Below are 72,089 nucleotides of genomic sequence, written 5' to 3'. Positions count from 1 at the left end.
GAAATGAGCCCAAGAATAAATGGGCTCTGAGAAGGCCGAAAGATAACATGGGCTGGAAATGGCCCAACGGAATAACGGGCCGTTAATGGGTATAAAGTGATACACTGTTCATCACGGGCCAGTTTCACCACGGGCCGTTAATGGGTATAAAGTGATACACTGTTCATTACGGGCCAGTTTCACCACGGGCCGTTAGTAGGCCAAGAGTTACATAGGGCCTCATATGGGTCGAAAGACGTCATGGGCCAGAAGTGAAAATGGGCTAGAATCATATTGGATGGCCCATATGACGCTACTGGGCCTAATTTGGATAGGGCGTAACGGGCCTTGGGTTAGCGGGCTATAAATGGGCTATATTCGAACAGGTAGTTAACAGGCTTTCCATGGGCTGGCCCGCCAGCTTTTGACCAAGTCAAACGGGCTGGCCTTTACACAGGAATGGGCCTCTGTTGGGTCGTGCCACGTGTCAACGTATCATAGGCGCCTATCTGACCCACTGACGAGCTGACACGTGTTTCGTCCAGCCAATAAGAATTTTACATGTGGAAATTTCCCATTGGTCGGGGCTGTTAACGGGTTATCGGATCCAAAACCCGACCCGATAGCTTAACGGCGTTCCGTTATGGTGGATGCCACATGTTGGTCACCCTTGACGAAAGCACTTCTGTGACGCGCGATTTATTGTCATGGAAGTGGACACTTCTGTGATGATAATTTTGGTAATGTCATGGACCACTTCTACGATAGCACAGGTATGACTATCTTGATTCTGTCATAAATTTGTCATGGATGTACATGCATGACAAAAAAAGCAACCTACTGTGACAAACACGTATCATCACGGAAGTGTATTTTTTTTGTAGTGCAAGTGAGAATGAATCTGATGAAAACCTTAAGCCCTGCTATTCTAAACTTGCTAAGATTGCTGTAAAACAACAAAGGGCTTTAGAAAAGGTTCAAAACATGCTAGACAAAAGTGATGATATGTTGGGTGAAGAAATGGATCGCACTGAAACTTTGACTGAAAATCTTCAGAGACTTCAGTCCAAGCTTGACAATCTTCAAAGTCATCATAACACTCTCTTATCGGATCATGAGAAGCTTTCTTATGAATTTCTTCAAAGAAAGCAAGACCTTGAGAAGCTAAGAGTGAGTTATGAAGATCTTCAGAAGGAGTGTGATTCATTACTTGCTCAACAAATCAGCGCTTCTCAGGAAGGATTTGTTCCTCCATGCTTGAAATGCATTGAACGTGAATCTGCTAATTCTTCACCTGAATGTTCAAATGCTTCTAATGTTTCAAATTCTTCACATGCCTCTGCTATCACTAATTTCTCATCTGAGGATATTGCTAGTATCACTGACAATGCAGGGCTGAAGGAATTGTACATGACATGCATGTACAAAAGCCTCAAAGGGCATCAGACTCTTTGTGATGTGCTTAAAAATCAGATCCTCAACAGGAACCCTAGGAAAGAGGGTATTGTTTTTGAGAGGAAACTCAATACTGATGGTACATATTGGAAGCCTGAGCAGTACCCCAAAACTACATGGGTTGCTGCAAAGGGACCTCCAGTTGATCCATCTAACTTATCTGGATTTGCATGTGAATCTCCTCGTTCTGATGATGAGTCATTTGACTCCAACTATAAACTGTTCAAAAATTAGAATGGTGAAGTATTTGCTAGATATGTTGGCACTAACTTCAGGAACGGCTCCCCTATGAAGAAAATCTGGGTTCCCAAAAGATGCCTTGAAAATCTTCAGGTGAATGTCATCATGACGCCACCTGTGAAGAATAGGAACCCCAGATCAAAGTCTTCATATGGACCAAATTCATCATATGGATCCAAGTCCTCATACGGACCAAACTCCTCACATGGATCATATTCCTCAAAAGGATCAAAGTCCTCATATGATCATCGTGCTAACCCGTCTGTTTCGCAGGGAAGATCTAAGGATTATGGATATGTGCATTATTCTTCAAATCATTATGTCCATAAGTCCTCGAAGAATTTCTCTGCTTACTCTTATGCTTGCTCTAACCCCTCTTATGTGAAACGAAATGGACTGGCTTCTATGCCATCCTTCTCGTATGGAGCTCGCAGAATGATGAACTCTTTGCCACCCGTTCAGATGTGGGTGGTGAAGAAAAGGAACTAATCTCTTCTGTAGGGTCAGGTCTCCAGACGTACGTAATCATCTGAAGAATTTGCTGGATACCTAAGTATGCCTGATAGGACGCAGGCTAATCATGAAGAAATGAACTTTCATTTCTCACGTCCTCATACTGTTTTATCTGTTCTTTTGCTTGATGAAATTTATCTGATGAATTGATGTCATATTCTTCACTGATGAAGTATATGAGTTCGTAAGATGCACTAATTCATCTGCAGGATGATCAACCCAAAGCCACTGAGTGGGTCCTCGATAGTGGATGTACAAATCACATGACTGGTGACAAGAATCTACTGATGGATGCTCCATTAGCTCCATCGCATCTGAAGCATATCATCTTTGGTGACAAAGGCAAAAGTCAGGTATTCGGTCTAGGTAAGGTTGCGATCACAAAGGATCGACACATGGACAAAGTCATGCTTGTTGAGTCCTTAGGATACAACCTTATGTCTGTCTCAATGCTTTGTGATCTTGATATGGTTGTTGTCTTTGGCAAGTACCGTTGTGTTGTGGTTATGGAAGCTGACAATTCCAAAGTCTTCGAAGGCTTTAGGAGAGGAGACCTATATATTTTTGATTTCTCTACAGGACCACAACCAGCTGTGTGTCTACTTGCAAAAGCTTCAGAAGGCTGGCTCTGGCATCGACGACTTGGTCATTCAGGCATGAGGAATTTGCACACGCTTGTGAAGAAGAAGCATGTAATTGGCATTGAGAATGTCAAATTCCTCAAGGATCACTTATGCGGAGCCTGTGAAGCTGGAAAGATGACCAAGGCCAAGCATCCAGCGAAGACTATCATGACCACTACTCGTCCATTTGAATTGCTTCACATGGATCACTTCGGTCCTAATCATTATTCTACTGTTTCAAATGATGCATCTCAATATGGCTTTGTTATTGTTGATGATTACTCTCGATACACATGGGTACACATTATTACTTACAAACATGATGTTCAGGAAGTCTTCAAACGATTTTCCTCGAGGGCTTCAACCAACTTTGGTGTGAAGATCAAGCACATCAGAAGTGACAATGGCACTGAGTTCAAGAATTCTGGTCTCAATGACTATCTTGATGAACTTGGTATTACTCATGAGTTATCTGCTCCTTACACTCCTCAGCAGAATGGCGTCGTGTATCGCAAGAACAGGACCCTTGCTGAGATGGCTCACACTATGCTTGATAAATACAAAACGCCTCGTCGGTTCTGGATTGAGGCAATTGATACTGCATGCCACATCATCAACAGAGTATATCTTCACAAATTCTTCAAGAAGACTGCCTATGAACTCCTCACTGATAAGAAACCCAATGTAAGTTATTTCAAAGTCTTCGGTGCTAAATATTGGATTAGAGATCCTCATCACAACTCAAAATTTGCACCGAAAGTACATGAAGGTTTTATGCTTGGTTACGGAAAGGACTCGCACACCTACAGAGTCTTCAACAACGTTCTTCACAAGGTTGTTGAAACTGTAGATGTGCGGTTCGATGAAACTAATGGCTCGCAAAGAGAGCACCTACCTACTGTGATAGATGAACCAGCCCTTGAGGAAACTATCAAGTTCAAGGCTACTAAGGATGTCATTCCTACTGAAGAATCTGCTGAAGAATTCATTCCAGAACATGAAGAACGTCGAGCTAATGCACCTGAAGAAAATGGTGCTGAAGAGAATGCTGATAAAATTCTTCAACGACAACTAGCTCATCCTTGCATTGCAAAAGAAGTGCAAGTTGAAAAGATCATCAATGACATCAAAGCGCCAGGTCCTCTCACACGCTCAAAAGCTTCACATTTATCTAACTTTTGTGGGCGCCATGCTTTTGTCTCTATCACAGAGCCCACTAAGGTAGATGAAGCATTTCTGGAGCCTGGGTGGATTCAGGCCATGCAAGAAGAACTACATCAGTTCGAGCTCAACAATGTCTGGGAACTGGTCAAACGTCCAGATCCTCGCAAGCACAATATCATTGGCACAAAGTGGATCTACCACAACAAGAAAGATGAAAATGGCCTTGTGGTGAGGAATAAGGCACGGCTCATAGCTCAAGGCTACACACAGGTTGAAGGAATTGATTTCGATGAAACTTTTGCACCTGTTGCTAGACTTGAGGCTATTTAGATATTACTTGCTTATGCTAACCATCATGATATCACTTTATATCAAATGGATGTGAAAAGTGCATTCCTCAATGGTAAGCTTGAGGAAGAAGTATATGTTGCTCAACCCCCAGGTTTTGAAGATCCAAAGAATCCTGACAAAGTCTTCAGACTCAACAAGGCCCTCTATGGCCTCAAGCAGGCCCCACGGGCGTGGTATGATACCTTGAAGGAATTCTTCATGAAGAAAGGCTTCAAACCCGGTTCACTCGACCCTACTCTTTTCACTAAATCTTATGATGGTGAATTTTTTGTGTGCCAAATATATGTTGATGATATTATCTTTGGCTGTACTGACCAATGTTATAGTGATGAAATTGCCTTTATGATGAGTGAAGAATATCAAATGTCTATGATGGGAGAGTTGAAATTCTTCTTAGGTCTTCAAATTCGTCAACAACGCAATGGCATATTCATATCTCAGGAGAAATACCTCAAGGATGTACTGAGGAAATTCGGCATGCAAGATTGCAAAGGCGTCAAAATTTCTATGCCCACAAATGGCCATCTATGCACTGATGAAAATGGTATCGACTTCGATCATAAGGTATACCGCTCCATGATTGGTTCTTTATTGTACTTATGTGCATCTAGGCCAGATATAATGCTTAGTTTTTGCATGTGTGCCCGATTTCAAGCTACACCAAAGGAATCACACCATAACGCTGTGAAGCATATTCTTCGATATCTAGCTCACACACCAATACTAGGATTATGGTACCCCAAGGGCTTGGCTTTTGATCTCATTGGATATTCTGACTCTGACTATGCTGGTGATCGTGTGGACTGCAAGTCAACATCTGGTACATGTCATTTCCTCGGACGATCTTTTGTCTGTTGGTCCTCGAAGAAACAGAATTGCGTATCACTATCTCCTGCTAAAGCTGAGTATATTGCCGCTGGTTCTTGCTGTGCTCAATTGCTATGGATGAAGCAAACTCTCAAGGACTACAGCGTCAACATGAAGAATGTGCCTCTCTTCTGTGACAATGAGAGTGCCATCAAGATTGCTCACAACCTAGTTCAGCACTCGAAGACAAAGCACATTCAGATTCGTCATCATTTTCTTCGTGATCATGTGTTGAAGGGCGACATTTCTATTGAGCATGTGAAGACTGAAGAACAGCTAGCCGATATCTTCACAAAGCCCTTGGATGAGAAGAGATTTAGCAAGTTGCGGTGTGAGCTAAATATCCTAAAATCTTCGAATATTCTTTGAAAAGGACACTCATACTAACACTTATGCAAAATTGATGACTTAGATGTGCAACACATGAAGAAACATTTTTCTTCAATCAATGAAGAATAACACTCTTAGTGTGAAGAAATTAACGAAGAATTTGATTCTCAGAACCCTACGATAATTGTACGCGGTGTCTGAAATCATCATTCTTATACGGTTGGTCACGCCACCACCAAAAGTTGAAATTCCTCAACTGTTCATATTCTTCAACTTTGCATTGTCTTCACAGTTTCCGTCATTTTTCTTCATTGGCTATATATATATATATATATATATATTATGTCCTCTACAGCATTCACTTATTGCTAATTCTTCAAGTTGGTTTTCTGCTAAGTGAATGTGATCGGACTCTTCCCCTCTATGCTATACTCAACCCAAACTATTAACAAATTCTTCACGTGCGTTCTATTTGAAACTCGTTCAAAATCTTCACTGTGTCCTTTTCAGCTGAAGAAATTGCGAACGGAACTTTAAAACTTATCTTATCTAAATTTTCGGCTTTGCCGCTCAAACCGTTCCGCATCCCCTGAAATACGTATCCTTTCACCCACGATCACACACGATCTCCACCTCTCAGTACATGGGTGACACATGTCAAGCGAATGAGAACAGTCAGGGGCACGTTCGTCCAATTTCTTCGGGCGAACAGTTTTTCACCGTGGCTATAAATACCCCTCTTCCCCTTCCTCACTTACTTTACTCCGCTCAACCTCTCTCCAGCTCGAGCTTCTCAAACCCTAGCGCCGCCGCTACTTCATCGTCGCCGGTGAGGAAGAGCTTCACTGCCTCGACCTCGTCGCCGACGTACTCGCGCCGACCGCGGAAATCTTCACTCCGCCACCGCCGTAGCCGTCTTCCTCCGCCGAGTTAGGACGTGGAAGATCTACACAGACGAACTTCACCTCTCCACCTCACTGTTCGTCGTGTTCTTCATCCAGGGTAAATTAACAGTTACTTTTACTACCCTTGTTGATTCGAATGATTATCTACAAAATCTTCAAAGGTGTTTTTCTTCATATCTTCACACACTAAAACACATCTCATATCATCTGTTCTTGATTTGTTTCTCTAAGCTATGTTTTTATTCAAGATTCCTCAATTGTGTGGATCTCCGATCTATACAACTCTGGAACCTAAGACAAAGAACGCTTAGTGAAATTCTTCAAGACTCATCTGGTCAAATTCCTCAAACTTGTTCTTTTTGAAAAACCTTCTGAGAACGCATATGACCTCTCCAAATTCCTCGCAACTATACTCTGTTCACAGGTACTCATGTCAGCTGCTAAGTCACTAGGTTCTCATCAACTTAACTCATTTGCAGCATTCCTCGAAGAAAAGTTGCATACTTATTTCGAGAATTCGATTGTTCAAATTCCTTAACTGAAGAAAATGGCTGATGGTAAAAGGCCACAGAAAGGAGGAAAGAAGCCTGAGGTTATGACTGCCTTTGAGATCCCTGATGACATATACAAAGATTACTGCACTCCTGATGAGGCCAAGTTTGGAAAAGAGGACAAAAATCAGCGCAAGGTGCGCATACAGAGGATACAAAGGAGATGGGCAAGAGAATGGAGGGAGTACAGGTATGTAACTCCAAAGTACATGAAGAAATTTGCACTCAATCCTCCATGCCCAAGAGCTCCATTGGCACCTGGCAAAATAGCAGATCCCACCAGCCTCAAGCGCGGTGAGGACTATCCTGATGAATGGGCCAAGCGCCAAGCCAAGTTGGCTAAGCAAGCCAGAGAAGCAATGAGGAAATTCAATGAAGACTCTGCTGCTGCTGCTGCCTCTGCTGAGGCCTCTACTGTCAAGCCAAAGAAGGCTATGTCAAAGAAGCCTGCGCGCAAGCCAAGTGCTTCACCAACAGTGCCCTCAAGGCCAAGTTCCTCAGTAATGCCCTCACGGCCAGAATCCTCAAAGCCCTCATGGCAAATTCCTCATACTACTCCTGCTCCTCCAAAGTCCTCAGCTGTTCCGACAAAGTTCTCAGCACATGTGCATCTTGCCTCGTGCCAAAGGACTGGAGGCATCTCCATTGCCTCAGGTGTCTCAGCTAGTTCCTCAGCTGCACCACATTCCTCAATGGGACCCTCTCTACTGAAGACAAAGGCCACTGCTGGACAAGGTCCTCAGAAGAAGCAAGTCGCTTTCCAAGTGCCGTCTGAAGAAGATGAAGCTGATGATGATGAACTTGCAGAAATCATCAGAGATAGGAAAGTCAGGGCCGCTAGAGCCAAGGGAACAGATGTGCCACTGCTTTTGGATCCTAAGTTGATCCTCGAATACATTGATGTTTGGCACAAGGACCCCAACACTCCCATGCCTGATTTCAAGCTGACTCCTGGCCAAAGTCACATGCTGACCCACTTCATTCAAGAAGAAAAGTGGAAATTTGAGAAGGCCAGGCAGATCAAGAAAGCGCAGTACAAGAAAGAGCGCTATCTGAAGAAAAATGTTGTCTCTAGGACAATTAAAGAACTTGTCACTACTCAATCTGAGATCAAGAAACTCAGTGATGAATTTGACGCATATCATGCTGATTTGCTTGGAGCCAAAGTTCATTTTGTAAGACTTGCTGATAACTTCACTTCCAATGTTGCAGCCCCAACGCAACAGGAAGTTCCTCAGGCTTAAGCATCTGCTCAGCCGGCTGAAGAACATGCCAGCACTGCTGATGAAAATCAGGCTGCTGAAGAAAACGTGAGTTCCAGGGCTGATGACTGCATTCCAGCCGCTGAAGAAATTGCCAGGGCATCCACTAGTGGTGCGCCTAAAGAAACTGAAGCAATTAGGGCAACTGCATCAGTTGTGCCTGAAGAAAATCAACCAGATTCCTCTGCTGCTCCTGCGCAACACCAACTCCGATCCTTCCCTCTGCATCAGATGTGAAGAAGACCAAGGCTGCAGAGCGTGCAGCAGTGAAGAAAAGGAAAGCATCAGCTACTTTAGATTCTTCAGCTCCGAAGAAGATGAAGCCTTTGACAAGCTCGTTTGAAAATCCCATTGATGTTGTTCCTCTCTCCACTATGCCATCAAAGGACCTTGTTCCTTTCGTTGAAGAATATGAGATCCCTAGCGGATCTGATGAAGAAAATCATTCTGCTGCTTCATCAGAGCAGATTGATGAAGAAATTGAAGTGGATACAATCCCTTCAACACCAGTTATCTCATCGCCTATGCCTCAGTTCACAGCTGAAGAGGCTGGCGTTGAAGAAATGGAAGATGAAGATGTGGACGTTGGCTGCTCCACACCAGTGATGAGTGATGAATTCTGGGAAAGTCAGCATCCAAACTCTCTAATGTTCACACCGTTGCAGCAAATCCCTCAGTCCCCGCACAAACTGTTCAAATGGGCTCTGAAGAAACTCACCCCACTTCATCTGTACATGAAGAAATTCTAGCCACTAGCGCTGAAGAAATTGCTGTTGCTGAACATCTGAAGACGCAGACTGCCACCGAAGAGGAACCGGAAATTCCTCAGCCTGAAGAACCTGAGATTGCGATTCCTGAGGTCATGATGCAACTCACTGACACTCCTCTGCCCAAGCCCAAGGATCCATTCTCACGCAAACAAAATTTCAAGGCTGATGATTTCTTCGGCGAGCATGTATTCTTCGAAGACTACAACCCTTATAACTCTGCTCGCATTAGGAAGAGGCATTTCTGGACTGCTAGTCAAGCCAATTTCTATTCCTCAGTGATGTTCAACAAAGAGAAAATCTTCTACCATGAGCACATTCCTCATGTGGATATGGAATCTCTGCCATGCTTCGCACCAGTCCTTAGTGTTCTTCATGACGCTCGACTGCTAAACTTTTGCTCTGACATCTGCGATTGGAATGAAGAACTGATTCTTCAATTTTATGCAACGCTGCACATCACAGGAGATTCTGAAGATGTGAATTCATGGGTGCTGGACTAGATGTCTGAAAAACTACACTGCACCAGCTTCTGAATTGCTTCGTGCCTTACCACTCAGTCCTCCCCTTGAAGAAGCTCGTTGCATCTATAGTGAACCTGAGCTTACAAATCACTACATGCAGGTGGTGATGAAACCTTTGAAGTCAGGTCAGGCACCAAGTACCAAATTCCTCGTGAAGGAATTGCTTTATGTGTGCAGAACTGTCTATCGTATTCTTACGAGGACAATGAGTCCTATCAAAGGCCATGACTCATCTGATGAGGAAATTGTTGGCATTATGAAGAATCTGGTATTCAATATCGTTCATGGCATTCCTGTCAATTATCACGATTTCTTCATGAGGACTTTGGCAAATGTTGCACTGTCTCCGTTTGAGCTGAAACCTTATGCACCTTGGATTATGAGATTCCTCAGGACAAGGTCTTCACTCAACTACAAAGCAGATTTTCAAAATCATCTCAGCTACTTGCCCCCGATTGAAGTCCTCAAGCAGACCTATTCGTCAGTTGATGAAAAGGGTAAGGCACCAGCTGTTATAGATGAAGGCATTCGTCCATTGGATGGTCAGTTTCGCAAAGCTGCCTCTTATTCCACCAATGATGACTCTGCCACACATGACTCTGCCAATGCACCCAAGTCTACTCCTCAAGCCACTGTTCCTCGTGTGATGACTAATCGTGAGCTTCTGCTTAGTCTTCACCAGAAGGTGGATCGAAATCATAAATGGGTTAAGTGTCAGTTTGGTTCATTTCTTCACAACATGAGTGCTACACACAATGCAGTGAAGAAAAATCATTACTACCTCCATGAAGTCTTCGGTCGCACCTGGGCAATACTGTCACATCTGTATGGTGAAGACGATCTGAAGAAAATGGGTCTCAAGGAAGATTTTGACTGGTCTGCACCTCCACCGAAGAAATTCAAGAAGGTCAAGGTTCCTTCTCTGGTGGCCAGCTCATTCTCTTCATCGCGCGACACCGATGAAAATGAAGACTTGGATGACACTGCGGCAGGCCCTACTACAACAAACGACCCCAACAATGCTAGTGCTCCTTCATCAACTTGATATTCTTTAGGGGCGTTAGTCCTCATATTCGATCCTTTTGGTCATTTGATGACAAAGGGGGAGAATTTTGAGTTAGTCTTCAAGCGGGTCTTTCTATATAAGCGTTTTTTTAAGTTACAACTCTCATTCTTCTGAGACTTTATTGGATCGAGTTGTAAACTTAAAACCGATGGTGCTCTGATACTTTTGATTTGTTTTTCTGCATGCTTATTCCTCATATATGCTAATGCACGCATGCTGAATTACATCAGTCACCATATTTCATCATGCATTTCAAATTCTTCATTGTGATATGTCAAATGCGTGTATGAATTACAAGATATAGGGTGAGATCTCCATGATTCAACTCTTCAAGTGTGCATTGCTTCAAAAGCAAATTCCTCACTATGCACATCTTCAGGGGGAGTTCTTCTATATCTTGCAATCAAATTCCTCAATATCAGTATTTACACTTCATATGTTTATTCCCGTTGAAAACTTAACCTATATTGTCATCAATCACCAAAAAGGGGGAGATTGTAAGTGCATCTAGTGCCCCTTAGTGATTTCGGTGTATTGAAGACTTATAGGTTAAGGGACTAATGCGTTTGTGAGTGTACACAGGTCTATAAGTCTATGAGGAGTTTGATATTTACAGAGAAAGTCGACCCCTAAAAATGAAGTTCTTTGACTGAAGACTCCGAAGACTTTCTGAAGACTTTGAAAGTGAAGAAATTGGTGTGACCGTGAAGACTTGGTATTCATTCGAGGAACATGAAGAGTGAAGACTTTTGTTTTCGTAGTTTCATTTTCTCTTTCTTGAGTCATAGGAAACATCGTACTGTTAAAGGGGGTCGAGGAAATACTAAGGAAAAATTTCCATGTGATGCTCAACTCAAAATCCTACACCTACCAATCCCTTCGAGTGAAGCCATTGGAAATCTCATATAGTTCAATCAATTTCTTCAGTGACAGAGACGAAGTTCTTCTGGTCTCTAAGGAATTTGTTCTGACTGAGGAGTTAGGAATTCGCCAGTGCGGATTGCCTACACAGTGAGGAACATGATAGCCCTGAGGATTTTGCTACTCAAAATTCCGACCGTTGTTGTGCTATATGCCAGCTGTCCCAAAATATCTATCCACCTAACGGTCATATCATTGAAGGGCATTTATGTCTTATCATGTCGGGCTGCTCCCTAGGCTATAAATAGCCGCCCCTACAACCACTAGCTGGTTGGCTGCTCCGAGAGAAACTGACACTTGTCATTTGAGAGCAACCCATCCTCCGAGGACTTTGAGCAAAAATCATCAAGTGAGGAAAAACCCAAAACCAAACACCTACAAACCCCAAGTGATTGAGCGTCACTGAAGAGATTGATCCTGTGTGGATCCGATGCTTGTTACCTTTGAAGACTGTGCTTTTTCCAGACGGTTAGGCGTCATGGTCTAGAGCATCCAAGAGGAATTGTGGATCGCCGAGTGACCAAGATTGTGAAGGTTTGGAAGTCACCTGAAGACTTACCACGAGTGATTGGACGAGGTTTGTGTGACCTTGGTTCAAGGAGAATATGGTGAGGACTTGGTGTCCTGAGCTGCTGCTCAGGACTGGGTGTCCGAGACTGTGTGTCCTCGAGTTTAAATACTCAGTCGCTCCAACCAGACGTACAACTGAGGCAGCAGTTGGAACTGGTCTACCAAATCATTGTCTTCACCAAGCTTACTGGTTCTATTTCTAAAACTATTTCATTTCCTCATAACTGTGTTGTGTGCTTATTCATATCTGTGTTTGAAGATTGTGAATGAAGACTTTCTCAATTTCCTCAGTTCAATTTCTTCAGTCTGTTTGTCTTCATCCTGTGTTATCCTGTGCTTACGCTACCTGTACTCTGTGCCTGTCTTCATTTCATCATGATGACCATGCTTGTATTCTGTTATGTTTACTTTTGAGTACTTATTCCGCTGCTAGTAGTTCTTCGCTAAGGAATTTCCTCACCGGCAAATTCCTCAGTGAATAATTTCAAAAACCGCCTATTCACCCCCCTCTAGTCGATATAACGCACTTTCACTTTATACGATCATGTGATATGGAAGAAGTAAAAGCGACAGACTGCATAATAAAGGTCCATATCACAAGTGGCAATATAAAGTGATGTTCTTTCGCATTAAGATTTTGTGCATCCAACCATAAAAGCTCATGACAACCTCTGCTTCCCTCTGCGAAGGGCCTATGTTTTACTTTTATCTCCTACCTTGCATAAGAGTCATGGTGATCTTCACCCTTCCTTTTTACATTTTATCCTTTGGCAAGCACAGTATGTTGGAAAGATCCTGGTATATATGGCTAATTGGATGTGAGTTTTCATGAACTATTATTGTTTACATTACCCTTGAGGTAAATCGTTGGGAGGTAAAACTATAAGCCCCTATCTTTCTCTGTGTCCGATTAAAACTCCATACCCATTAGTATTGTGTGAGTGTCAGCAATTGTGAAAGACTATATGATAGTTGAGTATGTGGACTTGCTGAAGAGCTCTTATATATATTGACTCTTTCCTATGTTATGATAAATTGCAATTGCTCCAATGACTGAGATTATAGTTTGTTAGTTTTCAATGAAGTTTACGACTCATACTTGAAATTGTGATTGAATTATTACTCTAGCATAAAGAATCATATGACAAGAATTATGTAAGTTGTTGTTCTAAGAATGATCATGATGCCCACATGTCTGTATTTTATTTTTATCGACACCTCTATCTCTAAACATGTGGACATATTTTTCGACTTCGGCTTCTCGCTTGAGGACAAGCGAGGTCTAAGCTTTGGGGAGTTGATACGTCCATTTTGCATCATGCTTTTATATCGATATTTATTGCATTATGGGCTGTTATTACACATTATGTCATAATACTTATGCCTATTCTCTCTCATTTTACAATGTTTACATGAAGAGGGAGAATGCCGGCAGCTGGTATTCTGGGCTAAAAAAGGAGCAAATATTAGAGACCTATTCTGCACAGCTCCAAAAGTCCTGAAACTTCATGGAAGACGTTTTCAGAATATATAAAAAATACTCAGCGGAAAAGATTCACCAAGGGGGCCACACCCTGCCCACGAGGGTGGGGGCGCACCCTACCCCCACTACAAGGAAGAGGCCTACTAGTGGCGCACGCCACTAGTATTTTTTACTAATGGCGCACCACTGGTGCGCCATTAGTAGATACTAATGGCGCACCGGTAGTGCGCCATTAGTATGCCTAGAGGTGCGCCATGAATATTGCCCCGTAACTTCAGATAGTAATGGCGCACCACATAGAAGTGCGCCATTAGTAATAACTTTTTTTCAAAAAATCAAAAAAAAATTAAAAAATTTTTAAAAACTATATCATATTTTTAATTTTTTTTCTTAATCTCGGGGCAATATGGCTTAATCTTGGGTCAAATCACACTCCGTGGTCAAACTTCCCAAAAGGTCACCCATACTCACACTAGTCTAGCCCAAGCACGCTTAACTTCAGTGTTCTATCCAACCCCAGCACCAGCTCACTTCACAGGCACTTGTTGATATATCTAGCATATCAATCCTATTAAACCTTGTTGATGTTTAGGACTTTGTTCATATTCATGAGTGTGATGAAAGTTTGAAAAAATATTTCAAACTTCCGTTCATATTACGTATCATAATTTTAAAAAAAATCCAGAAAAAAAACCGAAGCTATTTTTTTCTGTTACTAGTGGCGCACCTAGCATACAGTGCGCCACTTGTAAGTTTGAATTTTTTTGCCTCCAAATCTTAAAAGCCCCGTAACTTTTATTCTGTTAGGTTTTTGAGGATTTTGAAAAATCGGATGTAACTTTTCGAGTAGATGATTTTTCATATAGAAAACTTTTTAATCCGAGTTCGTATGCAAAAGTTATGGCCATTTTACAAATTCCAAAGAGATTTTGCAAATCAAGTCGAAATTCATATTTGTAAATTTTCCCAACAACTAGACCACATATCACATGGGAAACTTATTTTCTTTTATTTTTTTGACATTTTCATTATTTTCTTTTATTTTTTTAACTGAAAAGGCGGTCCAAGGGGGGTGCATGCGAGGGAATTTTTGGGCCAAGTTAGTAATGGCGCACCATGGGAGTGGTGCGCCATTACTAGTTGAACTAGTAATGGCGCACCACTCCCACGGTGCGCCATTACTAGTTTTCAAAAAATATAAAAAAAAATTGAAAAAAAATTTACTAGTGGGGCACCGTGGATGTGGTGCGCCATTACTAGTTTAACTAGTAAGGGCGCACTATCCCCTGGTGCGCCATTACTAGTTTTGAAAAAAATAAAAAAAATCTTGTTACTAATGGCGCACCGTGGATGTGGTGCGCCATTAATATTTGGACACTAATGGCGCACCAACACATGGTGCGCCATTAGTATATAGTAGTGGCGCACCACATGTCTGGTGCACCATTAGTGTCAATTCCATCTATAGCCCTTTTCCTAGTAGTGCCCCCTGGGCGCGCCCCCTACCTCGTGGGCCCCCTGGTGGCCCTCCGGTGGCCATCTTCTTCTATATGAAGTCTTTCGATGGGAAGAAATGAGAAGCCATCTTCTCGGACGAAACTCCGCCGCCACGAGGCAGAACCTTGGCGGAACCAATCTAGGGCTACGGCAGAGCTGTTCTGCCGGGGAAACTTCCCTCCGGGAGGGGGAAATCATCACCAACGTTCCTCTTATCGGGAGAGGGCAATCTCCATCAACATCTTCATCAGCACCATCTCCTCTCAGAACCCTAGTTCATCTCTTGTATCCAATTCTTGTCTCCAAGTCCGGGATTGGTGCTAGTAGGTTGCTAGTAGTGTTAATTACTCCTTGTAGTTGATGCTAGTTGGTTTATTTGGTGGAAGATCATATGTTCAGATCCTATATGCATATTAATACCCCTCTGATTATGAACATGTTTATGCTTTGTGAGTAGTTATGTTTGTTCCTGAGGACATGGGAGGAGTCTTGCTATTAGTAGTCATGTGAATTTGGTATTCGTTCGATATTTTGATGAGATGTATGTTGTCTCACCTCTAGTGGTGTCATGTGAACGTCGACTACATGACACTTCACCATTATTTGGGCCTAGAGGAAGGCATTGGGAAGTAATAAGTAGATGATGGGTTGCTAGAGTGACAGAAGCTTAAACCCTAGTTTATGCGTTGCTTCATAAGCGGCTGATTTGGATCCATATGTTTCATGCTATGGTTAGGCTTACCTTAATACTTTTGTTGTAGTTGCGGATGCTTGCAATAGAGGTTAATCATAAGTGGGATGCTTGTCCAGGTAAGAGCAGTACCCAAGCACCGGTCCACCCACATACCAAATTATCAAAGTACCGAACGTGAATCATATGAGTGTGATGAAAACTAGCTTGATGATATTCCCATGTGTCCTTGGGAGCACTTTTCTCTATATAAGAGTTTGTCCAGGCTTGTCCTTTGCTACAAAAAGGATTGGGCCACCTTGATGCACTTCATTTACTTTTGTTACTTGTTGCTCGTTACAAATTATCCTATCACAAAACTATCTATTACCACTTATTTCAGTACTTGCGGAGAATACCTTGCTGGAAACCGCTTATCATTTCCTTCTGCTCCTCGTTGGGTTCGACACTCTTACTAATCGAAAGGACTACGATAGATCCCCCTATACTTGTGGGTCATCAGTTCTCGGCTCCCTTTCTATCAACAATATGTAAGTCAAATTCTTGTAGCAAGAGAACCCATCTAATAAGTCTAGGTTTAGCATCTTTCTTTTCCATAAGATATTTGATAGCAGCATGATCAGTGTGAATAGTTACTTTAAAATCAACAATATAAGGTCTGAACTTATCACAAGCAAATACAACTGCTAAGAATTCTTTTTCAATAGTAGCATAATTTCTTTGAGAATTGTCTAGGGTTTTACTAGCATATTGAATAACGTTTAATTTCTTATCAACTCTTTGCCCTAGAACATCACCTACAGCATAATCGCTAGCATCACACATAATTTCAATGGGTAAATTCCAATCAGGTGGTTGAACAATAGGTGCAGAGATCAATGCTTTCTTAAGTATTTCAAATGCTTCTACACAATCATCATCAAAGACAAATGGTATATCTTTTTGTAATAAATTAGTCAAAGGCCGAGAAATTTTTGAGAAGTCCTTAATGAACCTCCTATAAAATCCGGCATGACCAAGGAAACTTCTTATACCTTTGATGTCCTTGGGGCATGGCATCTTTTCAATAGCATCAACCTTGGCTTTATCAACTTCAATACCTCTTTCAGAAACTTTATGCCCCAAGACAATACCTTCATTAACCATAAAGTGGCACTTTTCCCAATTCAAGACAAGATTAGTTTCTTCACATCTCTGCAAAACTCGGTCAAGGTTGCTCAAGCAATCATCAAAAGAAGATCCATAGACGGAGAAATCGTCCATGAAAACCTCACAAATCATTTCACAAAAGTCAGAGAATATAGCCATCATGCATCTTTGAAAGGTAGCAGGTGCATTACATAAACCAAAAGGCATACGTCTATAAGCAAAAGTACCAAAAGGGCATGTAAAAGTAGTCTTTGATTGATCCTTTGCTGACACAGGTATTTGAGAGAAACCAGAATAACCATCTAGAAAGCAAAAAATGTGTATGTTTGGATAATCTTTCTAGCATTTGATCGATAAAAGGTAAGGGGTAATGATCCTTTTTAGTGGCCTTATTTAATTTGCGGAAATCAATTACCATCCTATAACCTATAATAATTCTTTGAGGAATCAATTCATCTTTATCATTAGGAACGACAGTAATACCTCCCTTGTTAGGGACACAATGGACATGACTTACCCACTGACTATCAGCAACGGGATAGATTATACCTGCCTCAAGGAGCTTTAGTATTTCCTTTCTTACCACTTCTTTCATTTTAGGATTCAGCCATCGTTGATGATCACGAACTGGTTTAGCATCTTCTTCCAAATTTATTTTATGTTGACATAGAGTGGGACTAATGCCCTTAAGATCATCAAGAGTATACCCAATAGCAGCACGGTGCTTCTTTAGAGTTTTCAATGATCTCTCTTCCTCATGCTCTGAAAGGTTAGCACTAATAATAACAGGATATATCTTTTTCTCATCAAGATAAGCATATCTAAGAGTATCAGGCGACGGTTTAAGCTCAAACACGGGATCACCCTTGGGTGGAGGAGGGTCCCCTAGGATTTCAACAGGCAAATTGTGTTTCAGAATAGGTTCCTGGTTAAAGAATACTTCATCTATTTCCCTTCTTTCATTCATAAACATACTCGTGGGCAGGGTGTGGCCCCCCTGGTGAACTTCTTGCGCTCGGTATTTTTTATATATTCTGAAAACGTCTTCCGTGAAGTTTCAGGACTTTTGAGCTGTGCAGAATAGGTCTCTAATATTTGCTCCTTTTCCAGCCCAGAATCCCAGCTGTCGGCATTCTCCCTCTTTATGTAAACTAGTAAAATAAGAGAGAATAGGCATAAGTATTGTGACATAATGTGTAATAACAGCCCATAATACAATAAATATTGATATAAAAGCATGATGCAAAATGGACGTATCAACGTGACATGTTGCGAACGTATCCCTTGATGACACCATTCATCCTTTCGAACGGCATCATGCTGTGCAGGAACGTCGGCCCGAGTTGGCTGATATCCTCCATGATATGGACCAGTAGATGCACCATAACATCGAAGAATGCGGGCGGGAAGTGCACCTCAAGATCGCATATTATCACCACGATCTCTTCCTGTAGCCTTCTGAGTTGCCTCATCATCGTCATCATCATTAGCGTGAAGCTCCTCCCTGATGCCCATTGATTTCAAGTCTTCCCTTGCTTTCGGCCCATCTTTGGTCCTCTCTGGCATGTTGAGCAGGGTACCAAGCACACTCTCACACACGTTCTTCATGATATGCATGACATCAAGGCTGTGAGGCACACGGTGGATCTTCCAGTGCGGCAAGTCCCAGAAATCAGACCTTGTTTTCCATACCTTCAGCAGCGGCTCTGGCGCCTTTTGCTTCTTTCCTGGCTCTGGCGCCTTTTGCTTCTTTCCCGGCAGTGGGCAATCTTTCCAATTTTTTAACAGCTCGTCTATTTCCTCGCCGCTCCTCGTATGCAGGTGTCTTCGGGGTTCGGTTTCACCATCGAATAGATCCTTGCGTTTTCTCCATGGGTCATCGTCGTGAAGACACCTTCGATGTCCCATGAACATGGTTTTCAAAGACCCGGGATCTCTATCTAGCTGGCGATACGTTGCGTCATCCATGCACCTGACGCATCCAGAAAATCCGTGGACCACCTGCCCCGCGAGATATCCGTAACCGAGATAGTCGTGCACCGTCGTGAGCAGTGCGGCTCTCATAGGGAAATATTCTTTCTCTGCGGCGTCCCACGTATTGGCTGGCGTTTTCCACATCGTGTCTAGCTCCTCTTTCAGCAGCCCCAAATACAGATTGATGTCGTTCCCTGGTTGTTTCAACCCTTCAATTAGCATACTCATGTGAATGTACTTCCTCTTCATGCACAACCAGGGGGGAAGGTTGTACATCCACACAAACACAGGCCAGGTGCTATGTGTGCTTCTCTGGCTGTCAAACGGATTGACTCCATCGGTGCTCGCGCCCAGCACGATGTTCCTTGGATCGGCCCCAAATTCTGGGTGTTCGAAGTTCAACGCTTGCCCCTGCTCGCATCCTTAGGGTGACTCAGCATCTTGTCTTTTTTATTTATCTCCGGATCATTTCCGTCATCTTCTCGCTTCTTCTCCTCCCTATCCGCGTGCCAACGCAGGAGCTTTGCTAGCTTAGGGTCCGCGAAATACCGCTGCAGACGAGGAGTGATCGGAAAGTACCATACCACTTTTCGAGGAGCTTTCTTCCTCTTCTTGTATCGAGTGACGCCGCACACCAGACATATGGTAGACTCCACGTGCTCGTCCCGATAAATGATGCAATTGTTCATGCACACATGGTATTTCACGTGCGGTAAATCCAGAGGACACACGATTTTCTTCGCCTCCTCGAAACTGGTCGGGCACTTGTTCCCCTTGGGAAGACGTTTGTGACAGAATGACATGTTCTCATCAAAGCATGCGTCAGTCATTTTGTGTTTTACCTTCATCTCCAGAGCCATGAGCGTTACTTTCAGGCGGGTATCCTCGGGCCTGCATCCTTCATACAATGGAGTAACCGCGTCTATCTCTAGTTGATCCAGCTTGGCTTTCTCTCGGGTGGCAGCTCTTGCGTTATCCGTCTGCTTGAGAAGCAGCTCTTGAATATGAGGGTCCTGCACCCAGCCCTTCGATGGTCCATCGCCATTTGCTCTGGCATCTTCATCTTCATGATCATGCCCTTCGTCTTGATCTTCCTCATCATCATGTCCGGCATCTTCTATATGATGACTGTGTACAGCATCACCATCGTGATCATGTCCTGGAGATTCTTCGTCTTCTCGCTGCCCTTCCTCATTTCTTGCACGCCCCCCATGGACGACTTCATAGTCATCTTCATCACCTTGTCACCGATAGCCATCCATGAAACCACGCAAGAGCAGGTGGTCCCGCACCTGTCCGGAATCCGGGTCCGCAATAAGGCTCTTCAGCTTGCATCTTCGACACGGACATCTTATCTCCGTCTCGTTCTTTTGAAGCATCTCAACCTTCGCGGAGCTCAAAAACCTATTCATGATGCCTTCGGTCATCATGCGGACCATGGTCGCCTGCGGGGTAGAGCAAAACGATATTTTAGAACCAAGAAAAAATTTGGCATGACTTTGCCTAAAAATAGGACCAAAAAGAATGCATAGTGCCAAATTCTCGCTAAAACGGAAATGAATCAACATTCCGGCAAAATATTGGCAACTATCGCATTTCAAATACCGATACCTGCAAATACAAACATATATGCAACACCACAAACATATGCAACACCACAAACATACGTAGATCTAGCTAGGCCATAAAAAGTGCATGTGCATGTTGTTGGAGGGAGAAAAAAGTAGATCTACAACATAAAGAAAGATTTGCCCTTACTTACCTATCAAAAAAAGGTAATTTAACCACTTAATTTGGGTGAATCTATGGTGCAAATGAGGTGAGGAGGAGGAGGCAGCCGAGACAAGCTTGGAGGAGGAGGTGGAGAGAATGAAGTGGGGAAAGTGAGTGTGGTAGGTTTGGTTGTCCAAAATATCTAGCTGGTCTCAGGTTATACTAATGGCGCACCAGTTAGGGGTGCGCCATTACTAATTTTGCAAAAAAATATAATTGTTAGTAGTGGCGCACCTTGATTGCGGTGCGCCATTACTAGTTTTGAAAAAAAAAGTAAAAAAAATTGTTAGTACTGGCGCGCCATTAATAGTTTTAGAAAAATAAAAAAAATCCTAGTAATGGCGCACCGTATGTCTGGTGCGTCATTAGTAATGAGGACACTAATGGCGCACCTGTACCTGGTGCGCCACTGTTATATATAGCAGTGGCGCACCACATACATGGTGTGCCATTAATATCCATATTGGCTACAGCCCTTTTCCTAGTAGTGTTAGATACATCATTAAGCATATATTTATATTATGTTTGTTTGGTATTATTTTGGTTGATGCTTTTCTCACTAAACTTGGTCAAATTAAACAATGTTTGACTTCTAGGAAATTTTATGATCACTACATTTAGGAATAGAGGGAGTATAAAGGGACATAAAACTTGCACAGAGGAAAAAATCAAAAATAAAACCCAAAAAAGTGAGCACAAATGGCTGCACAGATTTAGTGGTTCAGAAACTGGTGGAGAAATAGTTATTTCTAACGAGGCTCGGGTGCTACCGTGATACGGTCTCCTGGGCTATCAAATTCTCAGATCGGACGGCATCTAGGAGCTGTTGGATCTACTAAACCTATGGGCAATTTTTAGACTCCAAGCAGGCTTTTTTTTTAAATGTTGCAGAGTTACTGGGAGCACTCTGATCTGGAAATCCGACGGTCAGGAGCCCGTACCACGGTACCACCTAAGCCTTGGTAGTACTAGATATTTTCGCAGTATGATATACCAACCTCTCATTATTATTATTCTAAATGAAGCATCATACACCACTCAGGCTAAAATACATATTATGAATCGTCGTCTCTATATGGTGCCAGCAAGGCCATGTTGAGGTGGGCCAGCATACTCATGTCAAGATTTTCGTTGAACAACGCATGAAGCCCCGGTATATCAATAAGCTCGTACGCGCAGTAACCACTGAGGGTGTTCGCCTGCTCCACACATTGTGGGAGCTCAAAAGATGCCGGTCCATCGTTGTCACCGCCGCCAAGGCCACGGTAGTTCTTCAACAAGGCGGTGCAGACATTCGTGATGCTTACCGTCACGTCATAGTCCAGCTTGCAGAAAGTGAGGCGGCGCGCCATTGACGTGCCAGTTTTGGCTTTGTGCAACATTTCTTGGACCTTACCATTGGCGGTGACGACACGTGCTTTGAGGATGTCTACGCCGATGAGTGCCAGGTCACGAAGGTCCTTTGCCTTCTCGCTCCGCTTGTCCGACCGGAGGGTCGAGACACAGAATTTCTCTGTGAGGTGGATTTCTTTGTCGTAGTTGGCTGCAGTGTTCTTGCACGCTTCTGTCACGAAATCGGCTGCCTTCGGCTTGCCATCAACATCACCGTTAGTATGAACAACAATTGACGAGGAAAAGAGCATGATGGTGATGGCAGAGAAGAAGATGGTGGTCGTTTGTGCTATTGCCATTGTTGCAAGGCCAGCAAGAAACCTTGAATTTTATTCAAAGTAGGAGTGGTGAGGATAAGTGTGTAGGCGATGCCTAAGGCTGAAATGGATGTGCGGTTTGATGGATGCCTATGCATGTATTTATAAAGTTCATATAGTGGGGGTTCATGAATGCAGTATCCAATTTGGTCGTGCACAGACCTGTTGACACTCACTACGGATATCTTGTTATTAATACGTCTACTGCATAGCCATAAATGCAGCGCATCTTGACATGGATATCGAAATGATTATTTTCCATCCTATGCACATATGTATTGGCGGTTCGGAAATGCAGTATCCAGCTTGACGATAGATATATTGAAATTATTAGTGCTTACCTTTGCATGAATACATATCCTCATTTTGGATATCCTTGTATTAATGCCCTCTCTATCCATAAATTCGTTGACGCTCATTTTAGATCTCCTCTTATCAATACGCATCTAACTTCCATAGCTTCATGAATTCAACACCTCTTGATCATGGATATACAAAGGGAAAATTTTGTTTTTGCCACTCTAGATTTTGCCAATTTTCCTTATACCATTCTAGATTTTTGACATTTCACTTTTGCCACTCTTAGCTTTTGACAATTATCACAATTGCCATTCCGTGGCAAAAGAAAAATTATTTTATTTTATTTTTGCCACTCTTAGCTTTTGAAATGTGTCACAATCGCCACTCCGAAAATTTTGCTTTTGCCACCGGAATGGCAATTCAGATAATTGTCAAAAACTAAGAGTGGCAAAAGTGAAATGTCAAAATCTAGAGTGGCATAAAGAAAATTTGCAAAATCTAGAGTGGCAAAAACAAAATTTTCCCATATACAAATGATGTACATGCAGTCTGATGAGGCATCAGTCTGTGCTAGGCTGGCCCAATATGCTCATGCGCTTATGTGCTTCCTAGTGTGGAATGGAATACGTGGGTTTTTTTATTTTTGGTTTCTTAAATCAGTTTTTGTTTCAGTTTAATTTATTATTTTCTTATATTTTCACTTTTCTATTTCTTTTTTCTCTTTAATTTGTCTTTGAATATTTAAATATAATTAAGGACTTTTTCTTCTTTTTGTTTTCTTTAAATAAAATAAATATAAATATGAGTTTTTTTATTTTCCCTTTTTAGTTGTTCTTTAAATAAAATAAATATAATTATGAACATTTTCACTTTTGTAAATAAGTATCTTTTCCTTTTCTTTTTTTCCACTTTTTCTCAAACTTCTGTTTTTTGTTTTCTTTTATTATTATTATTGTCAATTTACTTCCTTTATTCCCATTCATGTTCCCTTCCTTTATATCATTTGAAAAAAGGGGAGATAGCTTTTGCCACCGCATTACCTCCTCATAACCGCTACAGAAGAAGGGAAAATTTTGTTTTTGCCACTCTAGATTTTGCAAATTTTCCTTATGCCACTCTAGATTTTGACATTTCACTTTTGCCACTCTTAGTTTTTGACAATTATCTGAATTTCCATTCCGGTGGCAAAAGCAAAATAATTATATATATATATATATATATATATATATATATATACCTCCAACCCTAGCCGCTAACTCTCATTCCCCATGTGTCGTCACATATGCATCTCGAGCTGGCACACCTCCATTTGTTCAACAAGACCGTCTTACCGCCATAGAGGAAGGGTCAATACAAGGAAGAAGGAAGAGCCTCCATGGGTCTCTTCCATGGATCCTCCTCATATCCTTGATTCAAGGGCTCCAGAGGAGTTCCAGCCTCTGCTAATGCCTTCCTTAATGTCAACGGATCGTGTGGGAATAAACAGTGATCAAATCAGTGAAGAATCATGGAAATTGCAGTCAAATCCGCAACCCAGATCACCTGGTACAAGTGCGGGATGCTCGTACATCGTGTTGTCTTCTCTTCTAAAACTATGTGTGGTGTTCCGTATTTTGGTCGCCATTGCCTCATACGAATTCCTGTTGGCATTTTGGCCTTGTTGGATTCGTATGAACAAGCCCGGTAGCCTCATGGCACTAGATTGTCAATTTAGGCTTCTTGACCAATGTCGTTTTGTCAAACTCCACGAGAGGCATGTATCTGGTGTTTCTAATTCCTCTGGTCTAGCCCCAACGTGATCCTGTTCATTGTGTTAAATCCATGTGAGTTCCAATACACATATAGAAGCAACAAAACCAAAGAAAAACTAAAGATTATGCAATGGTCTCAACAATATGCACAAAAAATATAAATTATTCAAAATGGAAATGAGAATCGGTACATGGATATGCTATGAGAGATTTTGACACAAAAAAATGGACCAAATAGGCTCTAAAACATGACACAAAATCAACTTATCAACATCCCAATCTTAAACCTTGCTCATCCTCGAGCATGAACGTTGATACACTCATTGATGTTATCCATCTAGCTTACCAATGAAGATGGTTGCCCAAAGGTGTATCCTCGTTTTATCTAGTTGTAAGCAACATAAAACACACTCATACAAGGTAACACAAGTTGAATTACATGATGTATTGTGATATCCCTTCCATTAGAGTTTCAGCAACTGTTTCTATGTATCTTGTCAAAGTTAATTAAATCTAGCATGAGAGCAAATATTTGGAATGTCCTACTTAATTACTTGTTCATTTATCATTGTTTTTTAGCATGAGTAGAGATAAAAAAAGTCAAGAAATAGATTCAGTTCTACCCACTAGTGTCCTCACGTCAAGGCTCTCAAGTGCTAACTTTGTTTGTAGCGCATCCATAATAGATATCTCTCAGTTCTCAAGATTATACAAAAAAGTGATAATTGTAAACTGAATTATTGTAGGGGAGAAGCTGAACACTCATCACCGATACTGAGTTTTATTGTAATATTGATCAAGGCTTGGAAAAAATTGAACATATGAACTTAAAAAAAACTATATGTTGCTAGTAAACGCCGAAAGTTTTTCCCACTTCTTACTTACATAACCCATATGGCTACACTGAAATACACTTTTTTAAAAAGAGGCAAAAGCTTTTCCCGTTTCATTTAATAAGAAGAATATTGTTCCTGGTTAATTGCCGGAAACCATGTGAAAATCGATACCTCTAGGGCCAAGCCCACACTAATTGACAATCAAGTGAGCGCAACGAGAACACTAACCACACCGATGCGCAACAAGAAACACGAAAAGTGATAAACTTCGGGAGTATAAGCACATTTTACACCTTGTATACGCATGCAGAAGATACAAAAGAAAAACAGCATCTGGTGGAGCTTATGTTGTAAAATGATAATAATTGAAATGATAGTCTTCTTCAACCTCCGCGGGAGTAGCAAGGAATGTCTCTGAAACCTCCGCGGATGTTTTTGCTTGACGCCATGTTGAAAGCTATGCATGTATTCCAGGCTATGAACATTTAGGTACTGACTAGGTTCAAACCTCTGAACATCCCTGTCACTGCAATGTGCATGCCTAAAAGAATGGGTGTGCCCTGCTCAAAGTCTGAGTTTGCTTGGTTCGTTGAATTTCTGCAATGCCTTGGTCTAAAAGAAAGAATGTTGAGTATTGCTGCATGGAATGACTTGGCCTGGAACCAAATAGCAGGTTGGTTTCAAATCACCGTGCATATTGGTGGACACGAACAAGATTTTGATTCATTCCTGGATGTTTGAAGGAAAAATAAATCACTTGTACGTGTAAAATGTTGCCATCTCAAGTTGAGTTCATGAGTATTTGAGTAGAGTTGAGAAAGAAAGTGTTGATGGAAATACTGAATGCAATCCCCTCAATGTAACACTCCCACGCACATGGTGAAAATATCCACCAGCATGCACATATGCAAATCTAGGAACCATCACAAGTTCATTTGTAAAAACAGAAAGTGCCATCTCTACACAGACTAAATTTTATTATGAGCAAGGCGTCTAAAACTGAAAGAAATATGAGGGCGTGGCTACAGGTAAGTCGACTGATTTTTGAATTATTAGGGTCAGTCGATCGTTTTGCGACGTCGGATGCAGATCCAACGGCATGCGCCCTTTCTTCTTCTTCCAGCTTATCTCTTTAGACTGCCGCGCGGACCGCCGACCGAACTGCCTGCCGCCACCACCACCCACGGTCTGTGGCGCTCCCCGTGCAGCCTCGCCGCCCCGCCATCCGGGGAATCCCACCACCCCTGGCCATCCCTCTAGCCCCGGCGCCGATGGAGATTTTCCCTGTCGAACTTGCACCACCGCCGACTGCCAGCTTCTTCCTCCCCTCCGGCACTTTCTCCCTTCAATCCAAAATCGACTAACCCAGTTTCGAAAGTTAGGCGATTGACATGTACCTATTGTTAATAAATATACATAGCTATGGAAGCAGTGATTCGTTGCTCGAGCTCAGATGAGCCCGAAATCGCTGGCGTCCGCCCCTCGCTTGGGATTCGAGTAATTCTCTCTGAGCAGCCTGACAGGAGGCGCTGGAAAAAGGAAGTACGGGCTTTATACGGTATGGAATAGTGCATGGTCGTGGGCCCAAATCATATGCGCGTGCAGGCCATGAGCGCGCGGGTGTCTTGATCCGTGGCCCAGATGGTTGCGTTCAATTCTGAGCCGCTGAGGCCCCATTCGAAACACACATGCGCATTAAAAAACAGAGTAAAAGGGTTCTCGAAACCCATTCAGCAGCAGAGCCCACTCCTGTTCCGCCGCACCGCCCCCAGCACCAGAATCCGTTCCTGCGGCGGACGCTGTCTCTCGCCGGCGATGAACTAATGGAAGACGGTGGTCAAGAATTTTTGCTGGATGTCGTCGACAGTTAAGTGCCTCCTTCCTCGATTAGATCTGGAGATTCCATAGATTTGTTTCTAAGCTGTCAGACTAGGGGGCTGACTCTGGACACAGATCAGGTGACATGCACGTTTGCATGTCACCGTGTGCCTTGCGGCCGAAATTTAAATTTAAACATTACGAAAAAATCTGAAGAAAAAATCATGCATGTTCACAGCACATATTAAGATAACTCCTACAAAATTCAGATCAAAATTCAAAACATACATCAAGAAACAAAAAAGAGAAACTCAGATGTGAATAGTCTACAGAAAACCATTCGCGAACTATTGATGACAGATTTCTCTTTTTTGTTTCTCGATGTATATTTCAAATTTTGATCTGAATTTTTTAGGGGTTATCTTAATATGTGCTATGAACATGCATGATTTTTTTCAGATTTTTTCGTAATGTTTAAATTTGAATTTGGGCCGCAAGGCACACGATGACATGCAAAATGTGCATGTCACCTGATCTGTGTCCGCTGACTCAACATCCGTCCGTGCGCCATAGGTTCCCACTCCGGGGAGGAGTTCGCCGCCAGAAAACCCAGACCCGGTCCCTCTCGCTGTGCTGCGGACGGGCGAAGCCAACCCTGCTGTGCCGACACCCGTGACTGGTAAGACTTGAGGGGGTGCTTTGGAGTTGGCCGGGCAAGTACTTTGGCTGGTTAATTGGATCGGGACGAAGCGGCAGGCACTGGTGCTCCTCCTCATCTTCCTCCTTCCATCTGTTCGACGCATATCTTCTGTCTCGGACCCACGCAAGAACAGAGCAGGAGCGGCTACGTCCATGTAAGGCCTCGAGTTCTTCTTCGAAGAGGTCGATTGAATGGAATAATGCTTGTACTGTCCGGTTAAATATGGCATTGGCGAGGCATTCAACACCCTCCCCATGGAGTCATTAGCTTTTTATTTACCTTTTGCTAGATCCAGGGTAGCTGATGCCTGATGGTTGAAATCCTGTGCGTTTGTTGGTTGCCGGGGAGGGGTTACATTGGTAACATGTTTGCCGTTGGAGTTTTAGCTGAATGGCATCCTCGAGAAAGATCTCGCTCTCCAATGCTGGTGAGCAAGTCGTTCAGCTGGTCGCGGGGGATGGAAGCTACTGGGGCACAACAGAGACAAAAAAGCTGGATGATCTGTACTCTAGGGACACTGAGATTGTGGCTGATTCGGATGTGCTACAGCATTCAGATACTATACTGGAAGAAGGGGGGTGAGGAAGGAGTTGGCCTTGGAAAGTACAACGGTGGCTCTTGGACCAAAAGGTATTGTTGTGACTAGGCTAATCTGCTTAATGGTTTAGCAATCTTTACATGTGAAAAATGAACTCACGCTCTTGTGCACAAATCAATTCCATGAACTTGATATATGATATACATCGTTACTTTTGGTGTATGTAGTTATTTTTTAGATGAAAAATTCGATTTTAATTGGCTCTAATTGTTCTTGCCATGCTTTTTGTCGCGCCTGATCTAAATATGCAGTGTTAGTGCATCATTCAAAATTTTAGTCCGATGTTGTATTAGTTAGTTAATTTAGGGATAGTAAATATAGGAATATTGGTCTAAATGGGTGGCACAATTTAAATTTAATGTGTCGCAACAAAACATTTTCCTGGGCGCTTGATTTATAGTCTTTCGTTATATGGGGTAATGGTTGCAAAAAATCATGATGAAATCGATAGGGACCCAAACAGAGTTTCAACAGTAGAGCCCTCTCTGCGGGCGTATGCTAACAAGAAGTCGAGGGCTGTCATTAATCCAGCCACCGGGACGAGTTTCAATTCCCTTGAGGAGGCTTATGATTTCTACAACCTTACTCATGGGAAAGTGGATTTGGTGTTTGATACGCAAGAGCACACTTAATGTTCATAGGGAGAAGTGGATGCATGAAATCGTGTATGGCCGTGTGGCAGTCTGTTGTTAATTTTCTGAATTTTGTTTCGGCACAGAGCCATTTTTTTCCGGTCCTTGTGTTTTTTTAAATAATTCAAAATGTTGACGCTCATGTGCGTGCTTGTCTGATGTTAAGGGCAACCCGTTATGGTATAACGGGTTGATCATCACGTTGCGGCTGCACGGCGATGATAAGGCTGCTCCGGTCAGATGACAACAGGTATTATGTGGCCGAGCACAGGATATATCACAATCACCGAGTGATAGTTATTTGAATGGGCTTGGAAGGAAATTTGCGAGGAGCCTGGCTCTGCTTAACTTGTTGTAGACGAGACGGCATATGTGGTTGACCATAAAATTGCTCACGGTGTACAGCTCCTAATTTTTGTGAGTCAATAAAAGTAAGCAAGTGGAGTGGCTCCTCAGAGTGAAGCGATCAATGGCTCTTGTGTGACCATGGCATCCCTGTCAAGCTTGCGTGCTTCTGATGCAAGTCTATTCCTCTGATTTTTGTTGTTTCATTATTCTTTATATTGTGTTAGAAATGATGCTCTGTTTTTTAACATATTTCTGGTGGTGTGGTGTAGGGTGGTGTACGAGGTGAAGTAAGAGACAAAGGACTGGAATTTGAGTGTGAGTGCGGACAATTTGAGCACACAGGGACAGGGATGTTATGCTGCCATGTACTAAGGGTAAATCCGCTACTAGATTTCGCACTCTGCCACTCTGCGTGTTTTCAAATAGGGTTTTGAGTCGCCTGCCATTTGTCGATCTTGTCCAGGTGATGGATATTCTCCACTTGGAGGAGGGTCTCGCAAAGCACATCGTGAAGGATGGACCAAAGACGCAAGGAGCATACTTCCCGCACACCTCGTTCATTACCAGAAAAACCAGTCGGTAAATCTGTCATTCACATGCAGGCAATGGATTCTGTATATGCAAGCAATGGATGTCGTTCGCCTAGGTGACGCAAGTGCGGAAGCGTTTGCGCATATGTGAGCTGGTCTGAAGGCGTTGATGGTGAGTTGGGCACCATTTGCAGAGAAAAGGGATGATTTGGGTTTTTAGGACCATTTGGCAAATCTGCCACTACGAAAGCTTCCTGGCAATGGAGGGGTTGCATTTTTAGGGAACGGCGCCGCAGAGCAGGAAGACAGTGGGTGCCTCTCAGCGAATGTGAATGCACTTCAAGGACTAGTTGCTCCAGCGAAGCAGAGGTGTATCGACAGGCCGACTAATAGCAAGGGGAAGGCACCGCACGAGGGGCTGAGCAAGCAGACGAGGTTCTGTGACATTTGTCGTCGATAAGGGCACAAGCAAACGACCCACCTTGATTGAGGGGATACCCTAAAGCAACTGCGTTAGCCGGGGAAATTCGAGAACTGCTGTACGGAAGGACACCGCCGGAACACGTGCACCGGGGTGGTTCTTGAAACAATAAAATGTGATAGTTAAATTTTTCAGTTTTCATTCTTGCTCAAATTTTATATTTTCCATTCTTGCTCGTTAAGGGTTTTCCGGTGTGTTCTGGTGAGCAATGCTGCACGCTTGTTCCTCTGTTACTAGAGTTGAGGCCTCATGTATCGTTGAGTAGACTGTACTATATCTTTAATGTGATTCACTTTGTTTGGATTTGGGGAAGGTGTTTCCGAATGGTGAGGAGCACATAGCATCCTCTGTTACACATGGTAGCTGAGGAGCACGTAGCATCCCAGCTGTGCGTTTTTAGTGTGAGGTCGACAGTGTACAGCTTACATGAGATTACCCTGGCGATGACACATGGTAGTTGCTGATCTGCTCATGCGGGCGAGTTAATGTGCTGGAGGCGGCTCGATCAGCCTGGCACAGAACAGTGCCTGATTGTTTTCGAATTTCCTGTTCCGCGTCTCCCTTGTAGCTGCCTACTCATTTAATGCGCCTGCTGGCTGGCTTTATTTTTCTTTCCATACAGCTGATATACAGACCACAATACAACACCGGTCACGCATCCACATGCCAGCTGACGGTTGTGATTTTAGGATCAGCTGAGCCTGGGCTCAGAAACGAATATTCGCATAGCTATCTACTGCCAAAAATGTCAGAAAGAAACATAGCATCTAAAACAGAATGCTAGGTACTTTATTGATACTTCCTTCGGGGGCCAAAATTTTGCGGGTCTTAGTGCATCTCTTTACTGTTAATGTTATATTCCCCCTGTCTCAAAATAAGTGTCTCAACTTTGTACTAACTTTAGTACAAAGTTGTACTCAGCTTGAGACAATTATTTTGGGATGGAGTACTATTTACTTCAAATAAGAATGTTCAGGCATTTTCTTGCAGATAGAAGGATGCTAACTACTTCATGGGGGGCTAACCAACTGCTTGCAAAATTCAGCTCCTCACCGGAACCTGCATCCATTCATCTTTCTGATAAGCTTCAGGACAGTCTTTCATGTTCCAAGAGATCAAAACACCACTAGATATGCTCACCGAATCGGCACTGCATCCTCCAGTTGAACAAACCCTCGTTATTCTTCAGAGATTATGTGCAGGCTCCTCTAGCTTCTGCGCAAGGCCTCCATCACAGGTGACTTGAATAATTCAGGTGACACATAAACAGACCCAGCATCTCCCGTGATCTGCAATAAGCTTCATTATCGCTTTTGCACTTTCAAACCGAGGATACCTGAAAAATAATGCATGCAAAGTTTACCCATTGAATCTTGTAAAAGTGCATGCCCTTTAACATGCACTTACTAGTCGACAGATTTAAAAAAAAATTAGAATGATTGAGGTGACATATAAACAGAATGTCCAAATGAAGTTTGCATAGCTCCAGCGGCTTTCTCGAGCAGCTATTAACCAACAAATTGATGCATGCTTACTTCTACAGTAAGTACAATTCTCTGCTTGCTTTTCCAAAAAAACAGAGTACTCTGCTTGCTTTTCCAAAAACAGAGTACCTTGCTTGCTTTCCAAAAGCAGAGTACGCGGTCATTCAGATGAAATTCAGAAGAAAAAGAAGGCAGACGATGATGCACATCTTAACCTTGAAATCAGGTGGATGACATACGTACATACAAACAAACCTCAAATCAGTCTAAAAACAAAACATAAATACAAACAAACCTCCAAGACTAGCCAAAACATTGTGTAGAACACAGATGGACGATGTTAACATGAGCTCCTTCACATGTGCCCTTAAATCGTATTGTGCATGGCATGCACCTGGATAGGTTGCCAAGCTCTAGTAACAGAAAATCAAATCAACTATCTAAATCCAACATCAATCCTCAGAATTTTCTCCTCACGAAGAGATATCAGAACGCTTGGCACCAGATTCCAAAGTACTAGTATTGAAATACTCTCAAGATCGAGGGCCTGGTGTTGTTGGATCAGCGAAGTTCAGAATTGCGATTATTTTGCTTTCTTGATTTATTAAGCATGTGCAGACACGTAAGCCACGGTATTCGCCAAAAAAAAAGACACATAGGCCACGGGTACATGCAGACACATAATTCCACCTAATCCGGTGTAATTTTTAACTATCAAATATATCTCTAACACCAACACGCCCACTATTTGACCCAACACGACGCGATCCTGCTAACTATGTTTTCAAGCCGCGAACCAACCTGTGATTGAGATGGTTAGGTGGATAGTGGTATCCGCAACCCACCAGGGTTCAAATCCTGGTGCTCGCATTATTCCTGGATTTATTTCAGGATTTCCGGCGATACGCTTTCAGTGGGAGGAGACGTTCCCATCGACGACGAGGCGCCTACGGTGACTTCGTAAATCTCAAGATGATATGCCGGCTCAGTCTCTCGGAGGTGCTCATAGGGGTAGGGTGTGCGTGTGTGCGTTCATAGGGTGAGTGTATGCGCGTGTATATGAGCGCTTATGTCTGTACTGATGCTCAAAAAAAACTATGTTTTCAAGCCCGACACGACACACCGAATCTGTTTTACACTTCAACGGTTAGGTTGATCTCTCCACCGAGTGGGCTCAACGGCCCATCGGGTCCTGATCTATTCGCGCCCTGATCGGGGACGCCCAACCGTTCTATGGTTGGTAGGCCTCTGTGACCTGCGATATATAAAGAGGTGGGGGCCGGGGTGCACGGTACGAGGTTCACCGCGCCGCCAGACTCCCCACCGAAATCCCCTTCCGATCTAGGGCAATCGCAGTGCTCACGGGAAGCACCACTGCCACCTCTCCATCTCGATCCCTCTGCGATCACCGGCCCCTACATCACCATGGTTGGCTCTAGATCGAGCTCTTCCGCACCCAAGGAAGGTAGTTTACCGGAAAGATCTAGCCTACACGATCCAAGTGGGTCTATCAATGGTATCAGGCCATCTTGGTTAGATGTTTTTCGGTTAAAAGGTAAAACAAAGAAAGAAATAGAGATCCCCTCCCCCCCAAGAACCCTAGACAGGGCAAAGAACGAATCCTTCAAGGAAACGGAAAAAGTAGCGCCGCCGCAAGGCCGCGCCATTCCTCTCGATCTCGATGCGCATCGGCAAGCCGAGGCATCGAGAAGAAGAACACCACCCCTTTTCAGGGGCAAAGATCACCACCATCGAGAAGAAGAAGAAGAACGCGCGACCGGCGAAGGGGTCGACAGGGGCGAAGCCTCTCCGTCCATCTAGGTCGCCGTCGTGCGGCAGTTGCCTCTCTTTCTCTCTGTGGGGAGGTGGCGGATGGAGACAGTAAAAAGAAAAGAAGGGGAAGGGGAAAAGAGTGCTCGCGCGGCGCGGTGGCGCGTTGTCGTCGCCGGCGGCCGGCGGAGCCCCGACCCGCTACATCACAGACAGGGCGAGGAGACAGATCGGAGACGGCTCCTCTCTCTCTCTCTCTCTCTCTCTCTCTCTCTCTCTCTCTCTCTCTTTCTGCCACAGGAGGCTCACGCAAAGAGAAGGAAAGGGGAACGGAAAGGAGGCGCTGGCGCGGCGCGGTGGCTCTAGCCCCCGTCGCCGGCGGCCGGGCTGGACGGCCGGTGGCCGAGCCTTGTTTCCTCCGCCGTCGGGAGAGACTGAGCGAGCAGAGAAACAGATCGAGTAGAGAGTGGGGGCGCTAGGGTTGGACTGGGATCGGACTCTCTGTTTTGTTCCAGCGAAATCAGCGGACAGCCGTCGATCGTGATGAATGGTCCAGATGAAAACCCTAGTCTCCCACTGGCCTTTTGGGCCGAAAGTGACCGCGGACCAGGCCGAAAGAGAGAGCGGCTGGGCCAGCTAGCGCGGCGCGGCGAGCCGAGTAGGCCCGCGGGGCAAGTGATGTTTGAGACTTTTTCCTTTTAATGTTTTTTGTCCAGTTTTGGGCAGATTCAAAAGCCTTGTTTTTTGTTTTCTATGCAAGACATATTTCCAGCGAAATTTATTGTTTAGAAAATATAGAAAAGTAGAAAAGTAGAAAAGTCTCTGGAAATATAAAAAGAAAATTTCCAAAAAAAGAATTGTTCATGAATTTTTATTAAATAAGTTTATGAATTTTTTCATTTGACCAAAGAAAATTTTCTGCAAAGAATAAAAAGTTCATGATTTTATTCATGTTTTTCCGCTGCGTAAAGAATTAATATTGCTCTTTTTCTTGAAAATAAAAGTTTAGAGAGATTTATTAAAAGAGCATGTTAAAGTTATAATTAGAATAAATATGTTTATGTTATTCTTATGACCAACGTTGTTAATAACATGACCATATTTTATTATTGAAATTAAAGGTGCATTTATTTCTAATATTTTGCCCAACGGTAATATAGATTCAATTGCATAGACAATTATATGTTTAATTTGACCAACGTTAGATTAATGCATATGATTGTTATATTGATGTCACTTAAATTGTGATTTCAGGAGGCTTTCACTTGATGAGTTGCCTAAAAGAAGTTCCGACACTCAGAGATGACAACCACACTGAGTGGAGGAAGAAAGTTGAACTGGCATTTGTTTGTGCTGATCTGGACTGGGTTCTGGATGAACCACAGCCGGTCAGACTTATAGAGCCAGTAAGAGAGACTATTGAGGATGATGCTGCATGGGCTAAAAGGAAGGGGGATTATGCTCCTTTGGAGATGTCCTACATTATAGCCAACCAAAAGTGGGTCAATGCAAATAAAAAATGCATGGCCTTTATAAAGAATACAATTGAGAGCACCATTGTGGGCTCCATTGCAGAGTGCACTTCAGCTGCGGAGTTGCTGACAAAGATAAAGAGCCAGTTCACTAGCTCTTCAAAGATATATGCCACCCAGGTGTTAAAACGACTTGTAACGGAAAAATACACAGCATGATCAGTTATTCCAACTTGCCATTGGGATTATGGATGGAGGCGCTTAAAACCGCCATTCACATTCTCAATACAGTACCAAGCAAGTCGGTGCCCAAAACACCATACGAGCTATGGACAGGAAGGGTACCCTCCCTACAACACTTCAGGGTGTGGGGGTGCCCTGCTGAGGCCAAAATGTTTAATCCAAACATTGCAAAGTTAGATCCCAAAACAGTTAGTTGCCACTTCATTGGCTATCTAGACAGATCAAAAGGTTTTCGTTTCTACTGCCCAGACAGATATACAAAGTTTGTAGAAACGAGACATGCAGTCTTCTTTGAGGACGAAATGATGAGGGGGAGCTTGGTAGCTCGAAAAATTGATCTTGAGGAGAAGAGGGTGCATGCACCTAATCCGATGATTCATGAGCCATTTTTCTCACTACCAGTTGCAACTCCACCCATGACAACCTTGGGGGTAGACCCGGAACCTGTCCGTCAGGAGCCGACTGAACCCGTTGTTGAGCATGAAAGGGAGGTGCAATAGCAAATTTTAGAAGAAGTGCCAGAAGTTGAGGCACAGAACGTGCCAGAAACTAAGGCCCTTAGAAGGTCTACAAGACCAAGAAAGTCAGCTATTTCTACTGACTTTAAAGTTCATAACACAGAAATGGTTCATATGGAAAAAGATCCCACCTCATATGAAGAAGCCATGAGAAGCCCTCATTCATCGATGTGGATGAAGGCAATGGAAGACGAGATGAAATCAATAAATTCCAAAGATGTTTGGGACTTAGAGGAAATTCCTAAAGGAGCCAAAACAGTAGGCTATAAATGGGTCTACAAAATTAAGTATGACTCTAATGGGAATATAGAAAAGTATAAAGCACGACTCGTGGCAAAAGGATTTACACAAAGAGAAGGAATAGATTACAATGAGACATTTTCTCCAGTCTCATGTAAGGATTCCTTCAGAATCATAATGGCATTAGTTGCTCATTTTGATTTAGAATTACATCAAATGGATGTTAAGACGGCATTTCTGAATGATGATTTAAAAGAAAATGTCTACATGAAACAACCTAAGGGTTTTATCATGGAAGGCAAGGAAAATATGGGATGCCGCCTGAAGAAATCCATTTATGGATTAAGACAAGCCTCTCGGCAGTGGTATCTAAAGTTTAATCAAATGATTAAAAGTTTTGGATTTAAAGAAAATATTGAGGATAATTGCATTTATGCAAAGTTTAAAAATGGGAAATATATTTTCCTAATCTTGTATGTGGATGATATCCTGCTTGCTAGTAGTGATGTTAGTCTACTACAAGAAACAAAGAAATACTTATCCTCAAATTTTGACATAACAGATCTTGGTGAAGCATCATATGTTTTGGGCATAGAAATTCACCGAGATAGGAACAATGGAGTCTTAGGACTATCGCAGAAAGCATATTTCGAAAAGGTTCTTAAAAAGTATAATATGCATGTGAGTAAAGCCACACCTGCTCCTATAGTCAAGGGCGATAGTTTTGGGAAATTCCAATGTCCCAAGAACCAGTACGAGATCGATCAAATGAAAGCAGTACCATATGCTTCGGCAGTTGGCAGCTTATAGTATGCACAAGTGTGCACTCGTCCTGACTTAGCTTTTATCACCGGGGTACTCGGTAGATATCAAGAGAATCTAGGCATGGAGCACTGGAAGATGGTAAAGAAAGCATTGCGTTATGCGCAAGGCACGAAGGACTACATGCTAATATACAGGAGAACTGATTCCATAGAGATAAAAGGGTATTCAGACGTAGATTTTGCGGGGGACCGAGATGATAGAAAATCCACGTCAGAATACGCCTTCACTCTCGCTGGGGGAGCTATTTCGTGGAAAAGCTCCAAACAGTCGATAGTTGCATCATCCACGATGTATGCAGAATTCATAGCATGCTTCGAAGCCACGGGGCAGGCGATATGGCTAAAGAAATTTGTACCCGACTTAAAAGTGGTAGATTGTATTCACAAACCACTAAAGATGTACTGCGACAACCAACCCGCAGTATTTTACGCTCACAACAACAAGTCGAGTAATGCTGCCAAAACAATAGAGATAAGGTATTATGTTGTGAAAGATAAAATCCAGGATCAAACTATAAGTCTCGAGCATATAAGGACAAAGGATATGCTTGCGGATCCGCTAACGAAAGGCTTACCACCCAATGTGTTCAAGGAACACATAGCCGGCATGGGTTTAAGGGAAAGCCTTATGATTCCTGGATAGGCCCAAAAGGAACAGAATTTGTTTCTGATCATAACGTATGTTGTAGCTATATGATTCTAACGGCAATTAAGCTGTGACGATGAAACATGCTCTATGCACCAATATGTGATGAAACAAATAAACTAGAAAGTATAAGGTTAAAAGTAAAAGTTGAGATCAAGGGGGAGAATGTTAGGTTGATCTCTCCACCGAGTGGGCTCAACGGCCCATCGGGCCTTGATCTATTCGCGCCCTGATTGGGGGCGCCCAACCGTTCTATGGTTGGTGGGCCCCTGTGACCTGCGATATATAAAGAGGTGGGGGCCGGGGCGCACGGTATGAGGTTCACCGCGCCGCCAGACTCCTCACCGAAATCCCCTTCCGATGTAGGGCAATCGCAGTGCTCACGGGAAGCACCACTGCCACCTCTCCATCTCGATCCCTCTGCGATCACCGGCCCCTACATCACCATGGCCGGCTCTGGATCGAGCTCTTCCGCACCCAAGGAAGATAGGTTACCGGAAAGATCTAGCCTACACGATCCAAGTGGGTCTATCAGAGACTACTGCGCTTGGGCAACAAATTCACTCGTGTTGATATGATTCATGGTATGAAACCTGTTAGTTGGTTGCCACGCAACACCAACTGCCTAAGGTTGCCAAACTTGCTCACGTCGGACCATAGCTCACCCGAGAGCAGGTTGTTCTCCGCATTGAACATGACCAGCCCCGTTGCTGATGTTGGCAAAGAGCCAGAGAACTTGTTGTTCCCCATCTCAATCAGTGAGATGTTCTCACCTATCTTGGCTGGCAAAACTCCGGTGAAATCATTGTTCTGTATCTTCACGGTGGTCAACTTCGGAAATGACCATATCTTTGCCGGGAACTCGCCTGAGAAGCAGTTGTTATAGAGCATGACGTTGTTCAGCAGGACGCAGTCACCGAGATTCTTTGGGAGCTCACCAGAGAAGCGATTGTCGAATACGACGATGTTGTAGAGCTTTCCGTTGCCGCAAAGTGACTCCGGGAGTGGGCCAGAGAGGTTGTTGTTGCAGACCTCAAGGTTTCCGAGCGGCGAGTGCTTCCCAAGCTCTGGCGGGAGCTCACCGGAGAGCTTGTTTTCAAATAGTCTGATGTCTCTGAGATTGGGTAGCATTGCTAATCTTGCTGGAATGGTGCCGGTGAGCTGGTTGGTGTACATGAACAGTATGGTCAGGTTCTTGAGGTTACCAATGTCTTCTGGTATTTCTCTGGTGAGCTGGTTCGATGATACATCAAGCCCTATCAAATTCACCATCGTGATTTCGCGTGCCAGTTCGCCGGTGACTGTATTGTTGTATAGGTACACGTACTTGAGCTTTTTGTGCTGCCAGAGCCACGCTGGGATCTCGCTGGTGAGGTTGTTATTATTCACGGCGATCAGCTGGAGGTTCGCCAGGCTTGAGTAGACCTTCGGGATCTCGCCAGTCATGTTCATGTTCATGCTGGACATCCAAAGGTAGCTCAGGTTGGTCAGCTTGCTGAACTCCAGCGGTGCTGGCGCCGGCTCAAATGGGTTCAAGGCAAGTGTCAGCTGCTCAAGCCCGGCGAGCTTGCTTATCTCGGCCGCTGGGTACGCTCCGGTGAACTGGTTGTTGTCAAGAAGCAGCGACCTCAGCGGCTCAGCCCGGGCAGCCCGGCCACTGCTGCCGGTGCCGCGGAACTGATTGGTCGAAAGGTTGAGGTGCTCCATCGCCGGCGACAGACGGCTGACGTCATGTGGAAGGACCCCGTGGAAGCCGTTGTTGGAGAGGTCGAGGAAGTGGAGCTGGGAGCAGGCGTAGAGCGGGGCGCCAGGGAACCCGCCGGTGAGGCTGTTGTAAGAAAGGTCGAGGCGGCTAAGGCTAGGCAGGTCGCACAGAGACTCCGGCACCTTGCCGGTAAGGTTGAGCTTCGTCAAGGATATCCCTGTGACAGCCTCGGAGCGTCCGCCGCCGCAGACCACGCCGCATATCCTCTAGTATCTTTAAATGGCAGATCCATCCATGAAGTTCCCTTGGCAATTTAGAGCTTACAACCCAGCAAAACAATTGTTCGCAATTCAACCACTATGCCCTGGCAGGAACTTCGTTCACAACTAAACAAATATATATTTTTTGCTTGTGTTTTGCAAGTTCAGTTGTAACAACACAAAATGATTGCTCTTCCATGGCTACATCAACTGAATTTTAGGATCAGCAGAGTGTCAACACTACTACTACCAGATACATAGCTCTCTGGTCTCCAAAAAACCTGGAAAGATACATAGCATCTAATACTGAAGAGATGCTAGCTACTACTCGCTCCTTTCCAAAATAAGTGTCGTGATTATAGTTCATTTTGAAACGGATGGACCAGGCCAGGCCCTGAAGGGGGGCGGGGGGCTACGTGGGAATATGCATTAATGGATCCTTTAGCTGGTATAAAATTGCATTGATGAACAATCAAATTTTGACTGTTGTTTTTTCAGAAATGATAACCCCATTCGCCCTTTGCTACTCCGGCTGTGTGTGATGTTTGATCTCCAGCATCTAAGATCTACTACGCATGGATCTCCCATCACCGGTCCACACACGACCACATCGCGAGGTTAGGAGTCCGAGTCGCCGAGTGTAAAACAGCGGAGAACGTCGTACCTCTCTCGAGGCGACGGTTTTCGTGTTAATATAGGCAGGGGCATATCCCTGATAAGCATACAAGTTTGTTGAGATTACATCTTGAGGTACAAGAAAAGTAGAGATAAGATATACATGAAAAGATTACAACCATACACTCTAACTATCCTAAACCGAAACTTATCTCAACTAAACCGGTGCGTGGAGCGCCCCTTGGACCTGAACATCGTATCGTTTAACACCCTCCCATAATCACAACTTGGACAAGTTGAGATTACGCTTAAATTCTTCAAAACTTCTGGTAGGCAAAGCTTTAGTGAAGCTATCTGCAACTTGATCTTGAGATCGAATGAACCGAATATCCAGCTTTTTTTCTGCAACTCTTTCTCTGACAAAATGAAAATCTATTTCGATATGTTTTGTTCTTACATGAAATATTGGGTTAGCAGAAAGATAGGTGGCATCCAGATTGTCACACCATAAGCATTGAGCTTGTTTACTATGTATCCCAAGCTCTTTCAGTAATGACTGAACCCAAATAATTTCTGCAGTAGCATTTGCTAGTGTTTTGTATTCTGCTTCTGTGCTGGATCTAGACACAGTAGCTTGTTTATTAGCACACCATGAGATTAAATTTGGACCAAAGAACACTGCAAAACCGCCTGTTGAGCCTCTGTCATCAAGGCAACCTGCCCAATCAGAGTCAGAAAAGGCAATGACAAGTGTTGATGGTGACTTGGTGAAGGTGAATCCAACACTGAAAGTGTTCTTGACATATCTAAGTATGCGTTTTGCAGCTGTCAAATGTACTATAGTGGGTGCATGAAGAAACTGACATACTTTGTTCACAGCAAAAGAAATATCAGGCCTAGTCAGAGTTAAATATTGCAGTGCACCAACCATACTTCTGTACCTGGTGTTGTCCTCTTGATTCAAGAGTTTCCTTCTGTTAAGGACAATTCCTCGGAGCTGGATAGAGGTGTTGGAGCTGCCTTGCAACCCTACTCTTGCCACAAGATCAGTTGCATACTTCTCTTGGGACAGGTGAAGCTCATCTCCATTTCTTTTTACTTCAATGCCATGGAAGTAGTGCAAGTCTCCTAGATCCTTAAGAGGAAACTCAGAGTTCAAATCCTTGAGCAGTGCTGAAATAGCTTCATCAAATGAGCTTGTGACAATAATATCATCAACATATATGAGTACAAATATAGATGTATTTGACTTGTTGAAAATAAACAGCGAGGTGTCAGACTTGGAAGGAGCAAACCGAAGTCCTTGAAGCTTTGAACTCAACGGAGAATACCATGCTCTAGGAGCTTGTTTTAATCCATATAGAGCCTTGTCAAGCTTGCATATGTGGAGGGGGTTTTGTTTGTTTTCAAACCCAGAAGGTTGTTTCATGAACACTTCCTCTTCTAGAACACCATGACGAAACGCGTTCTGTACATCTAGCTGGCGTAGACTCCATCCTCTGGATACGGCAATAGAGAAAACAAGACGAATAGTAGCAGCCTTTATGACAGGACTAAAAGTATCCTCGTAGTCTTGACCGTACCTTTGCTAAAAACCTTTTGCAACTCGTCTAGCCTTATAACGATCTATGGTGCCATTGGATTTCTTTTTAATTCTGAAGACCCATTTACAATCTATAACATTTTTACCTTTGCCTTGACGTGCTGGAACTAAGTGCCAAGTTTTATTTTTGTGAAGCGCCATGTATTCATCTTCCATAGCCTTCTGCCACTTTGGATCGCCTAGAGCTTCTGCAACAGTGTGTGGTATATCTGGTTCATGTGAGACACAAGCAAGTCCAAACTTTGCTAAAGACTTGTAATTTTTGGGTTGAGTTACTCCCTTCTGAAGCCTAGTGCGGGGTGGTGAAGAAGGATCCGCAGAAGATCCAGCGCCAGGAATAGCCGCAGGCCCACTGGGCGAGGACATGCAGACCGGATCTTCTGTGGCCGGCGCGTGACGCTGAAGAGGAAGGCGCCGCAGAGGATCCCGATCCAGCATGGGGCTCATGATTTGCCAATGATTGAGTCAGCGGGACAGGATCTGCAGCGGGATCTACATGGGAATCAGCGCATGTATCCTGCCGTGATGGGCGCCGAGCGTAGCAGCGCATGTCGGGGCTAAACCGACCAGGTGCGGGGCCAGGTGCGGTGTAACGCCCTCGATGCGGCTATATCTCCCACGTGTCGAAGCACGACTTAGAGGCATAACCGCATTGAAAGCAATGTCGCAAGTGAGGTAATCTTCACACAACCCATGTAATACATAAGGGAAAGAGACACATAGTTGGCTTACAATCGCCACTCCACACAATTACATGAATAAAGCATTACATCAACCAGATACAATCAAGGTCCGACTACGGAACCAAAATAAAAGAAGACTACCCCAATGCTACACAGATCCCCGATCGACCCCAACTGGGCTCCACTACTGATCATCTGGAAACGGAACAACACAAAGGACAAGATCTTCAACGAGCTCCTCCTTGAGCTTGGTTGTGTCACCTGCTCGGTAACATCGGCACCTCCAAACTGGTTTTTGGAAGTATCTGTGAGTCACGGGGACTCAGCAATCTCGCACCCTCGCGATCAAGACTATTTCAGCTTATAGGAAGGGTAAAAGGTATGAGGTGGAGCTGCAGTAAGCGACTAGCATATATGGTGGCTAACATACGCAAATGAGAGCGAGAAGAGAAGGCAAAAGCACGGTCGAACAACTATGATCCAGAAGTGATCCTAGAACAACCTACGTCAAGCATTACTCCAACACCGTGTTCACTTCCCGGACTCCGCCGAGAAGAGACCATCACGGTTACACACGCGGTTGGTGTATTTTAATTAAGATCAACTTCAGGTTTTCTACAACCGGACATTAACAAATTCCCATCTTCCCATAACCGTGGGCACGGCTTTCGAAAGTTCAAATCCCTGTAGGGGTGTCCCAACTTAGCCCATCACAAGCTCTCACGATCAACGAAGGATATTCTTTCTCCCAAGACAATCCGATCAGACTCGGCATCCCGGTTACAAGACATCCTCGACAATGGTAAAACAAGTCCAGCAAGACCACCCGCTGTGCCGACAAATCCCGATAGGAGTTGCACATATCTCATTCTCAGGGCACACCGGATAAGCTAAGCGTATGGGAGCCAACGTAACCCAAGTTGCCAAGGAATGGCCCCGCACGGCGCTCTGGGTTGGACCAACACTTAGACAAGCACTAGCCCGGGGGGTTTAATAAAGATGACCCTTGGGCTGGCCGACCCAAGGGAAAGAAAAGGCTAGGTGGCGAATGGTAAAACCAAGGTTGGGCCTTGCTGGAGGAGTTTTATTCAAGGTGAACTGTCAAGGGGTTCCCATTATAACCCAACCGTGTAAGGAACGCAAAATCCGGGAACATAATACCGATATGACGGAAACTAGAGCGGCAAGAGTGGAACAAAACACCAGGCATAAGGCCGAGCCTTCCACCCTTTACCAAATATATAGATGCATTAATTAAATAAGAGATATTGTGATATCTCAACAAATAACCATGTTCCAAACATGGAACAAGCTCCAATCTTCACCTGCAACTAACAACGCTATAAGAGGGGCTAAGCAAAGAGGTTACATAGCCAAACAACGGTTTGCTAGGACAAGGTGGGTTAGAGGCTTGGCTCAACAATATGGGAGGCATGATAAGCAAGTGGTAGGTATCGCAGCATAGGCATAGCAAAAGAGCGAGCAACTAGCAAGCAAAGATAGAAGTGATTTCGAGGGTATGGTCATCTTGCCTGAAATCCCGCAAGTAAGAAGAACGAGTCCATGAAGAAGACAAATGGATGTAGTCGAACGGGTCCTCACAAACGCGACGTTATCGGAACCAACCCGAAGAAGCAACACCGGAAAGAAACACACAACATAGTAAACAACCAACACACGAACATGGTATGATATGCAGGATGCGGTATGTGATGCATATGCATGATTTGGAAATGAATGATTGAACCTGGCCTCAACTTGGGAATCCAAGAGTGCCACTGGAAAGGTGAGGTGGTTTCGGTTGAAATCAATATAAAGATCACCGGAATCGGATGCACGGTTTGGAAATGGCAAGCAAAACAAATATGGCACCGGTCTGCGATAAACAACAAGTAGCCATCTAAATGCATCAAGATAAATATGCTACAACACTCAAACATGACAAAAAATACATGGCAGGGATCCACTCAAGATGCTTGACAAAAGATAAACACTGAGCTATGGCTAATTCACTCAATAGCAGGTTCAAACAAGCATGGCAAAAGTGCAAATGATAACAGGTTTCAGACTTAGTGAGATTAACACAAGTCTGAAATTTATCATCAGGAAGCACACTTTAGAGCATGAAAACTACATGCTACAGGAACTTAACATGGAAAAGCAAGGCATGGAATGAAGCTACTCAAAGCACTTAACAAAAGTCCCTTAGTGACCATGAGCAAAAAGGGATCGGAAAATACAATTGCAAGCATGTGAACATAGCAAAAACATAAACAGATTACAACCATATACTCTAACTATCCTAAACCGAAACTTATCTCAACTAAACCGGTGCGTGGAGCGCCCCTTGGACCTGAACATCGTATCGTTTAACACCCTCCCATAATCACAACTTGGACAAGTTGAGATTACGCTTAAATTCTTCAAAACTTCTGGCAGGCAAAGCTTTAGTGAAGCTATCTGCAACTTGATCTTGAGATCGAATGAACCGAATATCCAACTTTTTTTCTGCAACTCTTTCTCTGACAAAATGAAAATCTATTTCGATATGTTTTGTTCTTGCATGAAATATTGGGTTAGCAGAAAGATAGGTGGCATCCAGATTGTCACACCATAAGCATTGAGCTTGTTTACTATGTATCCCAAGCTCTTTCAGTAATGACTGAACCCAAATAATTTCTGCAGTAGCATTTTCTAGTGCTTTGTATTCTGCTTCTGTGCTGGATCTAGACACAGTAGCTTGTTTCTTAGCACACCATGAGATTAAATTTGGACCAAAGAACACTGCAAAACCGCCTGTTGAGCCTCTGTCATCAAGGCAACCTGCCCAATCAGAGTCAGAAAAGGCACTGACAAGTGTTGATGGTGACTTGGTGAAGGTGAGTCCAACACTGAAAGTGTTCTTGACATATCTAAGTATGAGTTTTGCAGCTGTCAAATGTACTGTAGTGGGTGCATGAAGAAACTGACATACTTTGTTCACAGCAAAAGAAATATCAGGCCTAGTCAGAGTTAAATATTGCAGTGCACCAACCATACTTCTGTACCTGGTGCTGTCCTCTTGTTTCAAGAGTTTCCCTTCTGTTAAGGATAATTTCTCGGAGCTGGATAGAGGTGTTGGAGCTGCCTTGCAACCTTGCAACCCTGCTCTTGCCACAAGATCAGTTGCATACTTCTCTTGGGACAGGTGAAGCTCATCTTCGTTTCTTTTTTACTTCAATGCCAAGGAAGTAGTGCAAGTCTCCTAGATCCTTAAGAGGAAACTCAGAGTTCAAATCCTTGAGCAGTGCCGAAATAGCTTCATCAGATGAGCTTGTGACAATAATATCATCAACATATATGAGTACAAATATAGATGTATTTGACTTGTTGAAAATAAACAGCGAGGTGTCAGACTTGGAAGGTGCAAACCCAAGTCCTTGAAGCTTTGAACTCAACGGAGAATACCATGCTCTAGGAGCTTGTTTTAATCCATATAGAGCCTTGTCAAGCTTGCATATGTGGAGGGGTTTTTTGTCTGTTTTCAAACCCAGGAGGTTGTTTCATGAACACTTCCTCTTCCAGAGCACCATGAAGAAACACGTTCTGTACATCTAGCTGGCGTAGACTCCATCCTCTGGATACGGCAATAGACAAAACAAGACGAATAGTAGCAGCCTTTATGACAGGACTAAAAGTATCCTCGTAGTCTTGACCGTACCTTTGCTAAAAACCTTTTGCAACTCGTCTAGCCTTATAACGATCTATGGTGCCATTGGATTTCTTTTTAATTCTGAAGACCCATTTACAATCTATAACATTTTTACCTTTGCCTTGACGTGCTGGAACTAAGTGCCAAGTTTTATTTTTGTGAAGCGCCATGTATTCATCTTCCATAGCCTTCTGCCACTTTGGATCGCCTAGAGCTTCTGCAACAGTGTGTGGTATATCTGGTTCATGTGAGACACAAGCAAGTCCAAACTTTGCTAAAGACTTGTAATTTTTGGGTTGAGTTACTCCCTTCTGAAGCCTAGTGCGGGGTGGTGAAGAAGGATCCGCAGAAGATCCAGCGCCAGGAACAGCCGCAGGCCCACTGGGCGAGGACATGCAGACCGGATCTTCTGTGGCCGGCGCGTGACGCTGAAGAGGAAGGCGCCGCAGAGGATCCCGATCCAGCATGGGGCTCATGATTTGCCAGTGATTGAGTCGGCGGGACAGGATCTGCAGCGGAATCTACACGGGAATCAGCGCACGTATCCTGCCGTGATGGGCGCCGTGCGTAGCAGCGCGTGTCGGGGCCAAACCGACCAGGTGCAAGGCCAGGCGCGGTGTAACGCCCGGGATGCGGCTATATCTCCCACGTGTCGAAACACGACTTAAAGGCATAATCGCATTGAAAGCAATGTCGCAAGTGAGGTAATCTTCACACAACCCATGTAATACATAAGGGAAAGAGATACATAGTTGGCTTACAATCGCCATTTCACACAATTACATGAATATTTAGGAAGACAAATATTTAGGAACGGAGGGAGTATATTCTTAATGCGTCAGTTTACTGCTGATGGCGCTGAACATGAAGGAGTTGTCGCTTGCTCCTTTTAGATAAGCTTGGGTGCACAGCTTGCCAAAAAAATATTTTGAGGTACAAAATCTTTGGTAGCAGAAAGCGCTTCTGCATCCAATCATCATTGGCAGCCGTAACTTCCTCATACGCTTCATGAGGCCTGTCTCCTATGTTCCAAGAGATCAAAATACCGCCGCATATGCTCAGCGGATCGATGTTGCGTCCATCCAGTTGAACAAGTTCTCGTTATTCTTCGGACATAATGTCCAGACTCCTCTAGCTTCTGCATAAGGCTTCCCTCAAAGGTCACCAGAATGATTCAGGTGACATATAAACCCAGCAGCTCCCATGATCAGCAGTAAGCTCCATTGTCGCTTTTGCACTTTCACACTGATGATACCTGGAAAATAATACCTGGAAAGCTTACGCCCTGAATCTTGTAGAAGTGGATGCCCTTTGACATGAACATACTAGTCTGCAGATTTTTATGTACAAAAATTATAATGATTCAGGTGACGTATAAACAGAATGCCCAAATGAAGTTTGCTTAGCTCCGGCGGCTTTCTTGAGCAGCTATTAGCCAAAACATTGAAGCATACTTATTTCTACACTATGTACAATTCTTTTTTAGAGGTCACTGTGCGCACTTAGGTATCTTTCTAAAGGTTAACAGCAGAGAGTCACAAGAGAGCTGGAACTCCAAAAACAGAGTGCTCTGCTATTCAAAAGCAGAGTACACAGTCATTCAAATGAAATTCAAAAGAAGAAGGCAGACAATGATGCACATCTCAACCTCGTAATCAGGTGGATAACATAGATACATACAAACAAACCTCGAATCCTTTTAAAAGGAAAACATAAATACAAACAAACCTCCAAGCCTCGGAAATAAGTTATTCAACAAACTGTAAAGTGAAGACATGTGCTACAGGACACACCGCATATTTATTCTTGTCGTTCACATTAACTACTGGGCCGACCTATCCAACAAACATGTAGAATTACCCGCAATAAAAAAACATGTAGAATTTACAACAAGTTATCTGGTTCCACAGAGTAAGAGCAATCCTCCATTCCAATATAGTTTTCAAGTGACCTTGGAATAGGAGGAATTTCGACATCCATGACATTCTTGAGCATGTGAACAACTTGTCCCATCATTGGCCTGGGATCCTCGGCATCTTGAATGCACCAGCATGCAATTCTGCAAGCTCTACTCAGCTGCTTTACATCTGCCTGGCCTTCCAACCTACTGTCCAGCAGACACATAGCATCTCCCTCATTCACCTTGATTGCCACTAAGATGGGAAAGTATGTAAACTTTCCTTCCTTGATTTTCTCTGAGTTCCTTTGACCAGATATGATTTCAAGAAGAGTCATGCCATAGCTGTAAACATCAGTCTTATCTGTGGTCGGTAACCCTGATATCCACTCGGGTGCAAGATATCCAATGGTCCCTCGCATGGTTGTCAAAGCCCTGCTGAAATCTCAACCTAGAAGCTTGGCCATGCCGAAGTCCACAATCTTGGGGCACGGCCAGGCGAAGCCTTGCTGTCGCCGCCGGTGGCGAGGACTCGTGGGTCTCCTGCTCGTGTGGGGCTGGCGCGGGCCGGAGCGTGGCGCCGGGCCGGACGCCACGGCGGGTGGTGGCGGCGCTTCGGCGGTTCTCTTCCCCCGCGGCAGGCGGCTTCATGGTCTGGTACCTCGCGGTCGCCGAGGACGGCGGCGGCGTGACCAGATGGGTTCACGGCGGCACGGTCGGATCTGGGTCCAGGCGAGGGCCTTGGTCGCTGGATTGCCGTCGGCGCGGTGGTGGGTGCGGCTCGTCGGCAGCTAGGCGGATCCGTAGAGATTTTTCCCTTGTCTGGTCCTTGAAAGCACGGGCAACTCTGTGGGAAACCCTAGATCTCCTTGGGATCGAGCGATGGCAGTGCTTTTGCGTAGTAACCCCTCTTTAGGGCATCGTTTTGGAGTTCACTTCGGTTGAAGGGATCAGCGACGCTGGCGGCGCACGTCTGGTGGAGCAACTGCCGATGAAAATCGCGCCGACTACGGTCATGGCGAACGATGGCGGCGTCTTAGATGTCGTTCCCTTGTCGAGGCATCGTCGTTGCAGTTTGCTTCATCAGGCTCGGGATGCTTGGGGGGAAACCCTAGATCTGGGTCTCCCGGTTCGGACGATGATGGCTTAGCGCGTTCCCTCATAGGGGCATCGTTTTGGAGCAAGTGATGGCTGGAGGTGACAGGAGGAGGAGCGGTGCTTCATCACACACATTGATGGTGGCGGATCTCGATGGCACAGCGCTCTAGAGATTAGGCGTCTGATGTGCGATGATGGACTCGCGTAGGAGGTCGACGCTGTCTGGCGTCGTGGTGGTGTCGGCGGCAGCTAGACCGGGCAAGGTTCATGCAGCAGTACAGCTCTGAAGATGGATTGGTGGTAGATGGCTGTGGCGGCCTCATACCCGGCAGGCGTCCTGGTTGAGAAGCACGCCGAACTGGTGGGTGCCCATACCCGGCAGGCGTCCTGGTTGGGACCTCAGGTCTTAGATGTTAGGTATGGCTGCGAGGTCTGTTTGGTACTAGGCCTAGACTATCAGCATCCCTTCATCATTTGGATAGGAGTAGCGACACTTTTGTTGCCTAGACGGTGGCTTCAGACTTACTGTTGTATGACTTTGTAAGGTCTTATGTGAATAATTAATAAAGTGGCTGCATGCATCGTCCAGATGCAGAGGCCGGAAGTCCTCCATTTCTAAAAAAAAAGTACATTGTCTGACTTCATGTCACAATGTATAATGCATTCTGTGTATTCCTCATGTAGATAAGCCAAGTCTCTTGCGGTTCCAAGTGCAATATGGTACCGGAGATCCCACGTTAATACGGTCAAACTCTTTGAAAACAAATGAGAACTCAAAAAACCATTCTCCATGTACTCAGATACTAAAACCCTTTTCAGCCCTTCGGCACAAAAACCAAATAACCGGACAAGATTGATATGGTGAATTATGCCAATTGTTTGTCAGGGCCTTGGCGCGTCCACCACCGCAGACCACGCCGGTCCATTTACAGTGGCGGCGTTGGTGACGGGGTCCCATGATACAAGCTGCCAGGGGTTTCCCCACTGTTTCTTGATAGCTAGGAGGGTGGCTTGGTCGTCGGAGCTGAAATGCAAGCTCGATGTGCCGACCAGCAGGAGGAGGACGCCCAGGAGCACAAGGTGGATGGTCGACAATATTAATTTTGTGGGAAGTACCATGGCGCTTTCCTCTCCGTCGATCGACAACACTGGGGAGTGACCAACGGAGCTGGGCTCATAAATATACTCTGTTGAGTCAAGCAGGTCGTCGGCTATTGAGGTAGACATATGCTTAATAGTAGTATATCTTAGTTGGAAGGAAGTGGTTATATTTTGTGGAAGTTTCTACTACGACAATAAAAGTAAGTAACCGATCGGCAATATACACGGTTCAGGATAGCAGAGAATCAGAGATCACATCGTCCACTAATATACGCGTATTTTAAAAATGTGTAATAATTCTTTATGTTTTTGTTTACGTGCGGAGCTCTCGCCTAGTCAAACAGACTCTAGAGTCGTCAGTCATCGGTCGTCGGCAACGAGTGGACTTAACTAAGTGAATTAGACATAGGAGTACGTTTATATCTTGTGTTAGAGTTGTTTCGAATATTATTTATAAGATAGGTTACAGTTGGACTCTGAGTACTATTGTGTATATAAGAGACCTAGGATACAAGTGTCTTACTAGGACACGACTTCATATCTTTACCTAATATTAAAGGACGGAGACTTTCATAATTCTTTATACGTCATCCCTTTATATTCGTTCGGTTTGTATAAACCATAAAAATTAATGACTGAGATTTAAAAAAGAATAAAATCCCCAACAGACACTCAAGGTACATTTAAGAGATTGGAGGGGAAAAAAAATCATGTCAACCCGAGCGCTAGGTACGTAAAGAGATTGGACACGGAAGGACGTGCACATGATGGAAAACCTGGAATCGATAGCTATATAAAGTTAAAACTAGATTAGCACACGTTGTCTTTTTAGGGGAGGGGACATGTTGTTGGTTAGCACACATCACAAAACGCCATTGGCACCCGTCATTAAATTAAATTAGATAGAAAACTCCATGAAAGACGCCATCGATTGGAAAATAAATCCACTCGAGGAGCTGCACCACCGGGGTCGAGGACCTGACGCCACAGAGCACGCTGGCGCCAACAAGGAGCTCCGCTGGCTCGCCATGTGGGACGGCGACACTTGAAGGCTGTCGTCGGGGGCTCCTACCTATGATCCACAAACAGGGGGCTGCAATTGGTCGCCGCGGTGGACGACGCCACAGGACGACGAGACAGCGCTGAGCCGGACAGCCTGCCATAGACTGGGCCGACCCGGTCGACCTTTCGAAGCTGCTAGTGGCACTGGTGCGCGGAGCGGCGGATCAGGTAGTCACGCTTGCCCGACATCACATAGCTCGTCGCTCCTACATGCACAATGGCCGACGACAGCGGCCACTTCCCGGTGATGCAACCCCTGCACCTGGCCTCCCCTGTGCTTCCGTCAGTTCTGCTCCTCCATGGCTATCGCTCTAGCGGCACGACGCGGCTCTACCGCACAAACAAGCCAACACCGTATGTTTGTGATTTAGGTCGTGGAACACCACTACGAGATGGATCTTCTCTCCATGGAAGAGTTCAAGCCCGGGCATCGGAGCAAGCTTGATCAGGACGCTGTGGCGGCCAATTACAGAGTTTTCCGAAAAAGGGTTTCCCCCGATTTGTATACAAAGCAACCAACCAAACAACCAACGATAGGTGCTGGGGCGGAAACAGCACAGTCACGTCCAAAAGAAAAGAAAGAGAAAATACAAGAGAAACTAATGCCAACAACGGCGGATCGACAAAAAAACGAAGAAGCCTCGTGGACGCTGTGGCGGCCAATTACAGAGTTTTCCTCATGGCTCACGCTGTTTTGCTTCACTAGCTGCCAAGGATTTGGATTTCGTTTTGCAAATTTTACCGCCCTTGGGCGTAATTCGTTTTTTCAAACTTTTTTCGGAAAATCTCAGACGAAAAAGGCAATCCAAAATTTGAATTTTTTAACGAAATTTGAACAAAAAAGAATGAATTTGTGCAGGAAATTGAAATCCCTCAACAAAGGAAATAAAGAAAATCAAAGAGGAATACAACGATTTAACTATCCATCCACGAGTCCCAAATAATTCAACTAGCAGGATTCCTCGTGAGTTAGAAATCAATCAGGCTGCCCAGACAACACCTGCATCGCGTCCCCATCCGGCCGCCCGGCCGGACAAAACGTGCCCGTTCCCCAATCAACCACGTAGGTAGGCTGCCGCCGTGGACGAGAGCGACACTCCATCTTGGAGCCAGCGCCTTGAAATTGTTGCCGTCGGCGACACGCTACAGGATGAGGCAGCCGCCGCTGAGAGCAAAGAAGTGGGGAAATGTCATTACTTTTTGGGCTTGTTTGGTTCGACATGATCCTTGGGGAGTCGGGGATCCCCGTCCAAAACCGGGGCGTACAGCCCATGGGGGCAAATTTGATAATTTGCCACCTCTTACCTCCCTCTTTCATAATTTGTCCCCCCCCTCCCCTGAGAATGACAGGTGAGGTCCGGGCCCACCCGTCATTGAAACAATGGGTGGCAAATTGTGAAAGGGGGAAGTAAGGGGTGGCAAATTATCAAATCGCCCGCCCATGGGGCAAAGTCGGCCTGAGGAAAACTGCAGGAGCATTTGGTCGCTTGCTCACCAGGGTTTATGGATCCTGATCCGTGTTGTTTCCACAGGGCAGTTTTCCACGTCTCCAGGGATCGGGGAGGAAACCCACGGACGCGGTGCCTGAGTCTTCGCCGTCTCCATCCAGCGACAACCCCCTATCATAGGCCTCCAGTCCTCCTTCTTCTCCCCTCCTCCGGCATCCAAACTGCAACATGATATTTTTCATGGTTTGTACAGGGATACCATGTGAGCAGGGAAATCCCCGCTTGGGGGTTTACTGCCCGGGCATTTTCATCCCCAACAACCAAATGAGCCCTTAGGGTTTCTGGCTCGGTCCAGGCCTTTTATTGCACCTGAAGGGTTATCCAGACTGGGCCGAACACTAGGTTGGGCCGAAAATCCAAATAAGGCCGAATAATTTGATTGGCAAACAGACCTACCGGGCCTGAACGAAATGGCCGAATTTCGCTGGGATTTCGTTCTTTCCGGCCGAAATCCAAATCTCTGCTAGCTGCACGTCCCTGGCTGTTCTCCTTTGATTATATATCCCTAGATACCTACTTCTGTGGTTTCAATGTTTTCGCTTCCTAAGTTAATTTCGATTGTTTTCCACACTCGATTTGGCACCAAATGGTAGCTTCGTTTCAAGTGTAGGTCTTCGTTGAGGTTTGCTACGTATTTGATTGGCACAGATTTGAACTTGGTGCTTAGTTAGATTTGCTCCTAGCTAATCGTTCCAAGTCAAGTTCATCAGGCGGGGCAAGGAGACACCGCCAGACAAAAATCCCTGTCAAGTTCTAGGATCTAGGTCCAGTAGATGAGATATACTCCCTCTATTCTATAATGTAGTGCTTCCTCTATCCACGTGTTTTAACTTTGACGGTAAATTTAACTACCAAGACCGACTGCGGCGGGAGCAAAAATTATATTAGTGAATTCGTATTCGAAAGAAGTTTTCAATTATATAATTTTTTCTCCCGCCGCAGTTGGTCTCGTTGGTTAAATTTATGGTCAAAGTTGCACCTCGGAAAGCGTGGGCGCACTATATTTTGGAATGGAGGGAGTACTACCCTACAAGGAAATCTGGCAAGACCAACGCCGACAATGATTGCACTTCGGTGTATAATTCTATATTCCCCTTCAACTGGAAGTGTATGTACATTAGTGACTGGACAGTTTGACTATATGTATCCCCAGATAAATTGAGTTGTTGGTCGTCACTGTAGATTAAATTTCTCACATCAAGATTCTTTGCCTGATGCTAGAAAAAATATTCTATGTACTGTAATAGGTCCCAGGATTAGTGACCAAATATGACTTGATCATTCTAATATTTATAGTCTGCTACTTCGTTCATCAATTTCTGGCATATATACTTGCATTTTATTTCACAGCAAGGTCACACTGAGCTCTCTACAAGTTAGAGTTGTCCAAAACAGTTTCCGTAACATTGTATATACTGTTTCAGCAGAAGAATCGGTGAGTTGTCTTTCACATTTACTGATGTATACCTAATTATATTATATTATATATAATATTTAACTTAATTTAATTCTAATTTTAATTTTATTTTAATTTATATTATATTATATATATATTACTCTCACCCATATATTCATCAAGATGTCGGCAAACCTCCTAGACATTGTCGCTCGTCCTATTATTATCGCTGGCCACACACATTATGTTATGTATCCATGAACGTGAACTATATATTTCCAACTCACGCATCACCTCGACGTGGGAATAACGCCTAAACTTTCCATGTCACTTTGCTATTCCCTGCCGTTGGAGTTCATATAGTGAGCCTCAGCTCGATCTGATAATTGAGGCTCTCTTGCCACCATCATGAACCGAATATCGACCAACGGCATTAGCTTGTTCAGCCACTTTATATTCCTATTTCTCCCTTGTCATCATCTCTTTCTCGCTAGCTTGCATACTGAGTATGGAGCATGTGTTGCTAATAGTACATGTTTGAAAAATGGGTTCTATGAGATTGTTTTGATATAGTTATCATGTTAAATTCTTCAATGTAGTTGCCAGATTTTGTTCGATACATTACCAAATTTTACAAGAGCAATTAGTACATACGGATGCATTTCCAGTATATAAACTAAGAATATGAAGATAGAGTTGTTCACTTGCTCACTTGACTAAATTTATGTCCCATGTTTCCAATTGGCCGCCCAAAGAACCCTACTGTCAATTGGTCTATTATTATTTTCATCATCGAGATTATCCCTACTTGGCCAACCTAATTGGTGAGAACTGGCATTTGCTTCACAGCGAAGCACATCAATTTTTTCCCGTTGCAATGCACGGGCATATGTGCTAGTTCTATCTAAACATAGTACTACTCAGAGTCTAATTATAACCTATCTTGTACACAATATTTGATACAACTCTAACAAACTTCACCATAGCGAATATTTTCCACTATCTTGAATTCGTCAATGCATCAAACTTCCATGTACATTGGACTTGAGCTTATCCCGTGAGTACCTCTGCTACTCCATGTGACTCCACCTGCAACTTGTAATCCCTTCATTTCTTGACCACAATCAACGCTCGAGCAAAATTAAGTTTCCCTTACTCTAGTTTGTGCTCCCAACTTTCAGAGTATCCGTCAACGCCATCACACACAGATCATTGACCTACGTGAAAGTGAACAACTTACATATTGGGTGTCATACATAAGAGTTACCTGAATTCAACACCACCACTCTTCCTTGACAGTCTGTCTGAAACCTGAAAGAATTTCATCATTGCTTGTAGTCATCTCGGGTCAAATTCGCAGTTGTCTCACCACATGTATGACCACCAGAACCCTGGCCCGTCTCCATGTCCCGTGCATACCACACGCCTCGTCGCTATTATCGCGTCGAGCCTCCGCTGTCCCGATCGAGTCTCAAGGGTCGCGAAACCACACCCATCAGCCCCACTGTAGAGTACCACCGATCATCACCGACCGATGATAATTTTCACGCTTCCATCAGACCATTGGGCTCCAGTCCAAATTATGTGTCACTCGCTTTTTCCCGCTGAATAGGCTTCGACTCTCTGTCGACTTACATTGTAGCCCCTCAATCAGCACCGATTGAAATCTTCCGGACTCCAGCTCCACCTTCAATATGACTCCACCTCGTTAACAAATCTCGGTGTCGTGCCTCATGTGATTGCTTGGTCCTCGGATGATCGACGGTATGCCTCGGATTTATTCTAACATCTTGCAATGGCAGACCCATCGATGAAGTTCCCCTGGCAATTATGAGCTTACAACCCAGCAAAACAATTGTTTACAATTCAACAATTATGCCTTGGTAGGAACTTCATTCACAACTCAATAAATATATATTCTTCACTTGTGTTTTGCAAGTTCAGTTGTAACAAGACAAAATGATTTATCTTCCATACCTACAAAGACTGAATTTTATGATCAGTGGAGCGCCAAAGCCGCAACCTCAACAGATGTCGCAGGCTCCACCGTGGCCTTGTCGTCCGTTGCCTTAGCCAGCGGCGGGGGAGCCTTTGCCGGTGGCAGAGGAGCATGGTGCTGGGGTAGCCGCCTGCCACCATGTCAACCAGACTCTAGAGTCGTCGGTCAATGGTCGACGTGATGAGTGCACAAGACTAGTTGATGTTAACTAAATGAGGTAGACATACCCTAATATCTTGAAATGGCAGGTCTATAAGTTCCCTTGGCAATTTGGAGCTTACAACCCAGCAAAACAATTGTTAACACAATTCAACCATTATGGCATGGCGGCATCTTGGTTCACAACTCAACAAATATTCGCTTGTGTTTTGTAGGTTCAGTTGTAACAAGACAAAAAGATTGATCTTTCATACCCGCAAAGACTGAATTTTACGATCAGCAGAGCGTCGACGGTACTACTACCAGATACATAGCTCTCTACTGCGGGTAAAAGAGAAGATAGTAAAATTGAATGCTAAGCTACGACATTCTTTCTGCATCTCTTTACTGCTAATGTTATATTTACTACGAATCTGAATGTTTAGGCATTTACTCTGCATTTTCTTGCCCTTTAGTTATGCTTAGGTGCACATTTTGCCTCTTTTTTATGGCAAGGATGCTACTGCTTGCAGATCATGGGGCCAAACCAACTGCTTGCAAAATCTTTGGTAGCAGAAAGTCTTTTATGTTACATGAGATCAAAATGCCACCACATATGCTCAGCGGAGCAATACTGCGACCATCCAGTTGAACAAACTCTCGTTATTCCTTTCAAATAATGTCCAGATTCCTCTAGCTTCTCCGCAAGGCTTTAACAGGGTACTAGACTCATTCATGTGACATATAAACAGACCCAACAGCTCCCTTGATCTGCATAAGCTCCATTTCTCTTTTGTACTTTCAAACTTACGATACCTGGAAAATAATGCATGGAAATTCATGCTCTAAATCTTGTAAAAGTGCATGCCTTTAACATGAACATACTCCCTCCGTCCCAAAATTCTTGTGTTACATTCGTCTAGATACGGATGTATCTAATAATAAAATATGACTTGATACATCCGTATTTAGACAAATCTAAGACAAGAATTTTGGGACGGAGCGAGTACTAGTCAACATATTTTTACGTAAACAGAATGCCCAAATGAAGTTTGTTTGCCTCTAGCGGCTTTCTCAAGAAGCTATTAGCCAATACATTGATGCATACTTATTTCTAGAGTAGGCACAATTATTTTTTAAAGGTCGCTGTGCGCACTTATGAATCCTTTTAAGGGTTAATAGGAGAGAGTAACAAGAGAGCCCGAACTGCAAAAACAGAGTACTCTGCTTTTCTCAAAACAGAGTATGCAGTCTTTTAGATGAAATTCAGAAGAAAAAGAAGGCAGGTGACGATGCACATCTCAACCATGTAATCAGGTGGGTGACATACATACATACATACATACATACATACATACAAACCTCGAATCATTTAAAAAACATAAATACAAACAAACGTCCAAGCCTAGCAAACAAGTTGTGCAGCAAAGTATGAAGTGAAGACATGTGTGCTTTATTAAAATTACAGGACACACCACATATATATTACTGTGTACCACTACACTTCAGAATATACACAGAAACATAAACTACTGGGCCTTATAACTAAGGCCGGCCTATCCAACGAATATGTAGAATTCTGTTCAACTGACCTTGGAATATTCCACAGAGTAAGAGCAATCCTCCATGCCAATATAATTTTCAAGAGATCTTGGAATAGGAGGGTATTCGATATCCATGACATTCTCCAGCATGTGAAAAACTGGTCCCATCACCGGCCTGTCATGCTCAGCATCTTGAATACACCAGCATGCAATTCTCCAAGATCTACTCAGATGCTCTAAATCTGACTAGCCTTCTAACCTACAGTCCAGCAGACACATAACATCTCCTTCATTCCTTCCTTCCTTAATTTCCTCTGCATTCCTTCGACCAAATATGATTTCAAGAAGCATCATACCATAGTTGTAAAAATCGGTCTTATGTGTGATCGGTAGCCCCAATATCCACTCCGGTGCAAGATATGCAATGGTCCCTCGCATTGTTGTCAAAGCCCTGCTGAAATCTCGACCAAGAAGCTTGGCCATGCTGAAGTCCGTAATATTGGGGTAGAACTCTGCATCAAGAAGTACATTATCTGGCTTCATGTCACAGTGTATAATGCACCCTTTGCATTCCTCATGCAGATAAGCCAAGCCTCTTGAAGTTCCAAGTGCTATATGGTACCGGAGATCCCAGCCCAATATGGCCGAACTCTTTGAAAACAAATGAATGCAGATAAGCCAAGCCTCTTGAGTTCCAAGTGCTATATGGTACCGGAGATCCCAGCCCAATATGGCCGAACTCTTTGAAAACAAATGAGAACTCAAAGAACCGTTCTCCATGGCTTGTTCCTCCTTCTCCAGAAAAGAACAAGCATGGTTAACACACCTATCACTGTAATTAGAACAAGGATTTTAATCTTTGGATATGACTTTGTAATGTTATTCTTTTCTCGACGCGCACTCGCCTTCTTCTGAAAAAACTGTATATTGTTGTCCCCTTCCTCAAGCCATTGTATACGGGACCTTTGTCTCATCATGATCTCTTCCGTGAGTCACAACTCTACCATGCGATCTTGCACTCGTTTCTCATCGTCATTAGGTCCCACCCTGTCTGGAGCTGCTCTCAATTCTGCCAGTTGCTGCCGCAGTTTACGTAATTCATGCCTGACTGAACCAAAGGAGGACTAGCTCCAGTGCGCCAGCAATTTTGCAGCTGAGCTTTATTTTGTAGCTAAATCGGCAATAGTATGGGCCGGCTGACTCGAGCTCCACACTTCTTCTAACACCTGTCCAAAGTTTTCTTTTGTTTCCCACATACATTCGTACTGGAATGGCCTCTTTAGTGCATGTCTTGCATCGTTTGTTTCCAAGTCAGTTTTCATAAGATGGGGCAATGATCTAACTTAGGTGTTGTTAAGTGTTCCAGCGGGCCCAGGTGGATTGGGCCCACCTCGGTGGCTTCCTGCACCCCCTCTTCGTCCTATAAATCGTCAAATATTCCAAAACCCTTCGGGGTAGCCCTAGATCAGAAGTTTCGCCGCCGCAAGTCTCTGTAGGCACGAAAAAACAATCTAGACCCCGCTCCGGCACTCCCCGGGAGGGGGAAATCATCACCGGTGGCCATCTTCATCATCCCGGCGGCCACCATGATGAGGAGGGAGTAGTCCATCCTCGGCGCTGAGGGTTTGTATCAGTAGCTATGTGTTTAATATCTCTCTCTCTCTCTCTTGTGTTCTTGAGATGGCTCGATCTTGATGTATCACGGGCTTTATTAATATAGTTGGATCATATAGGGTTTTCCCCTCTCTATCTTGTTGTGATGAATTGAGTTTTCCCTTTGAGATTTCGTTTAATCGGATTGGACACTATTATGGATTTGAGGGAACTTGATATATGTCTTGCATATGAATACCCGTGATGACAATTGCGTATTTATTGTTATTTTAGTACGAACTCTTGGATAGATCCATTTGAAAGAATAGCTTCGAGGTGGTTTCGTACCCTACAAACAATTTCTTCTTATATTCTCCGCTAGATAGGAACTTTGGAGTGATTCTTCATCGTACTTTGAGGGATGGTTATATGATCCAATTATATTAGCATTGTTGAGAGATTGCACTAGTGAAAGTACGAACCCTAGGCCTTATTTTCAAACATTGCAATACCGTTTGTGCTCCGTTTTATCAATTGCTACCTTGTTGTTTTTATTGTTCTTATTACAAAAATCAATATCTACTATCTTTAGTACACCTTTATCACTATCTCTTCGCCGAACTAGTGCACCTATACAATTCGTCATTGTATTTGGTGTGTTGGGGATACAAGAGACTTTTTGTTATTTGGTTGCAGGGTTGTTTGAGAAAAACCATCTTCATTCTACGCCTCCCACGGGCTGATAAACCTTAGGTCATCCACTTGAGGGAAAATTGCTACTGTCCTATAAAACTCTGCGCTTGGAGGCCCAACACGAGTCTACAGGAATAAAGTTGCGTAGTAGACATCACCCGCGCCCGCCGGCCTCGATCTCGCTCACCGGCCTTGACTGTCACCGGCCTCGACCTCGCCCGCCGGCCTCGACCTTCCCCGTTGTATGTATGTTTCGATGTTTCTTCGTTACTGATCTGAGCAATCCTAGCCGTGTTGTCTTGATGAGAGGTAGAAGGAACATCATCAGAATGGATGGAGTTGCCAACGAGAAAGATTACAACCAGTACAGCAACCTGATGAGGGAAGATCACAATGATGATGAAGCATAAGTCAAAAGAAAAATCGATACTACATTACCTAAGAAAAATCGTACTCCATGAAAAGGGAAAAGTCACAACGAATGGCTCAATTATTCGACAGCGAACAAGAAGGAAAAGAAGCTCACTCAGAAACAAAAAATGTCGACTTAAACGTTATCGGTCAAATGATGTGTAATATATATGCATGGTACCGGCTCGGCCGTCTGAAAAAGAAAAATGAGAAAGGAAAGAAGAAAAATGAAAAGAAAAAGAAAATCCAAGGAAAAATACAAGGAATAGAAAATTAAATGAAAGGAAAAAGAAAAAGAAAAAAATGAAAAAATGAAATGAAAAGAAAAATGAATGGATTAGCAGTAGCGAGGGTCCGCACACACGCTATAACTAACTTAGCAGTAGCGCGTCGTTTGTGTAACCCGCGCTACAGCTAACTTAGCTATAGCGCGGGCCCAGGCCCGTGCTAATGCTAACTTTGACTTAACCCACAACGCGGGCTCCCTTCCTTCTCATTCCTCCCCCAATTCCACTCTGTCTCTCCGCTCGTCGCCGCCGGAGCCCCTGCCCTCGTGTGCACATATGCAAATCCTGAATGCAATCCTGTAAAACTCTCACACACATGGTGAACCATCACAAATCCTGAATGCAATCAAAATCTAGGAACCATCACAAGTTCAGTTGTAAAAACAGAAGTGCCATCTTTACAGACTGAATTTTATCATCAGCAGAGCGTCTAAAACTGAAAGAAATATACATAGCTATCTACTGCCAAAAAACAGAAAGATACATAGCATCTAATACTGAATGCTAGCTACTTCATTGATACTCCCTTAAGGGCATGTACAATGATGCTATCTTAGGAGTGCCACATAGGATAAATAATGAGGTGGAGGAGAGAGAACTCATAAGAAAAGACTTGTCTTCTCTTATTTAAGATAAGACAAGAGATGATCTCTTAGCACAATATGTCTCACCACATTTTTAGGAATTGCTAATTATTGAAGATAAGGCTAAGAGATGACCCATTGTAGACATTTTTCTTTGTCATATCTAAATTACATGCAAAACTTAAGATAAGACTATCTTATCAACCATTGTACATGCCCTAATGCATCTTTAATCTTTTTATTGCTAATGCTATATTTACTACAAATATGAATATTCAGGCATTTTTTTGCCTGAACATGGAGAAGTTGTCACTTGCTCCTTTTAGATAAGCTTAGGTGCACAACTTGCTAATTTTTTTCTATTTCAGGTACAATGATGCTACTTCATGGGGGGCAAACCAACTGCTTGCAAAATCTTTGGTAGCAGAAATTTCTTGAGGGGCCAAAACCGATGCTCCCCACCTGACTCTGCATCCAATCATCTTTGGTAGTAGTAACTTGCTGATAAGCTTCAGGCCTGTCTTTGATGTTCCAAGAGATCAAAATACCACCACATATGCTCAGCGGATCGATGCTGCGTCCATCCAGTTAAACAAACTCTCGCTATTTTTCGGAGATAATATCACGACTACTCAAGCTTCTCCGCAAGGCCTCTCTCACAGGTCACTAGAATGATTCAGGTTACATATAAACCGACCCAACAGCTCCCATGATATGCAATAAGCTCCATTGTCTCTTTTGCACTTTCAAACTGACGATACTTGGAAAATAATGCATGGAAAGTTTACGCTCTGAATCATGTAAAAGTGCAAGCACTTTAACATGAACATACTAGTCGAGATTTTTACAAAATATATAATGATTCAGGTGAAATATAAACTGAATGCCCAAATGAAACGGCTTTCTAAACAAGCTATTAGCCACCACATTGAAGCATAATTATTTGTACAGTGCGTACAATTATTTTTAAAAGGTTAATAGCAGAGAGTAACAAGAGAGCTGGAACTCCAAAAACAGAGTACTCCGTTTTCCCAAAAGCAGAGTACACAGTCATTCAGATGAAATTCAGAAGAAAAAGAAGACAGATGACGATGCACATCTCAACCCTGTAATCAGGTGGATGACATCCATGCATACAGACAAACAAACGTCGAATCTTTTTAAAAACAAAACATAAGTACAAACAAACCTCCAAGCCTAGCGAACAAGTTGTGGAACAAAGCATAAAGTGAAGACATGTGTGCTTTATTGAAACAATAGGATACACACCATAACAACACTTCAAAAAATACACAGAACATAAACTATTGGGCCTTATAACTAAGGCTGGTCTATCATACAAGCATGTAGAGCAACAGCAGAGCTAGGGTGATTCCCTCGAGCTAGGGTTATCGTTTCCTCTCGGCGGCGGCAACGTCGCCGTTGAGAAAGTTTCTCCCCTCCCTCGTTATTCTCGGGCCGACAGCCTCGTGATGCCGGGGCTTTCTCCGATCGCCCCTTGGCCTCGGTCCTGTCCGGTTTCTGGAGGCGAGGAGTTAGGGTTTACCCGCCCGGCGAAAGTTTCTCATCGGGCAAGAGATCCAACAATGGAGACCAGCGATGCTGGCGGGAACATGCATATTGTTTTTCCGGATGGAGATCATCTAGCAGGTTGGAACGAGCTGATCCTAGGAGGAAAACCTCCCGATCATGGTGTGCACCAAGGTTGGGGCTGCTTGTTGTTAGCTTTCGATGGTGACTTCCCTGTACTGCTGCAGTTATCTTGGTTTGTGATAACAGAAGGTGATCCTGGAGGTGGCCGCGGACGCGGTTCAGCTCGAAGTAGAGGCAACATACAAGGTATTGGACGTGGCTACACTGTAGAATACCGTGATGAAGCTATGATAGAGGCAGATGCTAGCAGAAAACGGACACAGGAACATACTGATACAACACCGATGCAAGTCCCCACGGCGCAGGTGGCACCTGCAGCAACTTTGCCGGGGAAGGCCACACTTCTGCAACCAACGCCTCCACTGCCACCAAGTCCCAGCTCCAAGCAGGATCTGAAGAGGCCGAAGACATCAATAGCTACAGAAAAACTGCCGAGGTGCTCGGCACCACCCAAACCCACAAAAGCAAGAGCGGCGTCCTCCGACCCGGCGCAATGAATACTATATGTTGGAACTGTCGTGGCGTGGGCAACGCGGCGACAGTTCATGAACTTCGCGAGCTCGCAAAGAAATTTGCCCACCCTATACTCTGTATCGTGGAAACTCAAATAGAGAGAAGTAGGGTTGAAGCTCTTGCAGGAACTCTGGGATATAATAATAGTTATGCTATAGATAGCCAAGGGAGAAGCGGAGGTATATGTATCTTCTGGAACAATCCAACAAAAATTGATATTTTGGACTACTCGGTGTATCATATAGATTGCTCGGTGCTTGATCCAGAAAAGGACCCATGGAGACTCACTTGTGTGTATGGAGAGGCCCAGACTCACCTCCGCCATCAGACATGGACCGTGTTAAAAAACATAAGCAGTACAAGCACTCTCCCATGGCTTTGCATTGGAGACTTCAATGAAGTTCTTCGTCCAGATAAGCACGAGGGAGTAGGTCAGCGAAGTAATGCTCAAATTCAAGGTTTTCGTGACACACTTGATGTTTGCACATTGATGGATTTAGGCTACAAAGGCCGTTTCGGGACTTTTGAGAAAAAAGTTGTTGGAAGCACTTTCACGCGCGTGCGTTTGGATAGAGCTCTTGGCTCGGCTGAGTGGTCAGCCCAGTTTCCCCTAGCGAGTCTCTCGCATCTTACAGCGGCCACCTCGGATCATTGCCCTATTTTCTTGGAAATAAATGAGCAGGACAGAGCAAAGAAAAACCGGACCTTCAGGTATGAGACTATGTGGCAGACTCACGTGACATGGCAAGACACCATCCTGGATCGCTGGAATAATATACACTCGGGGGACACAGTGGAGGAGGTTCGACGGAAGCTTGCAGACCTGGCTAGGAATTTGTCAAGATGGAACAGTGATACATTTGGTAGCGTCCGGAAGGAAATAAAAACGTTGAAGCTTGAGCTAGAACGCCTCAGGAGTGATCCTCGGAGAGTCGGTCCGTCACACGCCGAGATGAAAATTAACGACAAGCTTGTGGAGCTTTATCACCGGGAGGAGCTTATGTGGAGACAACGTTCAAGGATCGAGTGGCTAGCAGCTGGAGATAAAAAACTCAAGTTTTTTCACCTTCGGGCGAGTATGCGCAGGAGAAAAAACTTGATAAAAGCGCTAACAAATTCACTTGGCGTGCAGATTGACGACCCGACCACTTTGAAAGACATGGTGAATGAGTTTTATCAGCAACTATACACATCCGAGGGAGCCACCGGCCTTGATGATGTGCTACAACACGTACCCACCAAAGTCACGGCTGGGATGAATGATATCTTATGCTCACCATATTCTAGTGATGAGGTAAAAACTGCTCTTTTCCAAATGTTCCCAACTAAAGCGCCTGGTCCAGCGGTTTCCTAGCGCACTTTTACCAACGGCATTGGTCTATCTGCAGAGAAGAGATCACGAAGGCAGTACTGAGAATTGTTAGTGGAGAAGAGAGTGCAGAAAGTATAAATGATACAGTTTTGGTTTTAATACCAAAGGTAATGAATCCAACCTTTCTGTCGCAATTTAGACCGATTAGTCTCTGCAACGTGTTATACAAGCTTGCCTCAAAAGTTGTTGCAAATAGACTGAAGTTGATTCTGTCAGATATCATCTCTGAGGAGCAGTCTGCGTTTGTGCCAGGCAGACTTATAACTGATAACATTATTTGTGCCTATGAATGTCTGCATTTTATGAAGCGGTCCAAGGCAAAGTCAAACAGCTCTTGTGTTCTAAAGCTCGATATGATGAAGGCTTATGATCGTTTGGAGTGGGAGTACCTGAGGGCCATTATGGAGAAGCTTGGCTTTGCTAATGCCTGGATAGAAATAGTGATGAACATGGTGACGTCGGTATCTTTCTCTATTCTATTCAATGGAGAAAAACTTGACCAGTTCAGGCCTACTAGAGGAATTCGACAGGGAGATCCAATTTCCCCTTACTTGTTTTTGATTGCAGCGGAGGGCCTCTCGTGCCTTTTAAAATCTTGTTCTCAGTCATCAGTACTTGGCGGTATCAAGGTGGCTCCTACAGCTCCAGCTGTGAACCATCTTTTGTTTGCAGATGACAGCCTGCTGCTTTTCAAGGCGAGTGTTGAGGGTGCAAATGCGGTATCAAACCTGCTGAATATTTATTGCAGTGCTTCCGGACAGCGAGTAAATAATGAGAAGTCTTCTATTTTCTTTAGCAAAGGTTGTCCCCAGCAGGTGCGCAATAATGTTAAAGATGCTCTAAATGTTCAGAATGAATCTCTGAGTGAGAGGTATTTGGGTATGCCAACACTACAAGAAATATGTCAACTTGTGACCACCACTATTGGTCACTGAATGGTCACAAATTTCCATTTGTGACCTTTTTGTGACCAAAAACATAAGGTCAAAAGCTAGCTGTCGTAAACTGACTATAGCGACCTTTCTTCTGGAATGGTCGTAGACGTTTATGACGAAAATACGTCTATTGTGGCGTTTTGGTCACTAGCAACCTCCCCAGGCCACGTAGGCATCCAGCGTGGCAATCTAACGTGGCACAAGATTCAGCCTGGTCCAATTCGATTTTCTACATGGGCCTAGCCCAACAATTCGGCCTTTTTAATGTATTTTTTTCCTATTAATTTGGTTGACTACATGGGTCAAGCCCACATTTTAGCCTTTTTATCTTTTTTTTCAAATAAGTCCAGCCCAATGTTTTCCAGGTTTTTCTTTCCTGGGCCTTGGCCTTTCCACATTCATTTATTTCCGTTTTACTTTTTTACCCAAAATATTTGTCCAATATAATTGATCCTTAGCCTCTTTAAGGTCCAACTCCAGACCATTTAAAGAAAATTTTCAAACCAATTTGAATAACAATATGAATCAAGTTACCACGAATTAGCTGAATATTACGGAAATATCTCAGAACACACATTCTACAAATTTCCATCACATATGTACAGATTCAAGCAACCTACAACGTGTTGTAGTCAAGCATTCAGGTGCGGGAATACTCTAGAACAGGAAGAATAAATAGAACAAGCCTATCTAGTGCTTCACGACGAGAAAACATTGTAATCTGCTTCTTCAAGTACTGCTTCTTCCTTTTGCAAAACATCTGGACATTCAAAAGAGAACAAAAAGTATGTCACTGATAGAAGAAATATTACACGGATACTTTTAATATAAAAACTAAAGACATGCCAGTATTTTATCATTCTACTTATTATTATTTTAACAAGCTCATTCTACTTATCTGGAATAGGCATATTCATCAAAACAGGGAATTGAATTGGCACATATGACAAACTTAGCAAGAAATAAGCATTGAATGTTTCACATACACGACAAGGTTTAAAAACGATCATTCAAAGTTACAACAGATCAAAGTTCCATTTGAGTATAAGGAACAATACTCATATTCAATCAATAAGCAACTATGTCAAAATTAATTCAGATTTACTAATGTGTGTCTCAAATGATACATGCATCAAGCATAAGGCCATCAAGCATCATGCCCTTATCTGTTCAACAAGACAAGAACATACCTGACTTTGTGTTGATATGATCGATGGTTCTGCAGTTGAACATCAGTCCGCATCATTGTTGATGATGGACGCCACATGTACTTGTCCATTTAGAAGTATACCATGCAAAATGTTACACAAGCAGGTATTAGCATAAAGTAGAGCTTCTATAGTACATGTAAAACTTTAGATATGAAGGACCAAGAGTTCCGGAAGCAATGAAGCTGGCATGGATAAACCAGGACATGATGAAAATAATTATTCCTAGTGCATTTAAACAGGAATATGGTGTCCACTTCATACTACCACATCATCATCAGGATTAAAACAACACATTGATACTCAGAGTGCTGGATGAGATAAATATCGATTGAAACCAATCAGAGCAGGGAGCAAAATAGATCCTCTATTTAATTGTCATAAGAATAGAAGCTGAAGGACAAAGATGAAGCACCCTTAGCTCAGTTTGCTAGCACACAGGCCATAAAAATCGGCTCAACATTCAAAAAGCATGACTCTAATCTTAATGTTGTGTGGAAACAAGACAAGAATTGTACAAGTTTATTACTGTACACAGCAATGAGCATAACTTCAATACTGCATAGCAAATTTAGTCAGTTATCAAATCACCTTGTGGCTATACCACATGCTGACATCAATCACACACAACTGTTCTAGATTGAGTCCCCACACACCGCATACATAAACCGAACTACTGTACAGACATATCACATTTGCTTTCCCAGATGACAAAATGCAAGGCACAATCATGGATAAATCCACGGGCAGAGACCTAAGCTAGGAGAATCACCACCCGTACCTTGCCTATCTGCAACTTGTTGAACACATCCAGGAGAATCCTGTAGTTCTGGATCATGTCGTACGCCATCTAAGCCAAGCCGCCTAAGCGCAACGCTCTAGAACAGATCAATCAGGCCAGAACGCCTCCTAACCTTGTGCATAAGCACCAACCCAGGGTGAACTATGTCCAGCAGCTGGCATTGCACCGCCCCCGACACCGCCTGCGGACTTGATGATCCAGGCCCCCACGACGACCACGTCATGATCCATGCGGAGCTCCACCTCCTGCACGTCTGATCCATGCTCCAGTGGAGGCTCGGGCTCCACCCTCGAATCCGGCGGCGCCTGCAGAAAGATAGAGAGATTGAGCGAGTCAAACAGAGAGAGGGGACAGATCCAATATACAAGTTATCATGGTCTATTAGCATTCGCAACAGACTAGCAAAATGCATTACCATTTTTGTTAATAAATATGCATCATGTTCAGGTACTGGTCATGCTATTGAAGCTGATCATTGTGACTAACACCAGCACGGTGCACGATTTCAGCAAATGCTGATTGACCAGTCACCTAGATCGGTATTGATTAACATTAACCAGATAAAAAATGTATAATGTGCATGCATGGCAGTAACAATCTTGCATATAATGTTTACTACACAAACATTTTTTAGCTTAAAAGTGGAAGCAAATTATGGGCTATTCTTTCAATCATGATAAAATGATTGATCATGCTCCCAAAATACGTTTGAGTGGCAGGACACAGCATAGGACAGGCCACTCCGTAATTGAAATACTGAACTGGGTTGTTAGAGCTAACTGTAGTGAAACTAGCAGAACGACAAAGAAGACGAAAATATAAATACAAGGCCAACTGAAACATGGGTTTAGTACACAGGTACAGTTTAAAAGCAAATCAGATCAACTATAAAATCATGCAACTGGGTTTTACTTATCAAGGTAATATGATTTCAGCAAAATTATAACTGCCGATGAAAACTGAATAATAGTGCAACGGATTAGCTCTTAGCATGGAGGAACATCACCAAATTAAACAAGATGGTTGTTCAAGTTTCTATGCAAGTATTCATGATTACAATTTTTTATCGTCGTCCAAATTCTCTAACATTTACAAAATTAATTAAAACTTCTGAATGTGCTACCACTGAAGCAAACATTAGTGCTTCAAGCATCAGGCCAGCCATGATTTACATATTTAGCAATGAACAAACATGATACATGCATCAAGCATCAAACATCTGAATGAAGCAAGTAAACATACATACATGTCTAAATATAAGCAGCAGAAGCAAGTATATATATATATATATATCCTCTTTCTTCCCCTACAGCCTCCACAGTTTCACCTCCCCGGACAGATTCATCAGTAAGAACCTTGCCTGCCAATATCACACAACACATCACGAACAATAAATACATACAGGTTGTGCATACTCTGGAAGATTCAGACAAGGATTAGCCGATGCAAAGTTATGCAAGTTGTCCTACAGTAACAGTTTGGCCTCACTGTTGCCACTGCTACATCCCAGGGTGAACATTGTAGGGTGTGCATACTCTGAATAGTTCAGCCACAAAATCATGCGACTTGGTCCTGCGATGGAGCCCAACGGCCGGCGACTGCAGGGGGTGGGGCGGAGTCGCGGCAGCAGGGAACGTGATGTCCCGGCGAGGGGAAGCGGGGGCAGCGACGCTGGTGAGAGGCAGAGGGGCGCGGCGTACGGGTGGAACGCGGGCGGGGTAGAGGCGACGCCAAGGTATGGAGCGGCGGTGCCAACTAGAGCGACTCACCATGTCCTTGCGCTTTTTCTTGAGGGCGCAGGTGATGCGGGGCCACCGAATGGCCACCGGGCGCATCCCGTCGCTGCCTCCCCCTTTGCCGACCTCCGCATCCTCGCCCTCGTCATCCTCCGCGGGCAGAAGGTGGGCGGGGCTGTCGGATCTGGCCGGAAGAGATGGAGGAGGCCGGTGAAGCAGGGGCGGCCAGGATCGACTGCTAGGGTGGGGAACGACGAAGCAGAGCGCACGCCGGTGAGCCATCCGGCCGCGACGCCTTAGCTGCTAGGCTGCGGTGCATCTATCACCGGTGGGGATCGACTGCTAGGCGGCTCGCTCGATCTGTTGCGGGAGAACAAATGGGGCGACTGGGACAGGAGGGGTGGTGGAAGGGGGATGGCCGTGGATGGGGGAGGAGGGGCGGCGGAGGAGCAAGACGTCCTCGTCGATCTGGATCGGGGAGTGGGGGCAGGCGGCGATGGGTGTGTGCTTGGGGAGAGGGGAATTGGGTTGCTGCTAGGGTTTGGGTTGGGTTGGGAGAGGTGAATGATAGACGTTGGATCCTTCGGATGCGGACGGTTCAGATCGGCTACAGTGGAGTGATCCGTGAGAAGAGCCATGATTGGTTCAGAAATTTTGTGATTTAAAATAGTTTCTATATACTAAAACTAGGGGAATTTTGTGAAGCAACTATCAAAATATTTTACAAAATGGCACAACTAAATTTTTCACTCAAGTTAAACCCCATTTTATGGATGATCACCGATTTGCATGCATTTTTTTATCTTTCTAGATATTTTTAATCATTTTTCTTGTGGCAAAATTGGTTTTTCTGTGAAGAACCTATCAAATATTTGTTGTAAAATTTGACCAAATAATTTTCTAAAATATTATGTCATATTTAATATACAATTTACCAAATGGTTGGTTGTGAAAATTTTTGATCCACCTCTCATAAAAAAGACAAATTTCCACCGATTCAGCTGGAAGCGGGTTAAATTTGAACTGCAGCTGCCTCATAGTTTGCTCTTTATTTTTCCCAAAAATCATTTTTAGGTACGAAAGTATCTATTTAATTAGAGAAACACCAAAAAAATTCTAAGATTCAACCACTAGCTAGGAACGGTCAAGCCCGTCGTTTTGTCCGCATTTTGAAACGGGCTTTAAAAATTCAAAAAAAAATCAAAAAATTGGAAAACCTTTGCATTGTGTCATTATATGTGACCAAGTTACCAGGAAAAATAATAAACTTGTAATATGGTAATTCTTTTAAAAAATTGTTCTCAGAAACGAGCTATCATGTGTGGAGATCAATGGCTTTCAAGCTAAATGATCAATCTTATGGCCACATTCATGGCATAGTTTGTTGAAATGATCTCATATTGTGCACATGGGTGCATACTGAAATGGCAAACAATGTTGCCAAATGAAATTTTCATTTTCTTTGGACGAAAAAATCATTTTCCATTTTTCGAGTGCCCCAAACGAAGTTTTTTTGTGAAGAACCTACCAAATAATTGTTGCAAAATTGGACCAAATCATTTTTATAAAATACTAGGCCATATTTAATGCACAATTGACCAAATGGATGGGTATAAAAAGTTTTGATCCACCTCTGGTGAAAAAGACAAATTTCTGCCGTTTTAGTTGGAAGCAGGTCAAATTTGAACTGCGGTTGTCTCATAGTTTGCTATTTATTTCTTCAAAAAATCATTTCTAGGTACAAAAGTATCTATTTAATCAAAGAAACACCAAAAAATTCCAAGATTCAACCACTAGCTAGGAGCGGTCATTCCCGCCGATTTGACCGCATTTTGAAACAGGCATAAAAAATTCAAAAAAAAACAAAAAATTGGGAAACCTTCGCATTGTGTCATCATATGTGGCCAAGTTCCTAGGAAAAATAACAAACTTGTAATACGGCAATTATGTTAAAAAAGTGTTCTTAGAAATGAGCTATCATGTGTGGAGATCAATGGCTTTCAAGCCAAATGATCAATCTTATGGCCACATTCATGGCATAGTTTGTTCAAATGATCTCATATTGTGCACAAGGGTGCATATTGGAATGGCAAACAATGTTGCCTAAGGAAGTTTTCATTTTCGTTGGACGAAAAAACCATTTTCCATTTTTCGAGTGCCCGAAAGGAGGTTTTTTGTGAAGGAACTACCAAATAATTGTTGCAAAATTGGACCAAATCATTTTTATGAAATACTAGGCCATATTTAATGCACAATTGACAAAATGGTTGGGTGTAAAAAAAATTTATCCACCTCTCGTGAAAAAGACAAATTTCCGCCGATTCAGTTGGAAGCGGGTCAAATTTGAACTGCAGCTGCCTCATAGTTTGCTATTTATTTTTTCCAAAAATCATTTCTAGTTACATAAGGTCCTATTTAATCATAAATACATGGTTTGGTGGCGATAC

At 43.7% G+C, this 72,089-nt stretch overlaps 1 protein-coding gene and 3 pseudogenes across 1 annotated transcript; all 4 read right to left on the bottom strand.

The window, feature by feature from the left end:
• Nucleotides 1-21,641: 21,641 nt before the first annotated feature.
• Nucleotides 21,642-22,449, bottom strand: LOC147957059 (uncharacterized). Its single transcript, XM_087535661.1, has one exon. The coding sequence runs from the start codon at nt 22,344-22,346 to the stop codon at nt 21,711-21,713; it is 636 nt and encodes a 211-aa protein (XP_087391787.1). The 5' UTR covers nt 22,347-22,449; the 3' UTR covers nt 21,642-21,710.
• Nucleotides 22,450-38,134: 15,685 nt separating this feature from the next.
• On the bottom strand, nt 38,135-50,226 carry LOC147957057 (uncharacterized; annotated as a pseudogene).
• LOC147957058 (G-type lectin S-receptor-like serine/threonine-protein kinase At2g19130 pseudogene) lies at nt 47,790-49,986 on the bottom strand (annotated as a pseudogene).
• Nucleotides 50,227-57,894: 7,668 nt separating the features above from the next.
• On the bottom strand, nt 57,895-58,635 carry LOC147957056 (G-type lectin S-receptor-like serine/threonine-protein kinase At2g19130 pseudogene; annotated as a pseudogene).
• Nucleotides 58,636-72,089: the final 13,454 nt, after the last annotated feature.

The sequence above is a fragment of the Triticum urartu genome, chromosome 7A (genome assembly GCF_056163025.1).
Source record: "Triticum urartu cultivar PI428250 chromosome 7A, HENAU_Tu73, whole genome shotgun sequence".
NCBI classification, from domain to species: domain Eukaryota; kingdom Viridiplantae; phylum Streptophyta; class Magnoliopsida; order Poales; family Poaceae; genus Triticum; species Triticum urartu.
The sequence above is the reverse complement of the archived record's forward strand: the minus strand, read 5'-3'. Positions and strand labels throughout refer to the sequence as shown.

Excerpts from the sequence above, each read along its gene's own strand:
- LOC147957059 (XM_087535661.1), bottom strand. The coding sequence starts at position 22,346 with ATGGCAATAGCACAAACGACCACCATCTTCTTCTCTGCCATCACCATC.